This window comes from Pezoporus flaviventris, unplaced genomic scaffold, assembly GCF_033815535.1.
Source record: "Pezoporus flaviventris isolate CSIRO_AGI_PZ_B2104156 unplaced genomic scaffold, CSIRO_AGI_Pfla_v1 ptg000047l, whole genome shotgun sequence".
NCBI lineage: Eukaryota > Metazoa > Chordata > Aves > Psittaciformes > Psittacidae > Pezoporus > Pezoporus flaviventris.
The window spans coordinates 17,084,651-17,156,739 of NW_026892595.1; the positions used below are offsets into that span (position 1 = coordinate 17,084,651).

The 72,089-nt window shown below is 39.7% G+C and overlaps 1 protein-coding gene and 1 long non-coding RNA gene across 2 annotated transcripts; one reads left to right on the forward strand and one right to left on the reverse strand.

Moving 5' to 3' along the window:
* Positions 1-26,069: 26,069 nt before the first annotated feature.
* On the reverse strand, positions 26,070-33,526 carry BET1 (Bet1 golgi vesicular membrane trafficking protein). The gene is made up of 4 exons (XM_061468495.1): positions 33,422-33,526; positions 30,314-30,429; positions 27,837-27,893; positions 26,070-27,340 (listed from the first exon to the last, which is right to left on the reverse strand). The coding sequence occupies exons 1-4, from the start codon at positions 33,438-33,440 to the stop codon at positions 27,185-27,187; spliced, it is 348 nt and encodes a 115-aa protein (XP_061324479.1). The 5' UTR covers positions 33,441-33,526; the 3' UTR covers positions 26,070-27,184.
* Positions 33,527-65,307: 31,781 nt separating this feature from the next.
* Positions 65,308-67,769, forward strand: LOC133276828 (uncharacterized). Its single transcript, XR_009746024.1, has 3 exons — positions 65,308-65,681; positions 65,841-66,218; positions 66,547-67,769. It is a non-coding gene; the product is annotated as an uncharacterized LOC133276828 (long non-coding RNA).
* Positions 67,770-72,089: the final 4,320 nt, after the last annotated feature.

The window sequence follows — 72,089 nt, forward strand, 5'->3', positions numbered from 1 at the left end:
CAGGTGAGGTCTCAGGAGAGCAGAGTAGAGGGGCAGGGTCACCTCCTTCGACCTGCTGGTCACGCTCCTTTCGATGCAGCCCAGGATACGGTTGGCTTTCTGGGCTGTGAGCGCACACTGAGGCTGACTCATGTTCATTTTCTCATCGACCAGCACCCCCAAGCCCTTCTCCGCAGGGCTGCTCTGAATCTCTTCTCTGCCCAACCTGTAGCTGTGCCTGGGATTGCTCTGACCCAGGTGTAGGACCTTGCACTTGGCATGGTTAAACTTCATGAGGTTGGCATCAGCCCACCTCACAAGCGTGTCGAGGTCCCTCTGGATGGCATTCCTTCCCTCCAGCTTATCAACCGAACCACACAGCTTGGTGTCATCGGCAAACTTGCTGAGGGCGCATTCAATCCCACTGTCCATGTCAGTGATGAAGATGTTGAACAAGACCGGTCCCAACACCGATCCCTGAGGGACACCACTCGTTACTGGTCTCCAGCTGGACATTGAGCCATTGACCACAACTCTTTGTGTGTGGCCACCCAGCCAGTTCTTTATCCACCGAGTGGTCCATCCATCAAATTGTGTCGCTCCAATTTAAAAACTTTGTTTAAATTATTGTGGCTGGATTTATGGTGAAGGCTCTGAATCACAACTTTGGGGGGTATCTATTCTGTCTTTGGCTCTGGGACAGGTTTTGCCTAGTCATAGGAAAATCAGTCACTGTATAGGTAGAACAAAATTTGTAACTAACTTGTGAATAAAGTTTACCTTCAAAACCATCCAATAGCCTATCTTTTTCATTATGTTGTTGCAGGTTTGGTTCTGATGAGTTGAAAAAACAGGACCATCTATAGCTGGAGATTTTGTGGTTTGCATGGGAATCAGTGAAGCCAGAGCTGGGTCAGATGTCACAAGTAAGTTAACCTAGCAAATTGCCATTTTTAGACAGCCTGTTATTTTAATGGAAGGAATCTGGTTTCCCTGACTCTTCAATTTCTCACTGTCTGTAAGAAATACAAAGGAAGGAAAGACCAGTGTGGTGAGAGCAAAAAGTAATATTCTAGGAGCAGTAACACATGCCTCTGATGCATCCAAAAGCAGTCAAATTGAATGTATCAATGAATTGATAGCTATAACACTGTATAGGCTGAGCAGAACAGATTAATATGCAGCTGACATGCTGGCCCTGGATTTATCCTAGTGTTTGCCCTGCTGCTGCTGCCTCTCTGTTCTGTCCAAGCTTACCACTGGCGGGTAGCACTCCAGCAACTTCTGTAGTTGCACAGCCACCATCAGTTGTGCAAATTTGCAGATGTACAATAGGGGTGTAGCCTGTTCAACTGTACTGAAACTTGCACTTCCTTAAAACAGATCTCTCCATTACAGAGCTAGCCCATTCTGAAAATGATGGCATTACTTTCACAATGGGTTCCTCTTGCTCATTCTTACCTCACGTCAGCCCCTTCTGTCATTCCTGTGCAGCAAAAATGTCTCTGAACTGGTGATTGTTTTGTTTAGGGCTAATGAAGAATTTGCCATGTCAAATCTATTATCTTTGTGATTTAGTTACTTTGCATGCAACTATTTTTCTGGTTTAGTGGAAGAATATGTTTAAAAACACTGATAAATGAAACTAAAATTCTGAAGTGCCTGAAGCAGTAGATAATTTTAACAATTAAATTAAGAGATATCGTAGAAGAAAGTGAAAGATGTCTCATCTGACTGTGAAGCATGGACTTCAAGGAAAAGGGAACAATGAGAAACCACTTCTAGAGGTTTTGTGGTTGGACACACGATGGCTAAGTTGAACACATTTTGCTCTTACAAACTGCTGAGATGTGTTCTTGCAGACAAAGTCACCAAGTTGGCTGAAGTTTTTGATCGGCAGAGTCCTATGTCCATCTCTTTGACCAAACTCAAGCTGTTTTCTCAAGACAGACAGTTATTCAGTGTTAAGGCAAGGGTGCAGCAGGTAGTTTTCAAGAGAGTTAATGGGGATAATGAAATAATGGAACTAAATCTTCCTGCATGATCCATTGCCATTTTCCTTTTAGTTGATTGATTTTGTTCATAAATTATTGAAGGTGATAAGAACACAGAAGAAAAAGAAGTGTTCATTACATAAGAAGTGAAAGGTGCCTGGAATTAATTTATTAAAATTTTAGCAGAACAAAATGGACTCTCTATATATAAAATATAAATTTCAAGTCAATTTGAAGGAGCAACTGTCTGGTTCAAATGTAGTTGTTGTATATTGTTCATAGTATTGACCAGGTACAACAAAACTAGCACAGGGATGATTTGAGAAGCAGAACAGTTAGTATAGAAAATGTCTCTTTTTAACTTCAGGATTCTTGGCACCACAAAGCATACACATTTGTGTCAGTTTTAATGATTTTGTCTCATCTTGCTACTATTCCACAATGTATATAATGTTTTGCTAGTCTGTGGAGAATATACAAGAGCACATCATGGAAGACGCCTTCTCTTCAAGCTACGTCTTCTGGGCAACTACCCCAAGTAACCCTGCTTATGTCCACCTCTTCAGCATAGACACCTTGCCCCTTTTTGTCTCTGTGGAATCCAATCTTTCTGTCTTTCTGGGTTTAGGTAATCCTTTTTAAGCTTGAAAAACTAAAATTGCACATACTGTCTATACTGGCACAAATACTTCTCCAAACCTGATAGAAATATTACCTTCTAATACGTAACATTACACAAGTTTGCTGGCTTGTGAATCTGGTGATTAATTATGCAGAGCATCTTCATCATTGGTTTGCTATTGAAACATTGAAAGATACAGCAATCATTCTTATTACTTTGTGCCTAGTTACTTGTACTTTCCATCTTGAAATTGAAAACTCAAGATGATTCCTTTCTTGCTGGGAGATACCTCAGTTGTCTGTGTTGGTGATGTCTCTCAAGTTTGTGTCACCAACAAATTTCATTAGTGTATTCCTTTTCTTCTTTTAAAGATCATTAATGGAAATATTCAATAGGTTTTGTCCAAAGGCTGATATCAAAGGGAGATCTCCAATAATAACCTCCCTGCATATCAGCACTTCCTCTTTTAATGCAACCTGATGCAATTCCCCCTTTGCCAAGTTCCTTGCCCACATTTCCACTTTTGTCCTAATTCTTATCTTTTACAAAATTTTAACTCATAATTACCTAGTAGCATTAATTTTAGTTTGCTTGAGTCCAATAGGATTTTTTTCCATTCTCCTTTCTCTAGAAAATCCATTTTCACAACAAACAAATCATATTGGTTTTAAATAAGAGACCACTGGTAAATTGAATTCTCTTTTCTTTCCAAATCTATTCTGAGGCTGTGCAGACTGCCAAAACCAACAACCTCTGTTTTCACTAATTTTAATTTCTGTATAGTCTTTCCTGTAGATGTCTTGCTTTGTCAGCTGCATTGTGAATCCCTTTGTAATCTCATGTGAAATATTTCTTTAGTTTTGAGGCATTCTCTATATGCCTCATGTTTTTTCTAATTGTCTGTTTATTTCTGTGGCTGGAATGTTCCTGTTTGCCACCTAAATCTTACTTGATTTTGTTGGTTTTCATCTGCAAGACTTAATTTATTTTGACCTCTGGCAGTTCTTACCTTCTGACCTCCAAACTGTAGCTTACTTTGACGATTAATCTCTTTCCTTTCCGGTAGGCCATCTACTGTTTTTTAAAGTGATTATTCACCCAGTTAGACTTGAAGCTATTTTATGAACATTTTGTTATTTTTTTCCTGTACTGATGATGTAAATCCCAGATATCTGTTCTTCCTTTTTTTTTCTTTTGGTTTTTGGTTGTTGTTTTTTTTTTTTCTGTTTGCTTGAAGGATATGTGTTGCCTATCTTTGATCATAATGTTGACCTTAAAAGTTGAAGTCAACCTTGTCTTTTGTCAAATCTATTTAGATGCATGGCTGGACTCAAGAGCGCAGTGCAGAAGAAAACTTAAGATTCAAGTATGTTGTGACTTGAATGGTGGAGTGACCAGCCCTGGTTGCTTACAGATGGCACCAGCTGTATCAAAAGCCTTTTGATGGTAGCCTTTCTTGGAAGGAGCCCACACAGCATGCTCTGTAAGTTGTTGAGTTATATAGTCCCTACAGGGGCAGTGATGTGGGCTGCCAAGAATGAGTTATGGAGCACCCACTGAAGTAGCCTTTTCCCAGAGCTATGCTCTAGCTGGGAGAATAATTACAGTCAAATATTCCAAATTATATTCTGAGCCAAATCCCTGAGACTCAGTCCACTTGGCTTTGGTAAATTGTTAAGTAGGTTTTCAGAGCCTGCTGTATTTTAAACATAAAACTTACTTATTAACTTGATCTTTCTTCTAATTAAAGAGAAATAACTCTTCGTAAGTTGATTATAAATAGTCATTTTTCACGTGTTTGAAGCCAACTGTCAGCCATCACATCTGGGAGTACTTGAATGTTTCCATTAGTAAGGCATTTGTTCTTGAATCTGTATTTGGGTGGTTAGTCCCCTGTGACGCCATTGCTTGCAAGAACTGTTTACATTTGTGATAACATCACAGTGCTCATTGTTCCTCTGCAGACCTTCCATGGAACCTCTATCTAATCTCTTCAGTAGCTGTTCCACAGCAAAGGGATGCATGATGTAAATCACTGTGAATGCTTCCATCTTTTCTATGCTGCATCAATATAGTGTTGTCGTATTTCTTATCCCAGCTCTTGTGTGTCCTTCTTTTATTATTTAGTCCCTGTGTGTATGATTGTCTGGTGTCTGTGTCCATATATTATGAGCTTTCATCAGTACTTTAGGTTCCTTCAGTTTGTTGGCCTCCAATTATACAGATTTTGTATCAAGTTCCTTGGACAGATTTGTCATTCATTGACAAAATAGCTATATGCCTACTGGTTTTATCCACATTAGTACTCTTTCTTTCCCTTTCTATTCATCCTCATCTGCTTGTAAATTCCTTTAGCCATAGCTATATCCGATATTCCCTTAGCTTATATTTTATGCAATTTTCTCCCATTATTTTCCCCCAGTTCTTTCATTAACAAGACTTAAGCCATGCTGACCTCAGTCTTGGTTTATCTTGTAAATCATTCTGGTTTTGGCATAAATGAAGATCAGATACTTGGTTTTGCTTTGGTTTATAATTAGAGCCTTTGGGAAGAAGGTTCATGTGCAGATTGAGGTGAGTGCAAATAAAGGTATAGCCAGCTCACATAAAAGTGCCTCCCCACTCGGTGTCTTGACTCTTACCCCTCAAGTTTACTGCTTCCCTCAGTAGGTGGGTGGACTCTTACGGACTTCACAGACTAGATTTACAGGTGCTACTAGGGGTTTGATAGGGTTCTCTTATACCATCACCTACTTATAGCTAGATATCTGTTGAAGAGTCTTCCTCAGTTGGGGTTTTAGTTGAAGAAGTTCAACTGCAGAGTTAAAAATCCAGACCTCTGGAGATTCTGCTAGTGTGTAAATAATAACCAGTGATTCACTCTAAGGCTGCTTACAGCATGATGTGAACACTCACAGATAAAAAGATCGTTTTTTGCGAGGGGGTATAAATAGCAGGCGTCTGGAACTCCTTTATATAAAGACATTCTTAGCATTTGCCTTTTTGAAAGTTTACCAGCTTTGAATTTATTACCCCATTCTGACCAGGAACATTCAGGAAATGCGTGTACATATATCTTTGTGCGTACACCGATAGTGAGGCATATGTTTGTTTAAGTCAGGACTCGGAAATTAATGACCTGCTCAGTGACTAACATGCAGAGTTACAGAAATGCATAATACATCACCTCAGATTCAAATATTTCTGGCCCAATTTTCTGACTACCAAATTTACTTAGGGAAGATTTTTTGCTTTCTTCAGCAGGGATGAAGACTTCACCTAAAGGAGGGTGTGAGAAGTGGTCTCGTTTCCCCCATGTGCCTCCCAAGAATTGCCCAAGCCTTGTGTAGCCTGGTAGGGTTAGAGGACCTGGGGGTAAGAAGGGAGAACTAAATATTAGTTGTCTTTCTGAGAGAAAAGGAGTGACTCTGCCAGCTGTACCGGGACCAGCTTACCCCTCCTTCACAAGAATAACGCTTCATTTCATGTGTTTTGAAATAGACATCAAGACAACAGCTGTAAAACAAGGGGATGAATACATCATAAATGGTAGTAAGATGTGGACTATGTCCGGATGCCAAGCGGACTGGATGTGCCTGCTAGCAAACACCAATGAAGGGCCTGCCCATCAAAATAAATCTCTCATTATGTCTGCCAATGAATCTACCTGGTAATAACACAGAACCTTTTCTCTCCTAATTTGATTTCATTGGTGTTTTTTAGATATGCACCAGCATAAGAAGGAAAGGTGTTTAACAGGAAGGACTGCACCCGTAAATGCTCTTCTAAATTGGGTGCTTCACTGTCCTGCAAAGTTGGTCCTGAAATGCATTTGCTCAATTCAGAACAGAGTAGGGGACATGAGAAAATGAGAAGGAAGTTAAGTATTTTGCAGACTTCAACCTGTGACTCCCAAATAATTTTATAAGGAGAGTCCTTTTTGCCAGAAATAAGTTTATGAAAGTTGTTCAGATACATTTGCTTGGGAAGACTTAATAACCTTCTGTGAGAATGAACATACAAATCAATGCCAAAGACAAAATTGTGCCTCAAAGAAATCATTAAAAAGCCAACTTTTTTTTTTTTTTTAAAGTCATAACACTCGCTGTTGTTCAGTTTTGGAGAAGTTCCACAAAAATTTGTATCTTTGTTTTCTGTCCTAAAAAGCAGAAAGAAGATGCAAACAGTCTGCAAATCTAAATAACATTATTTACATAGACCTTTGCACACGAACTCTTTGTAAAATGTTTTTAAACTACTTTTTAACAATAATGTTAAACTTTTTCCTGGTTTGTGTGAGGACTGATGAACAGACTGCATGCTGCTTTTGTCAGTGAATAGAGAAGTATTTTTAAGCTTGCTGTCTTGTTCAGAAAATACTGAAAGTGATTCTGAAGTATGTAAAAACAAAAGGATAAAGAGTTTAGTTTTCCAAAAATGAAGCAGCCAACCCATTGTTAGAGGCAGATCTAATATATAGAAATTGACTTGGAGGCTTTCAGCTATTTTGCTTATTGCAAAAAGACATATGAGTCATTATAGCTTGGGGGTTTTGGGGGGGGGGGGGGTGTTGTTAGGTCACACAGCCACATAGATCTTCTTTACTGGAGTAAATAGATTTTGAGTCGAAAAATTGCCTGAGTCCCCCAGAGCTGATCTGCAGGACTGCAGAAGTCTTCCCAGAAACAAAAATTGCACTCCTTAAAGTATATAAACTCTCATTTTTCTGTGTGATACAGATACTGCCTTCCAAAAGGGTCGCTGTACCAAGCCTGATGACCTTTCGAAATGAAATAATAAGATAGCTGATTTTGGGTGGGTCATATCAGAAAGGAGATTTTTCAGGAAGATAAAGAGGAAAAGGGTGAAAAAGGCTGCCATTTGACACAGATGTGAGGAGGAAGTCCCGGCTGTTCTAGTACATCCTAAGGATGTCTGTCTGCCAAAGATTGGTGCTCCTTGGAGGGCAGCAGATCAGGAGTGTACGGGAAGTGTCTGGAGGACATCACTGAATGATGCACTACCAAGTGTCTGTAGATGTATGTGTGTCAAAGCTCAAGAATGCATGCAGTGGAGAATGAGTGTGTTATGCCTGACTAACTGCTGCAGTCACCAGCCTATATGGTGCAGTAAGAAAGGGATCCGTGGCGCAGCGCTAACTCATTCCTTGCTAGCAGCTGGAAGGACATGGAAGACTAGTCCAGCATTTGCCCCCAAACACATTAATTGTTTCATACTTTTATCATGTGATGATAGAAAAAAAAGTTCCAGGTCTGAAAGTGAATTACTAACTTCAACAGCTGGTAGTTTATTGGAGATACGAAGCAGGATTTGCTTCATGTGTGTACAGTGTGTATTCTGGGTGAAGTAAATTATGGCCTAGATTTGACGGACACTGCTGAATACATTTCTCATAAAAGGAATTTGGAGAATGGCAGTGTGGTTTTGGTAGATATCCAAATTAGGTGAATAGTCCTCATAATAACAATGTCTTAAAGAAAACCCCAACCTTAATTTCTCATATGAGGAAAGAGAATCTAAAAAGCTGTAGAATGTCTGTAAGTAATATATATAGACAAATGACTTGCAGCCCTAATCTGGCAACTACTTGTGCAGTGGTTTGTCCTCTGGGTCCTCAAATGGCACTAGGGTAGGTTGCAAGGGGGAGATAATAACATCCAGGACAGGGGAAAGAGCATGTTTCTCAGGCTGCAATTTAAAATGTGCCTGTTTCCATTTGTAATAACACTAAATGGTATCAGGAGGGAGTGACTGCCTTTCTCTCACGATGGAACATGGAAAACAAAAGAGACTCTCAGAAAGCTGGAGGAGTGGGAGAAAATGAAAAATCAAAGACTCCTGGAAAGAACTGCCCAGGAAGAGATACAGCAATCCATCTCAGTGATACTGGTGTGAGTAGCACAAATGGCTCTAATAGAGTGCCAGCTGTCAGGCACTTGGCCTTGCTAGATTGAGATTTCTGTATTATTGCTTGTTATTTATTTAATAAAGACAAACTCCAGGAGTTACCTGGGCAGATAGTGAGCACATCTTCATATGGGCGAAGACCAGTGATTGCAGAAAACCAACTAGAAGTAGACCAAAGACATGATCTCTGAGACTTTCAAAGAAACCAAGCAGTAATCCAATGGGAAAAGGTGTTCCAGAAATTCTCTGGGTCTGTAAATGGTTCAGTGTGTTTGTTTAGCTCTGATTTTAATACAGAAACAAACCACAAATGTTTATTTTTTGCATGAGTGGATGCAAATTGCTGGATAAGAGTAAAAAATTTTTACACAGCTGTCCTGATTTTCTTCCTGTGTTGAACATGTATCAAAGCAAATATTCCTAACACATAGTCTGTTTATGGATTGGCCAGTGGGGAAAAATCTTGAGTGGAAGGTGTGGAAGTCTGCATGGACTTCTTCTGAGAGCAGTCATGGCACTTGGAAATAGTGTCAGTATTTAATCTCCACAGAGAGGTGAAACTTCCCATAGCCTTATTCAGTGCAGCTAAAGAGAGTGAACTTGAAGGGAGCGATTGCCAGCTTCTTCTAGCTGCAAAACCAAAGTAATTTTCACATGACTGAAGGCCTCCTCTTAGTAGAAGATGAGATGTCTTTATTAGTTCAGAAAGAGTTGTTCACTAAACTCCATGAAAGATGGCGTGGGCTGTGCAGTGACCAACTCTACTAAGCTATGTTAGAGAGTAATAGAGGATTGGAAAAAGTAATAGCATAAAGAGGAAAATATTACCAGAATACCTCCTCATCACAGAGCTGGTTAGAATACCATGTATGTGGGTAGTAAAATGTTTGGTTTTCTGCAAAGACATATACGCTGATTTGGAGGACTGTTTTTCTACATATATAAACTTGGCAGATGTAATCAGCATGTTTTGCACAAACCCTCATACCCTGTTGTTGGTCTCAGTTTATTTTACACCTGAAATATTCTTGACTTCCATCCTGAATATTCTCATTAGTCCCAGAGCAACAAGGAGGTGAAAACTGAAGACAAGGGAATTGCCACCCAAAAGAAAATAATTAAATGAATGGGTGTCTGTTAAGCTCTCATGGGACAGTGGTGAAGCCATGCTTACATCGGAACAAGAGCAAGAAAGAACTTGTGGCTATGAAAAAACAAATGTGACTAGGTAGCTGAAGTCATACGTGGCTGAACCTGAAGGAACCAGGTTCATCTCCAGCAGGCCATAGCACGTGGGGTCAGAGTCAGCGCTGTGTAGGGAGGCCTGTGGGGAAGCAAACCCTCTTCACAAGCATGTCCATGATAAAACTCAGAGGTATGAACTGTGACCATTATGAATCTTTCTATTACTACTTAGGTGAACTAAACAGTATTTTATAAGCCATCATAAAATACATAGTTTCAACAAGATTTGGAGTTGATATGGAATTGTTGGCTATTCACAGCAGTTAGGAATTAGAGTCTAAATTTTTATTAGGACAGATTGGTGTGGTGTGATTATAAACTCTCTTCTACAGAAAATATCAGGATAGACTAGAAAGAGAAGGATAAATATGAAAGAGGGGAAGGGAATAGGATTTCCAGGAGGATAAATTCTCTAGCTGCAGCTTAAAACGTAGCTCTGGTTTTGTCATTACTAAATATTTCTCTGCTGTTCCACAGCAGTGTAGGCAGTCTGCAAATACTCCTAAATTGAATTCCAGCATTTCATGACAGTGCACTAAAAATCAAACAAGCAAATAAATATTGCATTGATTCAAGACGTGCATGAAGTAAGATTATTACTACTAGTAAAGAATTATTATTTGGAGACATAATGAAAAATACGACCTTTACAATTATAATTTCTGCTTTGTTAGTTAAATAAAATATAAAAAATCTTGCAAATAGGACATGGGCTGTTTTAAATTCCAGAATACTGTTATGTTTTTCCTAAAGGCAGATTTCACCGTAGTCTTGGCACATACCTTCACATCTGCAAACTTTGCTTTCTTAAAATGCTGTGCTTTTATATAGTACGTCTGTTTTCTGTGGCCTTTCTAATACTTTCTTCAGTCATTCATGTTGCTAAAAAGATAGAGAAACTGGGCATGAAGTTATTGGACACAGCACAGATCTTTTTTGAAGATGTAAGGGTCCCAGCAAAAACCTCATCGGTGAGGAAGGAACAGGTTTTACGTATCAGATGTTGCAGTTCCAAGAAAAGTGGCTGTGGGGAGTAGCGACTGGTAAGTCATTGTTTGGGCTGCTGGGGCTGGGCAGGGACACAGGGGTCACCCTTTGCATGAGTAACAGGACTTTCCTTTTCTCATCGACTGCAATGGCCTCTTACAGTCTGGTTCTGAAATCTGTCACAGCCTGGGTACAGACAACCTTCCCTTTCTGTAGGAAAACTGGAAATAGAAAATATTTTGTGAGGCATCACAGAGGCTGGTTTTGCCTTGTTTCTTTTTTCTTTTTTTCTGCTGATAAGAAAACATGGCATCATGTTCTGTCTGCTACAAATAGTATAAAGGCTATCAAAGTACTGGCATGAAATAGGAGTTTTCTTGTAGTACAGTAAGCTGTGATATTTATCCTGGATTTTAGAAAATTAATGTAGTGGCTGTGTAAAGAATTGGCTGTTACAGGATATGAGAGCTTTGTTTTGTGGATCCATTTTACCTCTGTGCACTTTGGACATCAGTGGTACAACACCAAATTCCTTTCCCTGAGGCTGTCACAGGGTTCCTGTTACTGTAAACTCAGGCTGTACTCGAATCCACGTATTTGAATTATATGGATTCTGGATGTTCCAGGTAAACAGATCCAAGTCTGGATTGTCCAATTTCAGCCTCCCAATCTTCCCCTCACCCCACAGTGTTTGCTTCATCTGAAATATAATGTGGTTCACTTGAAGAAGATTGGTCTTCTTTAAATTTCAGGGTTGTATAAATAATCTCACCATATTCATGCTCCTGCGCATACCCTGTCTGTTATTGTCTGTGTGTGGCTGGGGAATCGGGAATTCTAAGAAGTGATTTTCTGATTCAGTGACCAAATAAAAAAATCACTCCCTGTTGTGGGTTGATCCCAGACCAAATATTTTAGAGTTCATATGCTTTAAAAAAATCTTTGGTTTGCTCCAAAATTCTTAGTTCAGCCTGGGACAAATAGTAACTGTGAGAGTGGTTTTAGTGAAGAACAGACTTGTAAGGGAAGCTACTGCAGACTCAGGCAAAGAGGAGACACGGTCCTGCTGCTGCTCCTGTTTTAATTGAGGCATACACAGACTGCAAGGATGCGCATTGTCCATTTCTACGTGAAGTTTGAAGTCTAACAGTCAGAAACTCTGGACTGCAGTGATACTGCCCCGGCAGCACAGTAGCCAGCAGTATTAGTCATGCCCCAGGCAAAAGTGACATGCACTGACAGCATCAAGACACAAAGCCTGGCAGATGAGATCACTCCTGTTAAAACCACTGGCAGCTTGGTGCTGTCCAGCCTTGCACAACTGCCTGACAGTCACCATGCTCTGCCAGGAACTGGGACACCAGATTTCAATTCTTCTTTTTGCCCTGAATAACACAGTGGGAGCAGGCAAACCCTCAACCTGGATGAGCAGTCTGGGAAGGGCATCTTTGCCTGGCCACGGCCACACCATGGCCAGGCAGGGGCCATCAGGGAGGAAAAGCCTTGGAGCTCACCAAGGGAGAGGGAGCTGCCTTCTTCAGCACAGTGGACAGTATGTTGTACTTTGCTAGGCCCCTTGGTGTTGCTTTGATCCACTGTCTGATATAAAGTGCGTGAAAATTCTAGGAGCAGGAGCAAGACTCATAATTTGGGTCAAGTTGCAAACTTTAGGGGTAACCAGTAGTGATAAACAAGGAAAAAAGAGTAACCAATGTTCAGAAGGGAGCCAGGTGCTTGATGGATGCAGTTTGTACCACCACGACATCTAGCTGTTACCTTCCAATCCTGCAAATGGTTTTACATACATTCAACAAGTGCTTTGCTGAAGGCTCAGGTGTGCAAAACTATGTATATGCCTTCAGTAGCTTTGTGATTAGGTCTGCATATGTACTCCTAGTCCTCACTTCTGGCCCTCAGAAGTACATTTCTGTTCCTTCCAGTTCATGACTATTCATGTGACATTGAAAATCATCAGCCTTCTTTTAAACACTTGAGGGACCAGTCCTGGCATCCTCACTTTCACTACTTCCTAAAACTTGGAAGAAGCAGTTGACTGCCTTTCCTTTCTTTTTTTTCTGTCCTTTTTGGGCATTGCTTTGTTGTGTTTGGGTTGGTTTTTTTTGGTGGCTTTTTTCTGTTGTTGGTTTTGTTTATGCATTTTTAGTACCATGGATTATGTGTTCCAGCTTTCTCTTTGTTTATTATTACCTTCTTTGTGGGCAACACGTGGGAAAGTTTCCTTCCTTCTTCACTTCTCCCCCTCCCCCCCAGAATGAATTTTCATTCAAATTGAGTTAAAATATAAATGGAAAACTAATTTCCTGGTATTGCAAAATTTGGTCACAGTGTGGTCTTTTCTTCCAAGTGACACATGTCAAAGGCACTGGTAAAAGTCATTTCTTGCTCCAGTGAAAGAGCTGCCACGTGTCTCTCCTGTGTTGTGACACTTGGTAAAGACCATCCATTTGTGGACCTGTTGTACTGATCACAGGAAAAGAATGTTGCTATGGCAAGAAAGCAAACAGGTTTTTTTGTGAATTGCTTAACTTGGAGGCAAAGAGGGAGTTCAGTGTGTGTGAGAGAGCAGAATGGCACTTTTGTAATGACTTCTATCTGCTGCCATAGTCTCAGTTTTATGACCATCATTGAGTCATGGCCAGTAAGCAGGATGACAGATCCTTTTACATGGGCAATTCACGTCCTTAAGAGACAGATGCTCAGCTTGGAGCTCACTGTACATCTCACTAGAAAATGACCAGCCACAACTGAAGAAAAATATATGAATTTCCTTTTGAGAGGAGATATAACAAGGCAAAATGTGTTTACAGTGAGCAGAAGTTCCAAGTGGAAAAAATGTAAGCTGGATGGAAGTACGAGGAAAAGATTATTCTGCATCTGGCAGCTTCAAGTGCTTTCACAATTCTCAGCTGTGTGGTAGACCATGCGTTCCTCAGGCTGCTCTAGAGCAACATTTCCTTCATGTGCTGTCAGTTGAAATCCATGGGGCCAAGTTAATCTGAGCCTATGGAGAACATTGTCTGACAGAAGAGGAAACACACAGGGAGGGGGAAATCAGGAAGTTAGTTTCACTGTTAAGAATGACATTTCTCTGTACTTACATGACTGCTTTGCCATGTTAGAGCTATGCTCATAGCTTTAAATACCTGTAGACGTAACAGAATGTAGACGTCACAGAATGGTTTTCATTGGAAAGGATCTTTAAAGACATGACATTCAATTCCCCTGCCATGGGCAGAGACACCATCCACTATATTGGGTTGCTCAAAACCCCATCCTTGAACACTGCCAGAGAAGGGGCAACCACAGCTTCTCTGGGCAACCTGTGCCAGGGTCTCACCACCCTCATCATAAAGAATTTCTTAGACTCATAGAATGACAGAATGGTTTGGGCTGGAAGGGACCTTAAAGCTCATCCAGTTCAAAGCCCAAAATATTCTTCCTTATGTTCAGTCTAAATTTACCCTCTTTTGGTTTAAAACTGGTGCCTCTTGTCCTGTCACTGCTGGCTCTAGTGAAAAATTTATTTCCATATTTTTTAAAAGGCTTCCTTATGTATTGAAAGGCAGCAACAAGGTGTCCCTGGAGCCTTCTCTTCTCTAGGCTCAACAACCACAGCTCTCTCAGCCTGTTTTCATGGGAGAGGTGCTCCAGCCTTCTGACCATTTTTGTGCCCTTCTCTGGACCCTTTTCAACATGTCCATGTCTTTGTACTATGGGCTCCAGAGATGACCACAGTACTCCAGGTGGCGTCTCACTAGAGCAGAGTAGAGGGAATCGCCTCCCTTGACCTGGGGGCCATGCTTCTTTTGATGCTGCCCAGGACTGTCCTTAAAAGAATTCTTCTGTTTATGTCTGTGTACAAATGGCAGATCCAGGAATATGGAGAAGGATGGTGATGGCAGCTAAGGAAGCAGGAGGATGGATCAGCTGGGTCGGGAAGGAGGCAGCGAAAGAGAGAGGTGGGCACTGTGAGAGCAGCTTTCTCAGGCCCCCACTCCAAGCCCTGATGTATGTTGAGCAGAGATGGGCCAAAACCCCTCCATGATCTTAAGCCCTTTTACATGCAGGACCTAACTAGGTGCTGCCTGTTCCTTCCCACCTGTCTTGCTCCTGCCTTCTCTTTGCTGTTTCCCACCTCTTCTTTCCCTGGTGCTGGATGCTAAGAACCATAGGAGCCATGCTGGAGCACTTTGCTCTGACAAACACGAGACTAACCCCTTATCCTCCCACCTTTCTTCTGCTCTCCTAGCACGGCATTTACTGTTCAGCTATATGCTTCACAGGTTATCAGTTTGAGGGCAAGGGACAAAAGGTGCCTGGGCACTTCTCGCTCTTTCTTTATCATCTCTCAATCTGGACACCATAGACATACAATTGAAAAACGTGTTAGTGTTCCACATGCTACAGTGTTAAATGGTCCTTTGGAAGAACAGTGATCTTCCGTTGTACAAGAGATATCCCTGAAAACAGCAATGTACTTTCTTGTCCAAAAGCCAGCATTAGGGTGGCAGCATAGTGCATAGCATAGAAATGAGGACATTAGAGTACATGCTCTTTTGAAAAATAAGCATTGAGTTTAGTTGTTTGAGAAAGAAGGGGAAAATATTTAAGGCATGAGAAAATCTGATCACCTTACAGAATATGGGGACAGCATATGAAAAATAGCCCTCTGCAGAAAAGCTGGGAAATGGTCCTGGAAGTGGGCAATTGATGGGATGTGGAGGCTGCATACGAGAACAGTATAGGGATGAAATTTAAACAGAGGTGACCTGGAAAGTGATGCAAAAAGGAATATGGAGGCACACCAGGCTCCTGTAATGAACTCTTGTCATGTGAGTAACTGGCAATGTGGGAAAAGGGATTTTGTAGTAGTCCAGGGCTTGCTTGTGTTTTGTGTTTCAGAGTCAGGGTTTTGTGGTTTAGATTCTAAATGTGAAAGGGCGTGGATATGCATATTTTGAAGAAAGAAAATGATCACACAGATGGGTTTGTGAACTCTCTCCCTACTGCTTGCCTTAGTGACATGGATCTGCATTTGCCAAACAAAAGTCTCTACAAATTCAGTACCTGCTGTTATCCTAGCTAAGCTGCAAGAGCCTGATAGTCTAGCCCTTCACTTCAAGGCTGATTAGCCTTAGAAAAGAACTTTTCCTTTTTTTCTTGTTCAAAACAGGGTATCTCCAAGTTTGCTCAAAAAGTAGCAGTGAAATAGTTCTCTTTAAGGCAGTGTCTGCCATCTTGCTTGTCTGTCCTGTAGTATCCTATTTTGATTCTGTTTCCATTAGATGCACTGTTCAGCATTCACTAAAAGTGTCTGTGAATCTTAATGATTTTCCCTTCGTTTTTATACTGGGATCTGAGCACAGAATGCAGACATAGTAAGCAATCTATTCATGTTCCTTGATCTCTGAAGAGGTTTCTTCCTTCTCCCTGAAAGCTTCCATGAATTTACATTTCTACAGCATTCTTCAGTGAGCACGCTGTCTGCCTTCAGATTTTCTTTTGGGATTGTAACAGACCTTCAGTACACAGGGAGCATGGAAAGAAGGAGTTGTCACAAGCTTTTGCTAGGGTCCCAAATGAGGCATTAAGGATAAAGTTTACATACTCATCATCATCACATGCTGCTCTCTATAACTTTCCTTCCCTCCACCCCACTTCTTCGCTCTCCTCCACGTTTTGGCAGTTTGGGGCTAAGGTAAGATAGTGATCAAGAGGCCTTCAAAGTACAAAGAAATACCAGACTTTTTTCAGGGTTGAAACTGCACCCCAAACTGTATGGCATAATCTACCTTGGAAAACCTAATGTCTTGTTTGTACAATGTGAAAAAAACATCTTTTCCAACAAGAGCAACAACAGATCTGGCTAAAATGATGTCTTGTTCTGTGCTTCACTTCTTCAAGTCCTGACACCACTGGCAACTATAATTATATATAAACATAATAACAAGAGACTATTGATTACACTCGCCAGCGGAAAGTGTTTGACTGGCCCACGCTGCACAACCAAGCCGTGCATTTCTGCCTGGCCGAGCTGGCAACCAAAGTGGAGCTCCTGCACTCACTGCTATACTGCACTGTTAGTGAGCTTTTAGTGAGCTCCCACATCTGCCTTCCCAGGTGTGCTTCTCTTCATGCAAAGAATGTTGCTAGGCTGAAGAAACATGGGGAGGTGACTGCAGAGAGGCAGGCTGTGATCATTGACCATATGAATAAGTCTGATTTATTTATTTATGTTTTGTTTCTTTAGCTCTCTATGTGGAAGGCAGTGATGTGACAAGATTTGTTTCCATGGCTAAGCTAAAGGCAGGTCGTCTGGCCCAAGAAGTGACTGATAGCTGTCTCCAGTTTTGGGGAGGAATGGGATTCACCAGTGAGGTACTGGTGAGCATACAGGTGATACAGGTGAGTGAGTGGAGAGAATAGGAAATGGCTTTACTGAAATTTGGCCTCTTAAATGTCCTGCTAAAAAACCACCCACTTGAAAAGGGCACCAGCTCCTAGGCAGTGTGAATGGTGGTGTTCCACTGAATGGTGTGTCACTGATGTACCCAGTGAATCCAAGGGCACCCATAGCCCATTGACTTTGGGGTATCGTGTGAGTGTCAGGACGTAGGCTGACTACTCCTTTGCCAAATCTTGGCCTTGCATTATAACTGTGTAGTTTGAACTACCCACTGGTTAGCTGGAATGTCTGGAGAAAGAAGTAAACTCCACATTTTCCCTGATGTTCCTCTGATATCTACCAAACAATAGGACAAGGGGAAGAAGAGGGGAGCCTACAAACAGATAGTAATTTTTCCCCTTTCCTTGATTACAAGAACAGAACTAAAACACAACAGAAGCTTTCTTCCAATGAAAATCAGCTTTATCTTTTCCCCCAGATACGTGCATGAAACTGGAGTTCACCATCAGGCTCCTTCAGCCTACTATCGGTCTTTTCTGATGGCAGTCTCCAACTGATTAGTCACATCAGATACCGTGTGGGGCGTGTGAAAGTCATAGCTTTTTCCAGCAGTTAAAATGGTACAGATGCCTTTTTGTGAACTAGTTAGAAGTCCCTTCAAATTTTACCATATATCTACTTAGAGCAAAATTCTCTCAGAGCAAACAGTTTTCTGGCAGCTGTCTGGTCACAGCGTCTTATACTCTGTAGAAGGACCAAAAAGGAGCTTGCTTTTTCTTGCAGTAACAGATTTCAGTTCAGCCCTTATATATATGATACCTAATCAAAGGTTAGCAAAATTGGTTAGTGGTTCAGTTAGTTGTAAGTTTTGGTAAATGTATCTGTGTAAAGTGAGAGCAGAACACTTAAAAAGATCTATCAAAAGTTGGTTTCTTTTTAGCAGGCTGTTACTCTCTCTATTTTAATAGTATTTTATGAACAAGAATGCCATTGTGGTAAGCCAGAGAGATTCTCAGCCTTTTTTTAGTTGTGAATCCCTGAAGTTCTCTGGTGAAGGTGCAGACTGCTGTATGATGGTGGTTTTAAGCCAGCTGTCAGTATGATGTTTTTCCTTGGTAATTTTTTCACAGCCTCTTTATTAGCAGCTAATGGTCCTGATGTTAAAAGCTACTGCAGGAGGCACTTTGAATAAAATGAGTCCTTCTCTTGCAGCACTTACTGTCAATGTAGTAATGTGTACACACTAATGTGCATCTGCTTCTATCTTGCTTTGATTTGCCTTTAGATTTCCTAGCCTGGTTTTTTATTGCTAAGTTTGGGCAGGGCTTTTCTGTGTGAATTCCAGAGTGGTTTCTAAGTTCACCAGCACAGTCACTTTTTTCCTGAGAAGAAAATCCAGAGTATTTCCAATCGGTATAAACTCTGTCACTTGGCTAAAAAAAAACGTATTTTTCTGTCTCTAAATCAAACAGTTTTATAAGGCTAAAGGTGATGTGGTATCCGTACTCTACAATTTTATGTGAATCAGTAAAAGTCCATTGTTGAGTAACAATAAGCTCCAGGAAGGGAGGAGTATTAACTAAATAAACAATTGCAGGTTCAAGTTAGAATCCTGTTAATCTGCAACGATAAGCAAAGCAGCAACTTTCCTAAAGCCATTCTTTTTTTCTGCAGCAGTCTGAGTAACCATTCACATCACTGTGGTACTTGTCAAGTAGCAAGCAGTGTAACTGCACAGCACGACACCTAGTCATAATGTACAAAGATTTTTGTAGCATAATCCTTACCAAGTTTCTAAGGAAATGGTAGTCTTTGACACGTGTTGGGCTGTTACTCATCAAAAAGCACACAACATAATGCATGGTTAGTGCATGAAGTCTTTGAATTCTAGTTGTTAGTGTTGGTGGGGAGATAATAAACAGGCCCAGCACAAAACTGTCTGCCAAATGACTTCAGTCACGCCTGTCATTTTAATAATTTGTCTTTTAATCTTTGTAGAACAACTGACTTTCCTAAAGTGCGGTATTCTGTGGAAGACGTAAAGATAGCTGTTTCACCGTGTAGGACCCTATACAGGGCTGGTTTTATATATATGTATGTCTCACTTTCAGTTGTTGGGATTCTGGAGAATGAGTTTGAAAGAAGTTTTGAGTCCAAATATCAAAGGATTTAATAGAGAAATACAGGCCAATATGAAAAACATTGAGTTGATTCTCCAGAGTTTACCCTACTCAAAGGATTCTGGAGAAGGAGAGTGTCAGACTGGACTTGCGTTTATTTTTCTCTCCCCTGCACAAAATGCCTCAAAGGCATCATGACTAGGGAAAAATCAGTTATTGAACAAACCCACAATCTGTGAAAACCCCAGGTTGTGAGAGATCAGAGGGTTGAAAACTTTTTGTGGGGAGTATATTGAAATTTTCCAGATTTAACGTGAATTTTAAAAGATTTCACGTGGTGATCTATATATTTTAATAGTGACTATCTACACTTCAGTTGTTATAGGAAGAACTTGTTTGGCCTTCTTAAAGATTTTCTGTTTTGAAATTAAGATTGTTTCTAAGTACTAAACACTATTCCTAACTGCTGCCAGTTCTGACGAGTTTTACTCTTGTGGTGTGTAATGGAGAGAATGCAATCATTTCTTTACTTGCTGTGTTATGAAAGACTCGAGAAAGCAGTAGTGAAAACTATTGATTGACTGCTTGTGTGAAATAGATGAAGCATAAATAGCATTGCAAATCTCATAGCTGCAGAAGAAAAATGGATTTTTTTTTTCCCCCTCAACTGTCACGTAGGTATTGCAATATGAAGTTTTATTTGTATTTCAGGGTAGTTAAAAATCAAACTTCTGTGTAGTTTTAAGTGGACTTTTTTGAGTAAGTAATGCATTTACTTCTAAATTATTTATTGTATTCCTCACAGTTTAAAATGTCCATTGAAATATTTTATTGTTTCATTATTTTATTTTTTTATATTCTTTCATTTTTTACAAAGCATGTCTAAACTAGAATGAGTCTAGACAATTGGGTTCTTTTTAATCAGTCTTTGTCATCACAATGAATGGTTGTACCAAGTGAAATGAAACCTATCTGTTTCTGATGACAAAACCAATTTTCTTTTAAATCAGCAGCTAACTGTTGGGACAAGACTTAATAGCGATTCCTCAGTCATCTGTGAAAACAGAGCCGTAGGTTCAAACTTTTTCTGCAGAGGTTTTGGGACAGATTCCTGTCTACCGCTTTGGTTAACTTTTATGAATACCTTGAGGGGGAATTTAGGAGATGAAGCCCATGACATCTAGCTCTAATATGGCAAATCAAAATAGGTAACTGTACAATGATGACTTTAAGGCAGAGCTATGCTCCAGAGCGATCCAGGATGATGTCCGCTCCTGCTCAGCTGGGCTTTCAGAATGCCCTTTAGTGGAAATGAGCAGGTCCATGCGAACTGGCAGGCAGTGCCAGCCTTGGACCTGGCACACTGGGGGGTGTCAGCTCACACTTCTCCCTCTGGACCCAAGTCTCTTTTAGATGTTGCTTAATTTGGACAGGCCATAAGCAATCTAGCTGAGTCTGAAGATGGAAGAAGTCACAAATATTAAAGTTGAGGGTACATCAGTGTATTTTGTGGAGAAAAATCTTGCCAGCGGTACAACTTTAATAACTGTGAGAAGAAAGGGTAAATGTTTTCTAATTAACCTTGTTATGTGACAGCCTTCAAATTAGGATAGTCTAAGATTAAAGGGAGCTTGTCGTTCTCTTTAAGCAGTGTTTAATACATTTCTGACGGAGGTTATATGACACGGTACCAATGGAGATGGGAAACTTGTTTTGACGACATAGAGGGTACTTTTTGTTCCTTTTGCTGCCTTTCTAGAGATAACCTGGATTGAGTTTGGTAGATGGGAAGGGCTCCTCATCCTCCCTCGAGCAGTTTTTAACTTAGCATTGAAGAATTTTTTTTTTAATCTGTCAAAAAATATATTGCTTTTTAACATTTATGTCTCTTGATTTGGTTGAGTAGAGCAAGTCTCACAATCTACAGTGGATGTTTCAGGTGCACGGGATTTCCTGAAGGAGGGGAAGCTCTTTGCAAGGGAGTGCTTTAGGGGGGCAGAGCACAACAGTCAGGATTTATCTCTTCCTCAGGCAGACTCCCACTCTCTGAGGAAAACAGCATTCAGTAAGCAGCTAGTTTGGTCCCTTAAAATGACACCTTTACATAACTGTATGGTGCATTGCAGGCTGGTTCCTTGCTGTCCTTGGCCAGGGTGAAGGCACCACAGGTCAGTTTTCACCTCAGCAGGGCTGCAGGTGGTGCAGGATGTGCTGCTCTGTCATGGGGGCAGCAATGAGGCGATGGAGAAATCAGAAAGCAAAGTGTTGCTGTGCCAGATCAGAAGCATTCCATGGCTAGCCTAACTAAAGCAATAAAATTCTAATATTTAAATATATTAAACTGTTTATGTGCTGTATTAAGAATGTATTATTGATACAGTATAAACTATCAAACCATAAACTTGCAATAAGTAGGTCACAACAAGCTTACGTTACTATGTCATCTTCCCAGCTACTTCAGAGCTCCTGGCAGGATAGTTAGTCCTGTGGTTTGGTTTTCTTAACGCTTAAGGCAAGTCTCTTTCCCACAAGAGGGATGCTAGATTAAAATCACTGTCAACTCAATCCTCTTAGACTAGATGAAACCTTCTGTCCTGTCTCTCCAGCGGAGAGAACATTAGTCACCTGCCTGTAGATTCCGGAGAAAATATTCCTTATCTAACCCGTGGAGACAAAAGTACAATCACCAGCAATTTTATAGACATAAATATGCACACAAACAGAAACATATGTGAAAGGTATTTTGGTCTTTTGAAACATGTATTTGTATGTGATAACCTCACGTCTGTCACATACCACTAAAGCCAGACTTTACCACTGCCTGTTTATAACTCCATATGAAGAAGCCACATTTGTCCAGGATTCCTGCTGCAAATGGAGGCTTTTTACTGGCATCACAGAGGAGTTCTGAGGATTAATTACTTACTGTTGCTACAGTGCTGTGAAGATGCAAGATTCTAAGCACTGGCAGTGGCTTTCTGCAGCTTGAAAAATCAGACAGCCCCACAACACAAAGACCAAGTAACCTACCATTGCTCCAGGTCAGCTGTCTCCAGCAAGGCCCAACAAAAGAACTGCTTAAGCTCACAGTAGTTTGCAGTCTGGCTAGCACAGGGAACTTAGGCAATAGCGTTAGGGATGACTTATTGATACTAGTGGCAGTGTCTAAATGAGTGTGATGATTAGAAATATCAAATGAAAAGTAAATAAGCTTGGAGCAACCATTAATTTTTAAAGCAGAGCGGCTTTATTTTCTATATAGTTACTATATATTTACTATATACTATATATTTACTATACTACTATATAATACGAATACATGTTATGCCAGATCTCACATAGCTAGTAGGGAGACCAGGATGCTTGCTGGTTAAAAAACTCGAGTGAAAATTGTACCTTCTCCATACAATTCTCCAATGGCTCATGCACTAACTGACTAATACTATTTTCACCACACAGTTAAGCAAAGCGAAGTGCTACAAGTTTTTGGTGCTGGCCCTCCAAAAGCTCCTGCCCCTCCTAAAATTCAGCTGTAGGCTTAGGCCCCTTTAGCTTTGACAAGGGGATGTTGTGGTTAGTACTGCAGTACTGCAGACCATCTCACCAGGAGGAGGCAGGGGATCAGATGTTCTGCGTACAACTGCTAGCGGTGTGTGATGTGTAGGTAATTTGAGCAGGCAGCCCAGCAGAAAACCTTGGGATACTTTATATGTCAGTCCGAAGTGGTGAGACCTAAAGAGAAGTCTGTGTGGAGTTCAGCTGCAGTTTCTTTGGCTGGCCTTAAGGGGCAGCTGCATACTAAGGAGAGGTTTTTAACTTAAAAGACGAAAATAGAGTGTTATGTAAAGTTAAGGTTATTTTTGAAAGAATCTGAAAATTGGATGTGCCAAATTATATCCTGGGCCTTTTGATTTTGAATTAGCAACACCCCTGTACGCAAACAGGTATTTACAGTGGTGACGCTTGTCCATACCGTGTATATGTACTTCTGTAAACAAGGGTTTTCAATATAATAAAAGCAGGTCCATAATAAATTCATAGAATAAATGGGCATGTGAAGTTCCGCATTTGTTCCACCTGTGTTTAAATCTACTCTTTGTATTTCTACAGAGACTTGAGGTTTATGTCAACAGGAGGCGGTACAGACGAAATTATGCTTTCCATCATATGGACATACTTCCAAACAAGTGACACATCTCTTCCTTGAAAATTAAGACAGCAAGAGCATGGGTTGTACTGCACACTGAAGGTAACAGCCAGCATGTTTCAAGCATAAAAGAAGTACAAACCATAACAGTAATTTTGCCACTGAAATGTTTGTCAGGGTGTTTGACCAGTATCATTCTGTGTGTTCTCCAGTGTCAAATTGCTGATATAATCATATGATATGAAGCAGTCTGAAAACATGTGGCCTCCTGCTAGACTTCTCTTCCATTTTTTTCCGTGGGTTATTGCTCTGGGGAGTCTAATGACCCACACTAAGCACCCAGAAAGAATGTCATCTTTAATCAAGATGTATTTACATTTTAAAGCAGCTAAATTGCCAATTAAGAAAGAGAGCTTCCATAGTTATACAGCTATGATTTCACTAGTAGCTGATCCTAATTTCTGTGTAGCTTTCAAGACCAGTGATTAAGGCACAAATTATTCCCTGCCATATTCAAGTACTGGCATGGTGATTTTGCTCTCTATTACAAGTACCTTGCCTTTTAATCTTTTAGCAAGTAATCATCAAAATGTGCTCTCTCATCTTGGCCAAGCTCCCATGGACTTGTACTACACTGTCGTGGGTGTTTGGTGATGGGAGTAGTGGTGGATTTTTATTTGTAGAATTCTACAACAAACTGTTTAATTGTACCTCAAGCTCTTGGAGGCCTGAACTTCAGCAGTATCTTTTGTGTGTAATCATTAAACATTAAAAATATTAATATGAAAATTATGTGTAATTACTTAAGCTCTTCATAACCCAGCCATTTAAGCCAGAAGAGACAGCCTGTATTATTGTAAAAAAAAGCCACAAACTTTCAGTTGAATTATCCTTGTTATGAAATGGATGTATTAAGCATTTCCTAAGGAATCTCCCTGATACATAAGGTTAACAGTTTTATAGTTAAAAGATGGTATTTCCTTCCATCTAGAAATAAGCTGTATAGTTGCTAGATAAAGTCTAAGTTACATTACACTGAGAAATGCAATATATATTGTGTAAAAATTATGTAAAATAGATTTTAAAACTAAGAATAACCACAACAGCAGTATTCTTATGCAGCTGCTATTAACTGCAACTTTGTAAAACTACAATTAACGCTACTAGAATTTTTCTGTCAGAAAATGACCAGTAAAACAAGTGCAGATGCTAAGGAAAATTCTAAAGCTGTGGTATATGGTTCTCACTAATAGTTACTCTCCTTCCCTGTGAAATATTCTCAATAAAGTCACCTTAACCATTCTAAGCAAATTTGCAGGATCCCAGTTCAGATTTTAAACTGAAAATTAACTTTTACTGGAATTGAAGGAAATGTGCTACATTCTGTAAAATAACATAGAAACATAGAGAAGCCGGTCACATTTTGACTTTCAGTTTACATTTCAGTTCAGAATGCTCCTGTTAAAAGAACCTAAAGTACTGTTTCAGTACTTTAAAAAAGCCCTTGTGTTTTCTAATGAACACGCAGAAAGTTGCTTTCAGGCTTCATGTATTCCTTGTGCTTAAGCTTTCTCCCTTTTCCCACCCTATCTAGACAGGAAATTGACAATTCTCCTTAAATGAAGAAACAGAGAAAGGCAGATTCTACCAGCAATTCATTTCCCCTCACTCCTCTGCACCACTGAAGAACTGGGAAGTGGAGAGGGAAGACAGCATAGTTCCTGTTCTGAATGAATTGCCTTTTAATCTGGTTTGACATTTAAAACTGAAATCCTGTTGGTTTTATACATGATCTGAAGGACTGGTGAAACATTTTACCAACGTGTTCTATCAGAACTTAAGGGACACGCTGGCATATTCTCCAGAACAGGAAGATATGCATCAGCATATCATCAACAGGAAGTACATCAGCTGTGTAACTGTCTGTATCCACCCATTTTTCTACTCTGGATTAGGTAGTTAGAAACTTCTTCCATTTATTAGGATGGCAGATTGATTGCTGAAAAAGAAGTAAATCTAGAAATTATTCAGACACCATGTTTAACAGCCAGAAATGTATTTCTAGAAGATGACAACTATCAGGGGAGTGTGGTTGTCAAACATGTCAGTAATTATCTCTCAGTTGTTTGGTACTTTGCACTCCACTGTCTCGTTAAAATTAGACAAGTGCATCAATTTTGGAAGGCAAGACTATTGACTAGCCTTGGGAATGCCATACTTGTTTAGCAAGCCCAGCAATTCTCATATACAGACAATGCATTACCCTGGTGTTAATACTTAAATGTTCTATTACTTGTAGAAGTACTGTAAACCTTCTGACAGTCAAAGATTAAATCAGCTAGAAATACTGAGTTCTGTGAATTATTTTTACACATTCTGTATGTTCATATTAGTGACTTACATGGAATACTTCCATTATGTATGAAATCTAACATGAAAGAGAATTAGCATACACCCTCATTTCTTACTCTTAACAGTGCACCCCACACAGGATAGCCCCTTAAATGCAGCATCATTTCCAAAAACTACACTGGTATTCTACAGTAGAAACAATAACTGGCTACAGTAGAAACAGTAGAATCAATAACTGGCTACAGCAGAAACAATAAACAATACTGGCTGGAATACTACAGGACACTTTATTTGTCAGTTCATAAGTAGTTACTAATGGCAACACATTATACAGTATTTCTAGAAAAGTTTTTCAAAAACTGTAGATACAGTTTCAGTATGTTGGAAACTTATTCTTTAATGTTGAACTCAGCAATGTAATAGCTCCAACTATAAGAAACTATTAGGTGAGCCAAAGCTAAGTCTTCAAAATAAAATACCTAAATATGACAGCACCTCCAACAGGTGCATCATAATATAATATAAAATTCAAAATATCTGACTTTGTTTCAGACATCGTGCAGTATAGAGTTAGGGATCATCACAGATTCAAATGTAAACATACTAATGGTAAAAGCTGTAATGATTCAATGGAATCATTAAGATTTAGGTACTTTAAATATAAAGAAAACATTCATACTGTGTCCATACTGGCTGATCCCAATGATCTAAGGCATTTGCCTAAAAGAGCAGATGTGTAGGCATGATTTGTCACATTGAAATAAAAAAACAAAACAAACCAACAGTTTTAAGTAACTTCTCCCCCAAACACACAGTTTAAGCTACTTAAATACTTAAACTATCAGACTTACGACAAAAATTTTTTGGGGTTCCCACAATGACATTTGTTAGCTTCAGGCCAGCCTTTCAAAAATCCACAGATAAAACCAATTTAGAAAGATCCAACTATTCTTTGTGCTTCTGCAACCTAGAAATTACTACATGCCTGAAACTGGAGCTCTAATTTAGAGCATGGCCAAGAATGAAAAGCAGAAAGAAAGAGAAAATCTTGTAGTTCCGCAGTTACTTCATATCTGAACAACTGCTGTTTTCTGTATTTTAAAAATCAATTCTAAAAACTCTTTTCCCCTAAAAAAGCCATCTACTATGCTAGCAGTTTCTGTGTATTTACAAATAATCCCCCCAAAACAGGGGATGATGGGAAAAATTCTGATACATTAAGAATAATATATATATAACATAGCATTAATTGTTAATGCAATTTCCAACAATTTCACTGTGTTTTATCAACAGAATATTCCACTTTAGATCAATGTCTTCATTAATTAAGACTACTTTATAGTTGAAATTACACCATTTAAACTGGAGGTAACATGTATCACATCACCTCAGTTTAATAATCCAGTATATTACAAAAAAGACAAACAATGAGAAGAGCATCATGTAGCATAATAGCTTTGTCTGGCTTCCTCTGGAGAGTGTTCTCAGTCTGCCCATAGTTGCACCCAGAAGTCCACCCGCAGAGTCAAAGTCATTATCCTATCCATTAAAACAAAACAAACAAGAAAACAAAATATGTTACTCAGAAAAAAAGATTCCCCATAAAGCTTGCTAACTGTAGTTTCTCCTGGATTTATTTTTTCAAATTTGACAAAGCTAAAACTGGATTAGGGGCAGTTTCTGAAAAAACCTTTCAGCCATTTATCCAGATGTTTTTCCCCAAGCTGAGGCACGTGTAAGCAAAATAGAGTCCTTATTTTTTGCTTCCCTCTTCTATATTTAACTGTATTTAAGAACAGAACTGACTTTTTAGTAATACAATTCACTACTTGTAAACAAAGTCACATCTTAAGTATAAAGATCTTGGTTGTGCCTTGCATTACCTTCTGGAACAGAAATATTGGTGCTGTATTAGTCACATTTTACAGTCAACAATAAGTTGTCAACCTTTTATTACAAATGTTCATACTACGTGAAGGAATTCTTTACATTATTAATTCTTAATCCTGCCCCATATTTAAAGAAAGTGACTTACCATTTCTGACAACATTTTATTTTGGTTTTTAACTTCTGTTCCAATTTCAATTGAAAGCTATTAAGAAAAATTTGAAAAGTATTAGATATGAGTAATCAGTTACACATAAATTAGCAAAACCAGTTGAAAATACATGACACAACTAGTATTTCCCCAGGTAAAATGTGAAAACAGTACCTGGTATTTTCAAAAATCAAAATAACAGGGAAAGTATTCTATCAATAGCCCTTCGGAAAGTAAACATTTGTTGTCTGATCAGAAAAGTCTAAAGACTCACAGAAGGTACTCAATGGTCCTTCTCCCCTTCTCCAGAGAATTCCTTCTTAAGAATTATTACATGGACTCAAAAATTCAAGATATAGTCAAGTCTAAGCAGCAATTATCCATTTCCTGGAACAACTGTCAAAACTACTGGCACATGGCACTGAGGACCATGAGCACTCTTTGAATCAATGTTACTGGAGTTGGCTCCAGTAAGATGCTAATAAGTCTCTCTTGACAGGTTGCTGCTATGCTATAAATGGGATTTTCTTTTGTGAACTTGTCTGCTCCTTCTCTGCTTTGTGTCTTGAAACAGCAAGGGCACAGCAGGACAAGGAGGTGAGCAGCAAGTGAGTCAGTGCAGAGATAATATCCAGGGTCAGCAACAGCCTGGTGATAGATCACACAGCACATCCACAGCTAGTAGATGAGTCCAAGGTGAAGCCAGAAAATCAAGTTCTCTCAGGGCTGGAATCAGAGTCAGACTAGACACACACACAGCTGCAAGACAATTTGCAACACAACAAAAGCAGGGGCCACCCAAGACAGTCTTGGCCTAAAAGCAGCTCCCAGCTGAAACAGAACCCACAGAGGCTTCTTAGCAGCCCTTCCTCCATAACAGTGCTTATCAGCATGCTGGCCTTGAACAACCAGCTCAGCCCCTGGAAGGGAGGAAAACGTGCTCAAGGCCCCTATGCTTTGATTTAGTCAAAACCTGTATGCTTTTTGTGACACAACCTAGATCTTTCTTACTGCTGCATTTGACTGCAATCTAAAATCAAGAGTGAAACTGATCTACATCAGGCTTCTAGGAAGATGATCTGAAGACTATTCCATATGCCCAGATTATTATGTTGTGCTAAAAGATGCAACTGCAAAAAGAGCACACGTGCTACTCCATGGGGGGCTATCAACTGCGCTGTCAACATACACTGATTTTGAAATGTAACATACCAGAGAAGGAGACAAGAGGTGAAATTCTGTAACAAAGGTCACAGATTTTCTTGTTACCCCCTTAGCTTATTCTAGATGATTATTCTAAACCCAAGGTTTTGATAGCAAGGAGGCTACAGGAGTGGCTTCTGTGAGGAGCTGATAGAAGCTTCCCCTGTGTCCAGTAGAGCCAATGCCAGCCGGCCGCAGGACACACTGCTGGCCAAAACTGAGCCCATCAGTGACAGTGGTAGCGCTTCTGAGATAATGTATTTAAGAAGGGTGGAAAATAACTGCTGTGAAGCAACAGCTGAAGGAGTGAGAATATGTTAGAAAAACAGCTCTGCAGACACCCAGGTCAGGGAAGAAGGAGGGGGAGGAGATGCTCCAGGCAACAAAGCAGATTCCCCTGCAGTCCATGGAAGTTCACAGTGGAACAGATCTCCACGTGGAGCCTGTGGAGGACCCCATGCTGGAACAGGGGCATACCCTCCTATGACCCCATGGGAAGCCCATGCTGGAGCAGGCTCCTGGCAGGACCTGTGGCCCTGTGGGGAGAGGAGCCCACCCTGGAGCAGGTCTGCTGGCAGGAGCTGCGACCCTGAAGGGGACCCAGGCTGGAGCACTCTGTTCCTGAAGGACTGCACTCATGGAAGGGACCCACGCTAGAGCAGTCTGTGCCTGAAGGACTGCACTCATGGAAGGGACCCATGCTGGAGCAGTTCAGGAAGAGCTGCAGCCTGTGGGAAGGAGTCACGCTGGAGCAGTCTGTGGAAGACTGTCTGCTGTGGGAGGAACCCCACACTGTGTGAGAAGTCCTCCTCTGAGGAGGAAGGAGCAGCAGAAACGTCACCTCATGAACTGATCACAGCCCCCATTCCCATCCCCCTGCATGGCTGGGCAGGGAGAAGATAAGAGAAAATCAGGAGTGAAGCCCAGGAAAGGAGGCATGTGGGGAAGGTGTTTCAAGGTTTGATTTTATTTCTCATTACCCAACTCTGATTTAAATGACAATAAATTAAATTTATTTGCCCAAGTAAAGCCTGTTTTGCCCCCGATGGTAACTGGTGAGTGATCTCTCCCTGCCCTTACCCTGACCCATGAGCCTTTTGTTGTATTTTCTCTCCCCTGTCCAGCTGAGGAGGGGCGTGACAGAGAGGGTGTGGTGGGCACCTGGTGTCCAGCCAGGGTCAACCCACCACATCATTAAATTTATGTTTTTAAACTAACCCATAGAATTTAATTCAATACATGTGATGATACCACTATAATTAAATACTTACTGATTTAATGGCACTGACTTTTGTACGTAGACTTTCTGTTAACCTTTCATTTTCTTCTTCATAAACACTATATCCGCTATTGGTATAGCCATAGTTACCACCCGGTGCTCCATCACCTATAAACACACAATAGTCAGTAGTTACAGACAAAACACCACTGGAGTGCTCTTCACATGTGGGAAAGCACTCTTTCCATTTAAAAATGCATTTCCTTAATGTCACCCCTGGCAACTGGGAAGAGGCACTACATGTTCCTGACACAGAGAATCAACCTTTTTCCAAATGTGTAAGTTATTTTGCAATATGCCAATCGAAGAAGAAAAACTAAGGACAGGATGTGATGTAATGCTATCAATTTTTTCCCCAGATAGGTAGTGCTTTCAGATGACTTCTATGGAAATCAACGTAAGCATTACATGGAGATGTAGAGGAAGCTTTGAGGGTACTACACAGAGCAGTAAACCGAACTGAAAACAGGGAAGTTAAGATCTCTAATAATGACAAATACCACTTGATCACTCATATAAAAGACGTCACATGCTTTTAAAGGAGAGAGCATACCCTGATCCTTACATGTGTTTCTCTACAAACAACACCTCAGACGGAAGCCAGGCCACTAAGCAGAACACTGCCATTTCTGTCACCATTCTGCAGTTCTATTCCCAATCCTGCCATTGTTTTTTGGGTGACAGAGCTTCAGGACTGTTATCCAGACAACTGACTTGGCAGAGTACTTGGGACAGAAGGGAATGAAAGCTCCTCAGCTCCACATACTGGCTTCCTCCAAACACTGATAAAGGTCTCCTAAGGACAGCAGCTGGACACAGGACAATTAAAGCGATGTCCAGTCTAGACAAAAATCTAAGACCTGAAACCAGAGAAGAAAGAGGAAGACATATGGGCAAACAGAAAAGAACCATTACAAGCTTTATGAACAAGATCCTACCAGATTAATTCAACTAACAATCCAGTTACAACATTAACCAATATTTATATGGCTATTCAGAATGCCACACTAAAATTGCCTGAATGCCTTTGGTCAATTTCCCATCAATGCATTTGAAAAAAAAATTGTGTTTGGGTACCTTTGGGGGATTTTTGAGGAAAATGGGAGAGGAGAGACACCAACCATATTCACAGATAAAGCTTCATCTCAAACAGTTTCATTGTGCTTGCCATACATAATACTAAGATTTTAAAAGAGAAAATTAAGAGGCTACTTTGACAATAAATACCGTTTTAGATTAACCCATTCTTTAAATCAAAGTAATGACAATATTTTAGTTTGCACTTGTACGTTGTTCATACGTTACTCTGTCAGTTAAGCTAATTCTCAACAAGACTGGGTAAAATGTGTGGTTCCATTTCATTGCAGTGAAAGTCAAGAAGGTTTTCAGGATTGTTCTCTCTGTGTCTTCTTTTACATATGCAACTACAGTACTTCCTATGAAGTAACATACAATTTTAAGTATGTTTGTAGTTAATATACCATGTAGCTTCAGGCCAAAATACCTTAACTATGATTCTTATATAGTCTGTGACATAGCAGATATGAGCAACTGCCCCAGAGCTTTTAAACACACACAGCTACTTCTGAATATGCAACACCAAGTGCAACAAAGAAGCCTGGCTACAGCTGTTTACAGGAAGGACAGGAACTTCAGCGTGGCCATTCTACACTATCTTGCAACACTGCTCATTTACACACAGTATGGACGTGACCATAACGTAATTGCAGGCTAAAAAAGAGGCACCAGGTCGCTGGTGACAAAAGCAGAAGTACTGGTGCTCACCTTTATTTCCACCCTACTAAAGTAATTGTGGACTGACAGTTGAAATGTCAAGTCAAAGCATTAAATTTTACTGCAGCTGATAACAGATATTTAAGCCTCCTGCTTGACCTTCCAGCAGATCTTTTAAGACGCAGTTTCTGGATGTTCCTCAAGGTATTGTTTGCCAGAGACATGCTAAAAGAAGGCACGCTCTTTCCCCTTAGCTCCTTCCATAAACATCTATCACTTCACTTTTTCAGAAACAGCATACTGAGCTGGGTGGCCTGCAGTCTAATCCCCTTCAGTTCACACCCAAGGGAGCGCTGTTAGTCTGACAAGAGCATTGAAAACCTAAGCATTAACAAATGCCTACCTTTTTATGATAAACATCAGTGCCTCTCGATCTAGTAAGAAGTGTCCCCAAGACTTGCTTTATCTTGGTAAAATGCTATTACACAACACAAATCGAAGGTGTAGAAGTAAACTGAGAGTGGTATTACACACACACCTGGTTTAGCCATAAGGCATTTAGCACACACACAACCCCCCCAAATGCTCACTTTCTAGGAAGAAAGACCAGAACTCAGTCATAAACTTCTGAGGACTAAGCCTTACAGTGAGGTCACAGCACCTACATGCGAGTTCAAAGTTTCTGTATAGTCATCAACATGACCGCTGGGCGGAAAATAAGGCCTACGCTTCTCAAAACACTCAGCAGGAACTCTGCATATTTCTGTATTTATACCAGACTATATTTGTAACAAACTGAAAATAGCTGGAGAGTTTTCCCCACAAACATAGCAGGAAAACATACATAAGTACTAAAATAAAACCAAATCAAAACTCGGAAAGGACTTGACTGAAGAGTGAGAAATCTGACCATCCGTGGAAACACAGCTCAAATACTGCACTAGAACCATCCCTGAAAACAACTAAACATCCCAGCGCTGCTCCATGAATCCAGCTGAGCTAGAAAGAAAAGACACGAGCAGGGGTGCCTGCTCTTCCCACCCAAAGCTCCCAAGCTCTGCTGCAAGCCTACAGCCATCAGCACAAACCCTGTCACTCAGAGACACATTATGCGGCCTTCACACAGACCCCTCACACACACCCTCAGACAACCCTATCGGGGGACAGGTTAGGCCCTGCCGGCCTCAGCTCCCCTGGGCACAGCGCGGCCCACCCGGCGAGCTTTTCACCCCCTCTCCGTTTACCCCTCCAGCACTAGGCGAAGGTGCGCCAGGCAGCCGCTGACCCGCCAGCCCGGGCAGGGGTCGCGGTGCGGCCCGGCCCAGCTGGCGGCTGCAGGCCCCGCCGCGGAGGCTGCCGCGCTTACCGAGCCCTGCGCGCCTCATGGCTGCGGCCCGAGCTGCCGAAGGAGGAGGATCAGGAGGAGGCAGAGGATAGGCGCGACCCCCGTGCCCTCGTCTGAGGGAAGCGAGGCTCGACGGAGCAGCGGCAACCCCAACCCTGCTCAACCACCCCACTCATTCACCGGCGAGCGCCACGACAGCGCCGGGCCGCGCGGGCCGCTGGGTAGAGCGCGGGCCGCGCGGGGGCTTATGGGTGCTGTAGTGCTCAGGGCACGTTGGGGATAGGCGGGGTGGGCTGGCTGCCACCCGGACGGGTTCTTGACAGAGAGGGTCCCACTCAGCAGCCCGAAGGGGCACGATTCACGGTTCACTAGTGCCGTGCTCTAGCACTGTATCTGTGGGGCCTCCCTGCCCCGAGCCATTGACCCAGCTTGACGTTTGTCAGGGCTCAATGGGGCAGCCCGTACGGCTCTGTCCGTGTGTGAGCCACAGGACCTGAAAATGGCGTGACTTGGTACTACAGTTCAGGGGCTGGAGTGTGAGGAGATAGTTTGGGGGCAGAGGAAAGTGGCGCGGTGGTGTCGCGGGGGAGCCTGGCTGCCGGCGAGCAGGTGCTGCAGAGCAGCTTCCTCCTCGTACAGTCACCTCTGCAGCTACAGAAGAGCAAATTCTATCCAATAGAACCAGTAATGAATTTACTCAATACCTTGACTACTTCAGCTTGCATTAAAATCATAAGAATTGATCCTGAAAGGCCTTCATTTCAGGAGGCATCAGTACGTTACTGGTTTACTGCTTGAAAAAGGATTGGTTGTCTTGTAATACGCAGTCAAGAAATTAAAATTCGGTGCTGAGTGGAGCTTTACCACCTTTTCCTTCTTTTTTTTTCTGCATCACATTTTATTTATAAGTAACAGGCATGCTAGAGCAGCATACAGCATCTTGAATTGGAAGCCTGCAATTCATTCATTCTGTTCTCTGAATTATTTAAATTTCATTTGTGAAGGTAATTTCACCTTCAGTCTTTATCAGAAATGGGTTTTACTTGCTTTTATTAAAGTTGTGACTCACTCTGTATACCAGTGGATTGAATTTATCTCCCAGGATGATACCAAAGTGATTTATCAGTACTCCAGCATAAAGCAAACAACATGATGGAGTCCATTTAGTTTGCTATTTCAGGTGAGTCGTAGATTGGACTAAAGAAGCTGCATTAGCTTTTCCGATTACAACATTCTGCTATATCATTAATTGCGTTGGTGTTTGTGTTCTGGTAGAAAATAACACACCCAGTGCTGGACCAAGACCCACTTACATAGTATGAGCTATATAAACACAGACCAAAGCTCCTACATCAATGAGTGTACAGTATAACAGGCATCTTCAGCTAGGCAGGTAAAGTTGTAGAAAGAAGGATGAAATAATTCTTTCTCAGTAAGAATTCCTGTAATTCCTCTGTAATTCCTGTAAGACACCCCATGTATCTTTCTGCAGTTTAAACAAAATTTCAACTAAGGCATCAGCTGCACATACAAAACAGGAGAGAAGGCTAAGGAGAAGAAATGAACTGCAGAACTGCCGCCCAAACTGTTCAGTGTCTGAGGGATTTTGTCAGGAACTCAGCAATTCTGAGGAGTTTGCAAGCTGCCACCAATCGTGACTTGAAACTTGATTTACATCGGTTCAGGGAAATGCATCAGTTGTTTCAAAGAAGGGGAAAGTACTATTACCAGGTTAAAAGTGCTGTTCGTGCTAGGGCCATCCAAAGTTCACAGATGAGCCCATTTCATACCTTGCCAGGACAAAGAGGTCTCTTAAAGGATTACATGCTTAAACCAACAAAATGTAGATGTTGTAAAATCTACAGGGGAAAACCTTCTTCACTAGCACTTCAGTTTTGCTCTGTTTCAATATTGCTCTGTTATGAGCGATATCCTCATCAAACACAATTTTTGAAGGAGGGTTAGTGTGAGACTGTGCAGTAACTAAATAACCAGAGAGTAAAAATGAGGCTCCAGGGGCAGTAGGAAAACCACTAATCTGAGTCTCTCATTGTTATGTATTATTTTATTTACGTATTTTTGTTCATACATAATCCAAAAAGTGATTTTATTTGGTGGTATTGATATATGAAAAGGTTTTTCTTTACAGTATTTGCACATTCTATGTCACCTTTCTTAACCCCCCATGACTACTCTTACATTTTTCAATGAATGTGTATCTATACATAATTAGGTAAAAAAAGTGCATCTCCCCACTAGGACTATAGTTGTAATTCATTGTTAAGGGGTTCATTTTTCATTTTTACTTCAATTTTCTGTAAAATAAAATCCCAGTTAGCCTCACGTAAGGTGTTCAAAACTCATAGTGTTTATATCTACAAATTGCTTATGCTTTGAAATAACATATTGAGTGTATATGCAATTTATAAATAGCACATTTAATTTTTCAGAGTTTCTTATAGCAAAGTGTGGAAATGATACTGACATGATTAATGTTTTAAATCCATTTTTATCATACTGAATTTATGCTTTTTTCATACACTGAAAGTGCCTTGTAGAAAAAGTTAATTCTATATTTCTCTTGACATTACAGGGATGAAATCGTGATTCCATCTCACAACAGAGACTGGAAGTAGAGGTTGGCTGGGTATCATTAATATTCACTATGTTTATGTTATCTTTTCCATTGATCAGTTCTATTCATATTAATAATTCCACAGAATGAGTCTGCAAAATAAATACCATTTTTCTGTGGCCATGATGAATTGTACTCTTGCTGGCTTTGTAGCCCATTCCCTGCAAGGTCTCCCTCATAGAGGCCATGCCCTGGACTCCCGGCTTTGGGAACCAGCTGTGTGTGGTTAGCAGGTGTGGCTGCAGCTCTTCCTTAGCAGTTCTTCCTGCCAGGAAGCATGAGTGAGTCGTCAGCAAGTGGTTTTAAGATGACTGACTCGTCAACGTTCTGTTTATCAGTGACAGCATATGGGGAGAAAAGGCACATAAATAGAATAAAGATGCACTCAGTCTGCGAGCTTATCTGTCTTGACTGTGTTCATATAATCTTCTAATAGTAGCCTACACAGGTGTGTCATTGTCAGACACCCTGCTTAGGCAATGTGTATGTCAGTCTCCTTTTCCAAATATATTAATGAGCAATACTCCTTCTTTAAATAAAAACATCTTTCATAAAGTGGTTGTCATCTTTATCTTTTATAAAAGGGGTGTTCCAGAGTCCTACCTCTCCTACCATTTTTCATTCTCTTTACTGTCTCATATTGAACAAGATGAATACATTTATGTAGCAAACACTCCATTTATTTTATTAGTATATTATTGCATGACTCCATCACAGAAGTAATAAAAAAGAAAACAAAATCAAAATAGGGAAGCTGTCTGAAAAGGTCCTGTATAATCAAACTTCCAATACACAGCTGAAAGCCTATTCCTGTTAACATGATAATAATAATGACATTATTATCATTGAATTATTAAATAAGTAATCAGAATGTCAGTGTTCTTACATGTTTGATAAACAGGTTTTCACAGTTGTCATGATTAACTTTCAACAATTGTAGGCTGTGAAAACAGCCTAACTAGTCACAGCCTCATTAGGGAGTTGAAAAGCTGATATTGCATGATATTATGTTAATATCAAATATTGCAATCACTGGTTTGTTAACCTGTAAGCTTCAATTATAAAAAAATATAATGAATTCTAGTTATAACTTGATCTGTTGTGCAATCAAGTAACAGCTGATGAGACATTTCTAAATAAAACTAATACACCAACCACATAGAAGCAGAACAGGATCACAGAATATTTTTAATTAGGATTTGGTGTCTTCAAAAAGGAATAGTGTCAGCATCTTTCATCAATATCCTTGTCACTTATTATCCTGGTTTATTCTAATGTTATTTCACAAATGAGAGCCCTCAAAATGCTTCTGTTCCAACAAACTCAGATCACTCAGTTGTTTCCTCCCATATTCTGAAAGCTGACAAAACTGACACCGAGTTTAGGATGTCATCAGTCCCCTTCTTCCTGGTTCTATTCTACAAACAGTTGTCAAGAAAAACAGAAGAGGCCATGTAAAGCCACACTTTCCATAAGGCTTTAAAATGGCTGAAGGTGCCTGATCACCACTGCTGCTTGTTGCTGCCTAGACTGGCAAGCAAAGAATTAATCATGCACATCACAAGTGGAATGTTGTGTGCAGTCATTATTCAAGTCCTTGAATGGTAAGGACATATGTAAATCACTGCAAGTACTGTCAAATCTCTCATTTTTACCCATCACAGCGATTCAGAACTCTGTCAGAGGGAGCTATGGCTGTTTCTGGTCTTAATGCACTTTCATCATAGGTGGTAACTTCTTTCTGGGATGAGGTTTGGTGTCATGTTGTCTTACTGTGTATTCAAACTATGTTCATTTTTTTATTATGTTCTTTTAATAAAACCGTTACCAAGTATCTGCCAAAATACTTGAAGACAACCAAGAAACTTGGACAAGATTCTGGGAACTCATACTGCCTTTGATAGAACTGTGTTGCTGGGAATCACGGGAGCTTCCATGACCATAGGCAGTTGTAGTCATCCATGCCTAGTCATCCAGGGTCTTTCCATACACATGTTCAAAGGATCATTGATACTTTGTACCTACAAGGACTTCCTTCTTGTAGCTTTGTATCTGTATATGATTACAGGTTGAAAAATCATGTAAACTCATAATGTTTTAGAACTCAGTAAATAGAACAAATTTTACAGTGTGTATTTATAGAAAGCTGTGGCTGTAATGCATTCCACTTTATTTTCTTGTTTCTGATTTGAGTTTCATTTTAGTTTTTCCAGTCATGGTAAGTTCTAAGGTAAGCCTTGGGAAGCTTGATTGGTCAGACATATGTCAGCAGCAAAGGGCAAGTTGAGGGAAGGAGAAGATTAGTAGATGGTTGGTTGCATCAATAGAAAGTATCTAATTGTCGGAGAGAGCGACCGGAATCAAGAGAACGACTCAATATGAGTTATGCTTCTTGTTCATTTTCTACAAATCCTTAACCCTTTATATACTATTTCTTACATGCACTTACAGTGATTTGGCATATTAGGATTGGATACATGTCCTGAAGACCCTTGGTGACTAACATGTAATTGGTTAAACACAGATGTGAGAACTCGACCTCGAAAGCTTGCCAGCAGTCCACAGTTCTCATTAACTCAGTGAATTCCAGCCTCTTCTCTTGCTTGCTTAAACTTCTTTGGGCCTCTCATGGCCTTGCTGTATCTTTCAGGATTATTCAGAGTTTATGTACCAATTATGCATTCTCCCGTGAGAACGCTGTCTCCACATCTAATAAGAATTTTCATCTTTACAACACTTTTTAAATTTGTTAACAGTGAAGGCATCTTTCTCCACACTTTGACATCAGCTATGTTTGGGAAGTATTGAGCTTTATATTAGCTCAAGGGTAATATAATTGAAATATTATTATTATTTACTTAATTGTTATTGCTCAGTGCTGTGATTTTGCTTATTCCTTCCTTTAGTAAGGAATACTCAGTTTACTTCTTAGTATCATAATCTGCTCTATCTCTTGTTTGATTCTGCAGGGAACGCACCCAGAAATGTCTGCTGTATTTTTATAGATTTCTTGTCAGTGCTGTTAAATTACATCAAAATAGAGAAGGAAGGCTATGGACACAACTGCTGGTCTCCCTCCCAAATTTCATTACATAGGACTAGAATGAAAATTTACTGAAGCCATGAAGAATTTTGTATTGACTTGATCAGGCTATAAACTTTTATTAAAAACCAGCTCTGCTGATTCTTTGTCCTCCAAGTAGTGTATGATGTGTAATCTATGAATAATTCCAGTCTTGACTTTTTTCTCTAATATTAAGGTACCATTTCTGATGTCAGCTTTGACTGGGTAATATCAGCTGAATGAGTGATAAGAATTCAGAGCCATTGCAGCAGCCTGAGCATTAATAACTGTAATGTCTAAAGGGGAGGACTAAGACATTTAAAATAAAAGGTGGAAGTCAAAGTAATTTTTCATTTTGGTAAAACAAATGTATGGGATGAATGGAGCATACAGCTCCAATGCTTTGTGAGATGCTATTAAATAATTATTTGATGTTTTGCGTTCTGTTTATTTTGACCTTTCAGACATGTGGGAGAGGCTTTCACCAGTCAAATAATAGAGGATTCTCAAAAATAGAGAATTCAATAAAAACAGCAACTTTAAGCACTGAATTTCAGTGAGGGGGCAACTATTTTAAAGACCTTTATCTAGACAGAGCATTTTCCTTCAGCACATTCTTCAAGACAAATGGGGCAGACATAACCCTTGTTTCCTTGTCCAGCAAGGCACAACTGAGAATGTGCATCAAGATTCCTGCATGCTGGAGCTACCTTTTGTGTTAGCTTTGTGCTTGGCCACTGGAGAGTTACTTTTAAAAAGAAAAAGAAAGATAAAACCATCATGTACTTCTTCACTTCTCTTTAGTTTTCTCATAGGTCAACAAATCATGCACGTAACAATTTGTTTGATGACTAATTAGAGAAGCTAATGCCTGAACGTAAATCTGCAAAAGCTATTGCTTGTTTTCCAGAAAGACCATTACAAATAAATTACCCATTCAAAGCACTCTTATGAATATCATTTTCTTAGGCTCTTACATGGACTGCAGCAGCAGGGCTAATTACCTGCACTGGATGCAGCATGATGCTACTGGGAAGATACAGTTTCCTCTACTGTGGTGGTTCATTCAGAATTTACTTGTGTTTCTGCATAGCACTATATTATGTCACATATATTTAATTTCTGTATTCATATTATTTGCCTGATGCAGTGTAGCAACTGGGAAGAAAGTGTAACGTTCTCCATGGAGATGCATCAATGCATCAAAGACATCTACTAACTTACTGAAAATCTGAGCACCTAATCTAGCTTTTAGTGAAGTAACAAAATTTCATCAATTTTTATGGCATGGCATCAAAGGCTGAAGTAATTATAATTTGGAAACAATCATTATACTTAAGAATCAAAAGTTGTAGATTCTGTTCGTGGTTTTCTGAGAGTGTAGATAAAAGCAAACTTAGATTATGTTTTATGCTATACCATGAAGAAAGATTTAATCTTCAACAGCCTATTCCCCAACAGAAGTAATCTTTGCTTGAAATAACATGAAAACTCATTGTCACTTGTATGGTCAAAAAGCACATGATACATGAGTTACAATTAAAGGCAAAGTTATGGAGAAGTGCTTACAGGATAAAAGAGTTTGAATCCCATTTAACCTGGTTCCAGTCCACCAAACCTGCATCCTGTTATGGATGTCTTGTGATCCACCAGCCAGTGCTTTGTTGGGGATAGGATCCTGGCTTACAGCTCAAAGTCTGCCAGACTGCTCTTTTGTCTCTGAATGCTGGCTTTGGCATGCTGGAACTCTATACCCTACTGTCTGAATTGTGACAAATTAAGCAGCTGTCTCATCTAACACCTTTTCCTTCCATTTTGTGCTTTGCTAAGGCCTTATTCATAGATTTACAGAATCAGAATTGTTTAAGTTGGAAAAGACCTTTAAAATAAACAAGTCCAACTGTTACCATAGCACTGCCAAGTCCACCACAGTATCATAGAATTATAGAATAGTTATGGTTGGAAAGAACCTTAAGATCATCAAGTTCCAACCACCCTGCCATGGGCAGGGACACCTCACACTAAACCATGTCACCCGAGGCTCTGTCCAGCCTGGCCTTGAACACTGCCAGGGATGGAGCATTCACAGCTTCCCTGGGCAACCCATTCCAGTGCCTCACCACCCTTAAAGAACTTCTTCCTTATATCCAGCCGAAACTTCTTCCATATATCCAGTCTAAACTTCCCCTAACCCATCACCCCTTGTCCTATCACTACAGTCCCTAATGAATAGTCCCTCCCCAGCATCCTTATAAGCCCCCTTCAGATACTGGAAAGCTGCTATGAGGTCTCCACGCAGCCTTCTCTTCTCCAGGCTGAACAGCCCCAACTTCCTCAGCCTGTCTTCATACAGGAGGTGCTCCAGTCCCCTGATCATCCTCGTGGCCCTCCTCTGGACTTGTTCCAACAGTTCCATGTCCTTTTTATGTTGAGGACACCAGAACTCTACACAATACTCCAAGTGAGGTCTCAGGAGAGCAGAGTAGAGGGGCACGATCACCTCCTTTGACCTGCTGGTCACGCTCCTTTTGATGCAGCCCAGGATACGGTTGGCTTTCTGTCCTGTGAGTGCACACTGAAGCCGGCTCATGTTCATTTTCTCATCGACCAACACCCCCAAGTCCCCCTCCGCAGGGCTGCTCTGAATCTCCTCTCTGCCCAACCTGTAGCTGTGCCTGGGATTGCTGCCACCCAGGTGTAGGACCTTGCACTTGTCATGGTTAAACTTCATGAGGCTGGCATCAACCCACCTCACAAGCCTGTCAAGGTCCCTCTGGATGGCATTCCTTCCCTCCAGCGTATCAACCGAACCACACAGCTTGGTGTCATCGGCAAACTTGCTGAAGGCGCACTCAATCCCACTGTCCATGTCAGCGACAAAGATGTTGAACAAGACCGGTCCCAACACCGATCCCTGAGGAACAGCACTCGTTACTGGTCTCCAGCCGGACATTGAGCCATTGACCACAACTCTTTGTGTGCGGCCACCCAGCCACTTCTTTATCCACCGAGTGGTCTACCCATCAAATTGATGCCTCTCCAATTTAGAGACAAGGGTGTCTTGCAGGACAGTGTCAAACGCTTTGCACAAGTCCAGGTAGATGACATCGACTGCTTTGCCCCTGTGCCCCATCATAGAAGGCTACCAAATTGGTCAGGCAGTATTTCCCCTTAGTGAAGCCATGCTGGCTGTCACCAACCACCTCATAGTTTTTTATGTGTCTTAGCATGCTTTCTAGGAGAATCTTCTCCAAGATTTTGCCAGGCACAGAGGTGAGACTGACTGGTCTGTAGCTCCCTGCGTCATCCATTTTCCCCTTCTTGAAAATGGGAGCTAAAATGCAGATGTTTGATTGCCACAGTGATGCTGAGTGTCCATATACCCCAGTTATCTAAAAGAAAACAGTTAGCATACCTGAATTGCATATTCATGAATCTTCATTTATATTTTTTCTTTAAATGAGATTACAAATCACAACCAAATACAAGTGACTGACTGTATATTGCTTCAGGCTTTTTCCTGAGATTACAGTGCTTAAGAAATTAATAATGGAAAGCAGCATGGGAACGACAGCAAAACTGAGGAGCAAACAAGGTAGGTCTGAGGCACCTGGCTCTTGTGCCTGGCAGTTGCTTGGCACACAGATTGGCTCATCCTGTGCCAAAGCTCAGACTGGTGGGGCACTGGAGCCACTGTTGCTGTGCAGTTGGTCTAAGTCTGTTGTATGCAGCATGTGCCATGTGTGTGCAAGTTCACTATGCTTGTGCACATGACGCTGGATCTACCATTCTCAGATCTGACTCATGAACTTTATAAACTGTAGGAAACACAAAAGATCCTGTGCCAAGTGCCAGAGAAAAATCTTGGTGACCTGCCAGGAGAGCAAGTCTAGCTCTAATTCTAGGTTTCTGCCTCCTAGCACGATGATGCTTGAGAGGTGAGGTGCAGTGTAGGCTTGCGTGCTACTGCCTGGAGAAAGGGCAATATTTCCTCGTATCTCCTGCAGCACACAATGTAGATGCCATCTCAGAAAGTGTGGCTAGAAAGTGATATGCAGGATAGAGAGTAAAGATAATTGGATTCTAAACTTGCACAATAAATTTTGGGATGGAGCCAAATCTTTACCATCTCTGTTCCCCTGTTTCTAAAACAGGCAGGGATGTTAAAAGACATATTTAATCATTTTTACTAATATGCTCTAACACCTTGAAATATGTCTTGGGAAAGAAAAGTATTATTCAAAGTCAGTGGAAGAAAAATGTACATTATTTTCATTAGAGTAGAATCAAATGACCTGATTCATCATGTAGATTATATAGGAAGGCATCATTCCTCCCTCAGAGTCAGTGGGAGAGGAATGATCATGTTTTGCATTACAATAGAGGCAGATGATAATTGTCCATCTTGTAAGTTTTATAAAAAAGACATGACATCTCTCCCAGGTACCTTATAATCCTTATGACTCCTTAGTATCTATTATATTATTGTATTACATTTTCTAATACATTTTAACAATGAAGAAGCCATTTAAATGAAAAATAAATAGGAGCACAAACTTAATAAAAATATATTAATACAATAAATAAAATATATTAATAAGTTTTTAGAATAAATTGAAAAACTTTTTGTAAGAAAGAATGTACATCTTGGTAAATGAAACTATATGTTTTGATGGTGCTGCACTGGATCTTCAAGTTTTATTTTAAGGTACAGCATGTGCAGACAAGTTTGTGGAATCATGTTCACCCACATCACCAAACAGCTATATATAAAGAGCTGTCATATGAAGCTGCACAAGGTCATGATTTAGTATGGACTAAATACAAGTTCTGTGTATGCACTCATACTTCTGGTAATGAGAATCTATTCTAGGTATCATACAATTTATGGAGCAAAAGTCAGTTTGAAGAATTGTCAAGAAATACCCAATGCCTATCACCCTTTGTCTGATTCATCATAAGGGTGACCCTGGTGCATGCACCCACCACCCCTGCTGTTGGCCAAATTAGACAGCCTTGATGCTTGTCCAGGGAGAAACCAGGAGCAGAGGGGAAAGGAAGGGATAAGGGAGAGACGTTGAGAGCTGCCTGGTATGTAGTCAGCTCCAAACTTTACTGTGAGCAATTAAGCTAATGAAAACTTTCTCTTCTGGTATCTCTGTTGCCTAAAAAGCTTAAGAACTTTCATAAGAGCTTTCCCTCCATCAGTGTGTTGTTAGGGGTTTGTTTGGGTTTTTTTAAAATGGTTAGGTATTTTCAGGAATTTAATATCTTAAGGCCATAAGTCTTCTCAAATCCAATAGCAGTTAGCTACTGCTTGTGTTCTAATGGATTCAAGGGACTGAAAGCGGTCTGACTGGAAGACAGATATCCTCCCAATAGCTGGGGGAGAGTCCTCTACCAGGAAAGTGAGGATAAAAAAGGGAGAGAGACCTTGTTAGGGTAGAAGATGATACGTGGGGAACAGAAATGACTTAAAACCTTGTCTATGGTCAGTACAATTGCAAAAGCAAGGAGGTTATGTTGTGCAGGAGATGTCGTAAGGGAGCTGATATATTCAACTGTCCGTACCTGGCAAAAATCTCAAAAGACATTGAATCCTTGCTGGATATAAGGGGTATGAATTTAATGCTCTCCTGAAAATGAGAATATGATCTTTTGCGGCCTACTTTTGCTACCTATTAGCTAAGAGGTTAATTAGAGGAGTTGTTACAGCTTAACTTTGAGGTTATTCAGTGAACTGTATTGTATAAAACTGATTTTCAGCAATAACCCGTGTGAACTTTGATAGCAATAAATTCTAGCCAAGATTTGAAAAATAGACCAACTGTTCATCTTCAGTCTTTTAAGAGCTTATTTTTCCTAAGACTCTGGAGAATATAAACTTCAGGTAAAATTAAATTGTTTACATATACTGTGAGCAATCAGCAAAACATTTGAAACTCTTACTGGGAGACCATAACACACTGGTGGTTAAGATTTTCTTTCATGGAATACTAATGAGGATTTTAAATGACATTTAATGAATATGACAAGATTATTTTCTTTCCGGAGCTGAATTGCTAGCAGGTTTGTACTGAGTTGCAGGATATCATTATTATTTTTACATCAGTAACTCCTTTCTAACCTCAATTAGCAGGAGACCAGAAGCCACGCTATGAATCTTTCACTGAAATGCAGTTGTCAGCTATGTAAATGACTTTATAAATGTGTCCTGAAAATGGAAATGGTTTATGCAAATTAACCTGAACCACAGTATGCCAGAAGAGACGTATAAGAAATTATGGAATTAACTCAGTGGTGTTGGGGAACATCTTTGGACTCCACCTGAATGGAAAAGCATCACTTGGAGAATCAGCTGAGTTCCACCAGATGGGGAAAAGGAGACCTAGCTAACACTTCCAGAAGGGCTAGGATAGGTGGAAGACATCTCTCCCGCTCACTCCATTGCCTTATAAAAGTATTTTTTCATTCTCAGAGAATTTCCTCTCATGTACAAAGAAGCATGATTTAAAATATATCCTGACCACCCAGAAAAACCCTACTACAAGTGGAAATAGATTTAAATTAAGAGATTAATATTTCACACCTTACTGGTATCTGGATCTTAAAAAGGCTTTGAAAGAAATACAAGAATCCTTGAAACCATTCACTTTGTATTATTTGAGAGCTGGCAACCTGACAAGAAAAATAAATCTTTTTCCTTCCTTCGCAAGTCCCAAAATATTTGCTAATATTTGGTATTTTATCCATTACATTAAAGACCCATCATGAGCTCCTGCTCTGAATTTGCTTTAGTCATTGGTTATTAATGTCTCACATATTGTCATGTGGGACAGTATTACTTAATGTCTTCAGCAGGTTTAACTCCATAAAATCTGCAATTCCTGCTCCGCGGAGAGTCATTATTTTGCCCAAGTTCATGCAATTTTGGTAGAGTGTCTGACCCAAGAGATATTAAAGGCAGAGTTAGGATTGACCTTAAAGTAGGCAGAATTTAAATCCTGAAATCAAAATGAATAGCTGACAGAGGACCAGAAAGCTGTCTGATGTGAAACAGATTCAGGTGTTTGGTGTTAGCTTGTACAAGTGTAATCATATAGATTAAAAAATACACCTTCCTCAATTCTAACAGCCATATTTTTTCTTCTGTAAAAAAACCAGTGACCCTGCTCTAGTTCTTTTAAATTATTGATTCAAAAATGCTGATAACATTTTGTTAAATGTATTGCAGTTTCTGTCAAGATAAACAAAACTAGCAAACTATGGTGATTTTAGAAGTTGGCAATTACGGTGGCTTCCCACAAAAAATGTGAGCCACTGACACTTAAGAAGTTATTATTATTTGTACAAATATGTTTCTTATCTAAATTTATTCTTTGCATTTTAATTACATTGCCAGTTCACTGTTACAAATATGTCATGTTGATGCATTCTTTGTCTTCAACCTGTAAAGCTCTCAGATAAACTGAGATATTGCCCCAAGTACTACAGTTTATTTGTAATGTTAAAATTCCCCCAAACGTCAAAAATCTATATGAAGAATTGATTAAAAATTCTCCAGGTGAAAGGTCTTGAAAGCTAATCTGTGCAACTAAAATACAACTACTTAATGATAAAGAAAAATAAAGACTAATAGCATCACAGAAGAAATTGACTTCTCAGTTAATCTACGGTGAGTAGGTTTGTAGATTAAGGCTTGTGGAGGTGATATAGTGTGATGTGCTCCATTCTGTGATGTGAACCTTGGCTTCTAACAGCTGTGTGTAGCAGAGTTGCTATTTATAGTCTGTAATAGGACCACATATACTCTGATAAGCATGGGGATTTTATTTTCTTTAATCTTCATCTTGTTGCCTTGTCTTTCAGTTTAAAAAATAAACAGCAAGGGTAAAACAGCAGGAAGGACCAGCAAAGCAGTTAAAGTAGAAGACTGGAAATAAAGACAGTGGATAATATATATACTTCTGGGTGTGGCAGAATATATCACAATATAATAATCACTAGAAGCTTCTGAGATAGATGTTTTCCATATACAGAGCTGATCATAATTAAAGGTAGTGTTTCTGATGGTGCCTACCAAGTTCCATGTCCTCTCAGGTGCCATACAGAGGCAGCCCACATGAGAGGCTGTGCTTCTTGAAATGAGTGTGCTGTTTAGAGTGGATTAATGAGTGGAGGCGAAGTGCTAACACGATATGTGGCGTACAGCTACCTGGGGAGGTAGCATTTAGGAAACAGAAGAGAAAGGAACAGTCCGTTTTTTGTTTTATCATTTGAAATCTTGCTTTATGAGATATCTAAGTTCCTGTTCAAACCTACTTTGCCTGCCCAGAATAATTTTTTTCTTCCCCTGGAAATCAGGCCATTTCTGAACTACTGACTTTCAGTTCTAACAGCCTGGAAAATTTCAGTCTCCACGTTGTACTGACGTATTTCTGATTTTTGTTTTAATATACAAAACCATCTGTTAAATTTCTGAAGATGAGATTCTCATATTTTGCTTTTTACTGATACCACAAAATTGGAAAGCCTTTCTGAATGGTCTAAGACTCAAAGTTAATGACATAAGGTTTAAAAAGTCCAGTTGATACACCATCTACGACCCTGAGGAGACTTGAGATAACAGAAAAGTAATTTATGTCTGTTTCATGCTTTAGCAATGGCTATGCTGTTCTACATTCCTAGAGACCAGAAACAACCACCGATTTCAACTACGGTGAAATCATCCCACTGTAGTAAGGGATGTGCCAGTTGTGTTTTAGACAGTAGTCTACATTTACTTTCTGGAAAAAGATTTTAGAGATTAGTAGGCATTTAGCAGATGTAGCAAACAGCAGATTGAAAACTAAAGCTATACCCATCTAAAGTAGACAACCATTGGTGGAAAGGACATTCAATAATGCAATTTAGCAGCATGGATTAGGTCAGTTGAGACTTGAAAGTCAAAATCAGATGACTTTACAGTTTATATAAAAGTTGGGGCCTTAATGAAATAGCTATGATAGCTTCAGTGTGATGACAATTTAATGCCTTTCTGAATGTGAAAAAATAGACTGTTTTTTAGAGCTGCTGAAAATGCATCCATTCAGCTTCAGTTCTTTAAGTTCCTTATAAAGATTATTCATAGAATTACAGGATGATTGAGGTTGGAAAAAGACCTGTGGAAGTCAACTGGTCCAATCCCCTGCTCAAGCTGAGTCCACCAGAAGGCTGCTCAGGGCAATGTCCGGATGGCTTTTGAGTATCTCCAAGGGTGAAGATTGTGAATCATAGAATCATAGAATATCAGCTTGAAAGGGACCTCAGGGATCATCTGGTCCAACCTCTCTTGGCAGATCATGACCTAGACAAGATGACCCATCATCTTGTCCAGCTGAACCTTAAAAGTGTTCAGTGTTGGGGAATCCACCATGTCCCTGGGGAGATTATTCCAACGTCTGATTGTTCTCACTGTGAAAAATTTTCCTCTAGGTCCAACCAACTCTCCCCAGGAGCTACTTGCACCCATTACTCCTCATCTTTTCCATATGAGTCCTTGTAAAAAAAGAATCTGTCTTCTTTGTAGCCACCCTTTAAATACTGGAACATGGTGATAAGGGCTCCCTTGAGCCATCCTTTCTCAAAGCTGAACAAACTCAGTTCTCTCAGCCTTTCTTCATATGGCAGGCTCCACACTTACCTCCTGTCTCTCATTGTTTCTTTAAAATATCCTGAAGCAGGATTAGTGTTTTTGAAAAAGCCCCCATGCAATTTTGACTACTTCAGAGCTGTGAAATAGGCAATGATTACACCACTCACTATACAGAGGGGTTACCTGAGAGTCTGGGTTGAGATTTGTGTTCTCCTGAGAACACTGGAATAGTCCAGTTATGTCTTAAGTTTAATATTTGCTTTCTACTGTGTTTCATTTTTGTTGCTGGGAGAAATCTGCTGATTTCATGAGCAGTTATAGGCTTTTTTTGAGTTTTCAAATCATATTTCCAATTCAGCCTCTTTATCAAGCACAACAGTTTGCTGACAGCATTCACTGCTTCATTTCAATCACTCCACTTATCACCTGGTTTCTTCTGGATGCTTTCCCTGTCTTTTACAAAAGCTTAATCTGAGATACCAAGCAGCTTGTACTGAGTGTATATTAGTCAATATGGTGACAAATAAAAAGCTTGCACACAGCTATTACGTGAGACAAATCAGCAAATGAAAAACTTATTTAGAAGCCATTTCTTATTGCATCAGGAAATAACACCACTGATTTTAGGGCAGAGGATTTTTTTAAAGTGAATAGATAAATAACCCTTAGTATACAATTTTATCATACATAGTTAATTCTATTTTATGCTTTTATTAAACTGTATCAGTTGGGATTATCTTTGAATAATGGCACATTCATTGGGAAAATCAGGCTGTTAGCTGTTCATTTGTTACATAGCACAAATTTCTTTCAGCTGACAGATTTGGACCTTTTTTACAGTGTGTATAGTATCCTGGCAGGGATGTGTCTTTTTATACCTCGCATAAAAAATTGTTTAATTGCCACTTGCAAACTACAAAGATCCATGTGGCCAGTGGAAGTGTTCAGAGCAAAGAACGTGCTGAAAACTAACAACCAGATTTTCTTGTGTGCCTCTTATTAAATAAAGTGGCAAAACTGATGCACTACCCCAGACCAAAGATTGAGGGATGAGGTGGAGTTGTTATGTTAGCACTGACCACCTAATCACATTCAGGAAGGGCTACATTCTCAGTAAGTTATGAGTATGCAGGTCTTTGAATTTGCACAAGTATAATGCTCTGTTCCCTTGTACGATCACACGCAATTAGAAATTAATAGCCAAGTGCTGCGCTCTGACTCACAGAAGGTAGAAGATAGCAATACTGGATCCACCATCAGCACTGAGAGGGCAACAACAACTTCACAGTTACCACAGAGGAGGCTCTGGGAGCAATTTCTCTGCACAGAATAATAGGGCTGCTTATATTCTAACATCTGAGCCCTATACATTCAGCAGTATGCCAGCCAGCATATGCATAGCTTTATGTCCAGCAGTTTGAAAGAATTTCTGAGGCTATTGTCAGGTCACTCACAAGAAACTAACCAATATAATTTAGTTTTGCAATTATATTTAAAAACAGGAAAAAAAAAAATCCAAACTGGTAGTTGCGTAAGTAGTGATTAGATTCTATTACTAATATCCTGTGCTGTAGTTTTATAAATGATTGAGAGAGAATAAAAAAAAAAACAACTATAAAAAGTCTCTTTGAGGTCAGTATCCCATAAGAACAAGGCAATAGTAATTGTGTTTATGAAAATGAGCACCTCAAAGAAGATACATTTGCCAATGGAGACAAATCCAAACTGGACAGTTGAAAGGATATGGAACTATAAAAGTATTAGAGAGTGCTAAAAATGTACAGACAGAAATAATTAGAAACCTAGTGGAAGGAGTAGCCTAGACAAAGGAAAGAAAAAGTTAATCTCACCATTTATGCTGAATAAAGATCTTTTAACTGCTATTTGATCAAAAAACAAAGATGTCATTTTCTCTGTTAATATTTAATATCTTACTGTTATACATATTAGAGATGTGAATAAATGTGTTATTAGAGTCAGCTAAATGTTAGTTTTCTGTGTTCATTTCCATTGCCTGGCTTTTAAATATCCATTCAGTGTCTGTTCACCAGATTCAGGAATTGCAACTGGTTTATTACTTGTTTCTGATTAAGGCTCAGGCTGCAAATCTTTCTCCTATAGTTTACAGAACCATTGCATTATACAAGGAATACCGCTATCTCTGCTTTGTGGGTGGAAAATAAAAACCATAAAATTTAATTAGGGTCATTTTAAAATAAAAACCCTATGTGTACCTCTGAAAAAGGGCTTTAGGCAACATTTAGCCTTCAAATCCCAAACTGCAATCCTAGGAACCTCTCCACAGGTGCTGTCTCATAAATCACGCACCTAAATTCATAAGCCCTCAGTCCACCAGACTCCTAAGTCATCCTACACATATCGAGAAGCATTTCTGCTTGGACAAGGCTGACCAGCTCAGCATCTTTCAGTTTAGCGATCAGATACAGAAGACTTTTGGTGCATGCAGATACACAGCCCCACCCGGGCTGTGCACAAAGGCTGTAGACCAATGCAATAGTGCTTCTTTCTTACAGATAAGTGAGTTTGGTTTTGGTTTTAATAAATTCCAACAAGTGAGAACAAATAAATGTAGAGAAAAATGTGGCTAGGATAATATGTCTGGTATAAATTTCTCTGGCCTGGCTTTGCAGTTCTCGACCCTTCTGTCCAAACCCACTTTGGATAAATCAGTATCATGCTATGTCCAGCATCAATACTTTGATACTTTTTCAAGCTTCAGGAAGTTAACTCAAATGCAACTGAACTTCTTGTGCTTCATCATAATTTATTCCCCATTTGTCAATGGCCATGAAAAACATGGAAGAAAAAAAGCACGTCCAGTTACAGTCTGTGAGATTTGCATGCAGGACCTGTATGTGAGATACCATGTGTGTCTGTGCTTTGATGACTGGTAGATACTAAGGCCTGCAAAATCCTGGCTTCTGAAAGACGTAACAGACACTGAATTATGAATCTGGTTTTCTTTCTTCCTTTAGTGAAGCAGCAGAGTGATCTCAGTTGTTTGGTTGTCTCTTGTTTCTGATGTTGCACAGAAGAATTTTGTTGTTTTTTTAATGTTTCATACTTGGCTTTCCTATTCATTCTGGTGTATTTTGCCTTGGAGTGATATTTGGAGATGTTTACCAGTAACTCTGATTTCTTTACTAAAATATCATTGCTTCTTCAGTAGTTTGAAAATTTTAGCTGATGTTTCCAAGCTGATGTATGAGCTTGGAAAAAGATTCCCCCCTCCCAGTTTGTTCTAAGCAATTCATGCTAAGATGTACAAAGTTTTTGCTCATGGACTGCAGGCATCATTTTTGGTATTCTGACTTCCAGTAAGCTAAATAAAACATCTGGAGCAATCGTTCTGGAGGTAGTGGATTTCAGCGATGAATAACTGAATTGCTAGAAGGGTGAAATCATAGCCACACTGAAGAAGTCCCCTGGATGTAGAAGTCCCCTCATATACATATACCGACCTCAAATACAGACATACTCATATACAGACATCATTCCAGTCTGGGGCATATACCAATAACTCACTCCAATAAAAAAATTGAGCTTCCTGTCTTGAATGAAGAATCAAATGAGAGATCATTTTTTTGTAAATAGAAGCTATGAAGTGTATACATAATGCTACCCCAAAGTTTTAATGACAAAAAAAAATATAATCTAATTAGAATCAAGGAGAATAGATCTTCTCACAAAGTCAGAAATATTATACTTCACAAAATTAATACGTATTTCTGTCAGACACTGAAGGAGAGTAATATTTCACTTATTCAGCTGAATCTGCCCTTTTCCTAGTTCTTTCCTCTTTCTTCTAACCAAGTAATTTATTTCAGATATGACAGCTTTCTATATTATAATCTTGAACACTCCGCAAAAATTTGTTGGCAGATAATAAATTTTAAGTCAAGTTTTACTCAGTTTTTTTCTCTGATAAACGTTTGTATCTCTGGATAAGAGAAATTCCGAAGGTATGACATTTGTGAAGAAAAAATAGGGGAAAATAGGTACTAAGAATCATTCTTCGTGGCTATTTACAGTAGCTGTATGTCTGCTGTTTAGGTTACCATAGAGGTAATCTTCATTTTTGAGAACAGATGTCTGTAAGTTTCAGTAACAGAGAAGAAAAGGTACTGGAGAACCTTTTAGAGGTAGTGCTTTTGTTTTCTGTCAGATGACTGATTCTAAATGGATGATACCATTATAGAAACATCCTCCTGTAGATCAAAAATGTTGTAGAAATGCCAGATAGGAATAGGAGTTTATTTTTGTCTTTAAAGGAAAAAATGTTTTTTCATGTAGTTCAAATGAGAAAACATTAAAATATGTTCTAGCTTTGGGAGTCTGGAATTTTTCTCTGTATGCATGCTTTATGAATGTATAAAATAGCCTGAGCTTTTCCTTGGAGCATTATGGTCCATGTTTATGATTACTGAGCTAATTTACTTTCTAATCAATGTGCTAATCACTTCCAAGGTGGGGTCTGTTAGCAAGTCATTATGAGCTAACAGCAAGTAAATTAAATAGATATAAAGAGCCACAGGGTTCTTCATTTACTTAGAATAGTAGCTCTGCAGGATAAAGGTGCAGGCTCGAGGAAGCACTGACAAGAAGCAATTTTGTGTAATGCTAGGAGTACAAAGTTTGCCGTGTTGCCAAACTTCTGTTTGGCTTCCTCAACAGCTCTGAACAGCTGTGCATCATAGGTAGCTACGTTGTGATTACCTAGTGACTGTGCTATGACTGCATTTCTTTTGCAACAGGAATATGTGTTAAGCTAAGTGGTTAGTCTCCAGACCATTTCCTAGTGTCTGGGACTGATGCATTTGGTTGTAGGTGGGGGTTTTCAGGGATGAGGGGAAATCCATACACAGCCTTTTTTTTTTTTTTTCCTTCTTTTTTTTTCCTTCTTTTTTTTTTTCCTTCTTTTCTTCCCTTTCTCTCACCCCAGCCCCTGGGAGTACTGCTTCATTCTGTCCTAGCAGAACATAGTATAGGACAATGAGTTCTTGACAAAATTCGTAACTTGCAGTTTGGGCTTGATTCAGCTGAATACTAGCTGTTGTCAGGCTTGGCTCTAGAGATCGTTGCAAACAAAAAGCATACAAAATCTGGACCCTTATTTTTAGTGCTCATGAAGTTCTGTTACAGCTTGAACCAAAGGGTTGGTTTATGGCTTTGTATGATATGGCTTAATGATTAGTATCTACAGTGTATGTCCAAGCAGTGCATTGGAGGAATATTATTGGCAGTGCCTAATATGTGTTCTATGGATACAGTAAGCTAAGGCATATAATGTTCAAATTATTTGTTCAGGCCCATTTAAAATACCACAGGGAAAAACAGAATGAAATCCAGAAACACTAGGTCCTATCTTTTATCAAATAAGCTAATTTATCTCTGATCAGGGAAGAAAGAGGACCCTCAAGACAGACCCTTTTTTTTCCTGGATTGCTTGAGCATCATGTGTGCTGTCTTTTTAATTAAACTGGTAGATATTAATTGTGTGTGCCTTCATATCTTAAGCTTTCAGTAAAAACAGTAATGGTGAATACTGAATGTAGGGTGAGGAGTTCAACTGAAAGCTTGCTAATAAGGCTTAATGCAGGGTATTCTGTTACCCGGCTTTTCCAAAGACTTCCTCTGTTTTGGTTGTGGGCCTTTTTTATCAATTATCTGAGAATCCCCCTTTAATATCCTTGAGTAGGTATTATTAAAAAATAAAGCAGCTTAGACATATACACCCATGAAATCTGAAGTGCACAGAGGCATATTTGACTGCAGGCATTCTTTCAGTAAGCAACAAGTTACCCTTGAAGGGATCTAGTTTCATTTGTTCTGACTAACAATAGCTGTGAATCCACGGTGGTTTGGAGCCCAATTAGGTGATTGTTAATTGCTTCATGTGTTAAGGAAAGTTAGTGATGCATAAGAAGCTTCTGTTTCTGATCTCAAAATGTATGAGTAATCTTCAAGATCAGCAGGGGGACCGTGGCTGATTCAGCTCTAAGCCCATTAGCAGAGCAAGAAGCTGATAAATTACTCTGGAAAGAACTCGAAGGGAAAGTGATTTCCTCTATCATTACTCAAGACAGAGCAATAAATGGGGTCTTTGATTCGGTAAACTGCAGGTTTATTACTGACCTCTACTGTCTTCTTCAACACCTACTGTGTGCTTACACTGGTAGGCAACCATGGGCTATAAAAGGCTTAGGGAGCAATTGTAATGTGTTGGCTAATGTGGCAAGGCAAAAGGAGCCAAATCAAAGGTAACTTGAGTCTAGGGGAAGTCGAGTGGTTGTGGTAGAAGCTCGTTTTGACTAGGAGCCTGGGTGGAGAAGGGAATGGATTAGGGAAGTAGACCCGCTGCTCTTGGCATAATATAGTTCTTAAACTGTCTTTGAATCATAGAATCACAGAATGGTTTGGGTTGGAAAGGACCTTAAAGAACATCTAGTTCCAGCCCCACTGCCAGGGTTGGACACCTTCTGCTAAATGAGGTTGCTGAAAACGCCATCTAGCCTGGGCTTGAGTACAGCCTAGTGTAGGGTAAGTGTTCCCACAGTGACATTGAAGGAAGCAGAACAGAGGTTGTCATTAAGAGGGACATTTTTTTCCTCCCTTTTCTCATTTAGGGGGCAGAGATCCATAAGGCTTTCCAGAACTAAGAGGCAGGAAAAAAAAATGAGTTGGGATCGAACAACTGTTACCTTATGCAATGCTTGACCTTTCTGCCTTGTTTCTAAGTAAATTGTAATTATAGTCTGACTTATAAACAAAGAACTGTTTGAAACAGCAAAGAGCTGAATTTGAGGGTTTGGAAATGTCAAAAATGATATGTTTGATGGCCTCAAAACCTTTTCTTCAATGTTTTTGTTATTTTACTGGAATAAAGTATTTTCTGCAAAATAAAAATACTTTAAATTAGGAATAAATTAAGATTTTTTTTTTTCAGGTTTCAGAGCATGTTCCACATGTGAGGGATGATGTGCCTTTTTTTGCTATAGAGATTATAGCAAAACACAGAGATGATATTTTTAAATCAAGAGGAAATATACTGATGCTAGCATTCAAATCACGCTACTTGAAATCAGCATGCATTTGAATCAGCTGACTTGTGTATTTTGCTGAAAATTAACTGTGTTTTAACATCCTCACTATAATTTTTTGTAGGTACAAAGCTGGTTTATGTACAGCATTGGACAATATGGCCTGACAGTGGCCTCGCAGAGATGGTAACTGGATTGTTTTTATTTGACTGAAAAATGTATGTACTAACCTACTGTGCTCATTCAAAGGAAGGAGGTTTTTTCCATCTCTATAGTCAGTCTTTATTAATACTTATCTCAAGTGTAAATGCAGAAGATTCTGCTGTTTCCTCTGTTGTAATTTCTTCTCAGCAAGCATGAACTGAAATTATAATTTCAGACTTCCTACTGCAAAGGGCACTGATTTTCATAATATTTAGTGTTCTGGCAAAAATTGAAAAGTCTTCCCATGAAGATTTTACAATTAAGAGAGCTATATCTGTAATTTACAATTCGGTCCAGCCAGTATCAGATAGATAATAACATATTTAGATATCAATTTCAATGCTATATTAATGCAGATATAAACTGCTCGGTATAAAGAAATGTTTTCCTCAGCCTGTCATTGCTTCCTTAATGATAACACATTCCTTCAAGTTGGCTGTGCAATGAACCTGGCAGGCAAATGCCTCTAAGACGTCTTCCTTTTGATTTTAGCTATTGTCTTTTAGCAAATGTGCTTAAATGTGTCTCACACTGAGAACTCATGCTGGCCCAGAAATGATTGCTCAGCAACAGACAGGAGGGCTTCTTTCAGAGGCAGTACCAGCTCAAAAGAATGGGGAAGTAACAGTTTGCTGCTAGGAGGCATGCTTTTCAGGCTTGGAAGGTAGTGTGGACAGATCAAAAACAAGCTACAAAACCAAATTCAAGACTTCTCACAGGCTCATGTGAGAGCAGAGCTTCATCGGTTTGTACTTACCTAGCCTTTATATATTACCCCGAGTGGAGATAACCCTCTACCTGGGCAAATAACGTTTTGCTTGGTTACCCATACAGGTTGTGATGTAATGTGTTTTTTCCTACCCTTCTATTCCAAAGCATGGATTGCTGTAAGTCATCATCTGGGTTTTCTAGCTTTCTGAAGGTGCTTTGTTCAAAACCCTACATGAAGGAAATACTTTTCATTGTGCTTACTATTCTGTAATACATGTAATCCTCTGCCAAAAGCATTGGATTGATTGAGCTCTCAGCAGCTGTTTCATCTGAGCTGCACTTTCCCAGAGATAACTCTCAGGTTGATGCTGGCAGCTGTGAGGTAAAAAAAGAGAGACACTCAAGCAATGGAGTAGTTCAAATGTCAAAATGTATTTTTGAAAGTCAATTAAAACTGATTATTTGCAGAGTTCCTGATCACACTGTGGCCAGCAGTGTAAAAAAACTACCGATGTGCAATTTGAGTGTCTCTGGGAAGCAGTCCTTTGTGGCTGTCTGTTTTAATGAGCTTTGAAAACAATTGACCAAGTCTTTATTTCAGATGCCAGAAAGTCGTCAGCTTTACTGCCAATTGAGGAAAACCCAATAACATCAAGTTAAAGCACCCTTGAGCTTCTCTGCTGGCTGACAAACCTGTTGGTGTCTATTTAGAGTACAAACACCTGGGCTGGTTTTGTGGCTTGGTTTGTTGATTTCTTTTAATGCAAAGTAGCATAACTAGAAGAGGAAGGTGCTCAGCATTTTGGCAAGCTAGACCCCGTGAAAGTGTACAGGATCATTAATTTTGAGTCACCAAACACCATTTTATAGTGAAATTACTTTTTTTTTTTTTTGTAAACATTAACTATATGTAAATGTGTTTTATTGTGGCTGACAAGTATGGGGACTTGAAGAGGTCTTGGTAGTCACAAAACTTGATTAATCCTTTAAAAAAGGTTTAAAAAACCTCCAAGTCTAGTAAATCAATCAAAAGAGGAAAAGGTGATGAGCAATAGGGAACATCAGTGCAGTCATGCAGCAAAAGAAATAGCTCATAAAGAGGATTTATACTGCAGACCTATGTGTACAAAAGCAGTGCTCGGTTTGTTCACCAAATTCTGTAACTGTATGTGTTCACTGCCCATGAAAGTCATTAAGGTGTCTCTTTCTAATTCCACAGTTGGTTTGTGTGGATTTTAGCAAGGTAAGCGAGGCTAAGAGAGGCCATTTAAAAAGAGCAGTCTTTTTCTGTAGCTGCTATGGACATAAATACACACCAATTCACATACTCATGAAACCAAGAGCAGAATGAGCTGTGGGCCTTATAGAAATGCAGTGGGTTCTCTTGTGGGTGGGAGCTTTGTCCTCATCAGGAACTAGAAGGATATCCAGTGTCACTCTGCTAGTGGCTAAGTCCCACCTTGCTTTACTGGTTCAACCCTTTATTTTGAACAGCTGCTTTCTTCTTAGCTGCACTGTGAAACAACGAAAGAGGTGAGATGGCAACTTTAAAGACTAACTGAAGTGGTTTGTTTATGCTGAAGCACTATCGAATTTGTAAACTCCACAGAATACATTAAATAGCTGTAGTCCAAGATCCGATAAAGTGTTTCAGTCACATCCTAGAGAAGTTGTTTCTGACTGGTAAGTTAATGATAAAGTCTTGCTCATTCAGCTCTTCAGTTATGCACTGCAGGTGTCAGGATAGTGGATTTTTGTGACCTTGTTTGATGCTTTCTGACATATACCAACTAAGGCATGTTAGAAATTATAAGCCAAAAAAAAGAAAATTCAGTGTCTTAAGGGAAATCATCATTCAAAAGAAAATTGGTATTTTAATCTTCCACTTCTTATGAAATAATGAATGTTTATTTAAAGAATCCTTATGGATATTTAAGCAAATAAATAACTGAAATGTTCCACAAATAAAAGCAGAAATTACAGTATTTCAGCTGCATGTAAGCAAATTATTTCCATGCATGTGATGACTGCCTAAACAAATAGGCACTTCACCATGCAAGTGATAATTATATATGGTAATATCTTGTTCTTATCTACCAAATCACGGATCTTGCATGCATAAGTGCTTTTTTTGTGTAGGAACATATTTGTGTAACCTCTGCCTAGGGCCTTTTTCTGTGTCTCTCAGCTGATGGGAGAGGGTTAATTCAGATCATTGGGTGCTAAGTGCCCCCTGCAGCTTTTGCCCATTTGATTCAAGTTGCCTTGAAGGATTCTTGAAGGATTACATTTTCAGCAGCATTTTATAAACTAGATAATGAAGTTCCCATTTTTAATGTTTTCTGTAGCAGTTTTTTGAAGAGGTTAATTTCCAGTTTTGTTAGGAACTACAGAAAACAGAAAAGGAAGAATCAGAGGTGAACGTCCTACAAAGCGCTGAGTCCAGGCACTCTGTAAGGACCTACTGTTTTCACTAAGAACAGCATTGCTCTCCAAGGTCTGCATCTACATTGTATTAGTGCTTTATTAAATACCCTTCTCCAGCCTACCTATGTTTCTGGGCAGTGAGAACTTCAGTATATCTTTTGCTTGAACAGATCTTGCTCTGTCATTACCTGTGGACTGCCTAGTTGCTTTGGACAATACTGGTTCATGCAGTGTATCTCTTGCACACAATAAAATGCAAGCTGTTAGTCATGAAACAGATCAGAAGTTGATCTATACTGCAGTTTTCTCAGGTGGAAAAAAAAAACAACCCAAACCAACAAACCATTTAAAGAAAACTGCTAATTCTAATGCGTTTCAACACATGTAGGTTCAAACGTCAAAGTTGAGTTACAAGCCTTCAAATATGTAATAACACATACAGAACAGGGGAAAAGTGCTGAGTGTGCAGGTGGGGTGGTGATTGCTCTTCAATAAAGGAGCATCTAATGATAAGCAGTACTAATTTCCACCATTTTAAACCTCCTCATTCATAATGGGCTAAATCCATAACTCTCCTTCAAAGACTGGAATTAACTGAGTTCTTACGTAGTTGTCCTATAATGAGTAATGGACTCTTCCATCCTTAGGGGAAAGTCTGCTTTAGTTTGAAAACTGCATTTCACTTTGAACCGTTACAAATTAATAAAGGGTCTAACCTTAGACCTTTTATTAAGTTCAGGACAGGATCTCCAAGGCAAGTAGATCCTGTCCTGAGGCTCTTCAGTAGTCTACCTTGGGTTTTTACCTTTGTAGAACTCTCTCTTGTCTTAGTGATACTAGCACCTTTCTTGATGTGTTATTTTTTGTAAGTCTTCATAAAATCTGTTCTTCGTAGGCTTTCTAAGAAAGCTCTGAACCCAGTGTGCCTTCTGGTCATGTATTGGTGTTCTTAGAACACTTCCCATGGTTCAGCATAACTTCTAGCAAGACAGCATTAGAAAACACCTATCCAAGATCTTCTATTCAGAATTTATACTGGAGTATTAATGTTTCCACATCCATCCTGAGTCGCAATGTTTCTGTACAAGTTGAACTGAAGGAAATGAGTCTGCATAAAAGGGATTCTTCTGTCTTGCAGAGAAAACTGCTTTAATTTGAACATTGGCTGCAGCTTGTTGCCAGTCCATTAAGCTGTGTTGCAATGCAATGAAGTGTAAAATAGGACCTTAGCTGTATGAAATTGCTCTGCCCTCTTCCTCCCACTGCATTGTCCTAAAAAACTGAATGTGGAGGGAAACTAATTAGTACAAAGGAATGTTGGACACTGGCTTCTGTGGTCTGTCAGAGTGTTTAGAGATGGGCTTCTCCAAGCAGGGGACAGCTGCTCCCACTCCAGGAACTGCTTCTTTCCAGCAGATATTTGCAGGGAGAGGGAGGCCCATACACCTGGTTCTGTTGCAATGTTTTGTCTTCCCAGGTGCTTCATAGTGTAGCCGGCAGAGTGAACTGCCTTAGAATAAAGAATGCTTTGCAATGTCTGTAATTTTAGCTATCTGGAGAAACTTCATGGTGGTGTGCATATTGTACGTGTTTAACTGAAGCAGTTATATCTGTATGTTCTCAGGAATGTTTTTAGGAGTATTTATCTGAAAGAACAGCTACATCAAGTGATTAATTATGTAATGCCTACAGATATAATTGCCAGCTACAATCTAATTAGGCATCTCTTCATGTTTCAAAATGAGTTGAGTAATCATTAAATTACATTTTTTTTCCCCTTTATAGAAAATGCTGCCTAGCCTCTAACAGGCTTGACTGAAAAACTACTTGCTAAAACAGCCAAAATCTTGGGATTCATAGGCATGTAGGCTGATCCAGATTTCATTCTGTATCTGAATGGTCTTGGTGACTTGAATCAGCCTAGGTAAATGACCAGTTTCTAGGAGGTACATGGAAAGGTTGTTTTGGGGTCCTGAGGCTGAAGAATATTTGATGTCATTTTGCACATGGGAGCAGAATTACACTCTGGAGTAAGTGAAAGTTTTCTTTGCGTGTGAGATACCATTTCTGACAGCTTACTATAAATCTCAGAGAAATGAATGCTTATGTTCCTGCAGAGGTCTCATACTATTCATCTTAGAAAGCAGGAGTTTGTCATTTTGAACTGTATAGCTTCTGCTTTACTCAGCCAGATTCTGTGCAACTCTAGGCAATACAAAAATGTTTGCCTTCCTATGATGCCAAGATATACAAGTGACAAACTGGGAAGAAGAAATAACATGGATTTAGTGGAGAAAAATATCTGAGTTGAACTTGTCCATATTTTAGATGCTGCCCTTGATTTGTTACTGTGGCTTATTTTAAAAATGTTTCCTAAGTGATGTTTTCATTTGCCAGTGAAATTTATTCAGCCTTAAATGAAGTTAACAGCACAAAATGTTCTAAGGATAATTTTTAACCTTAATGTTACTATTTCATTGCTGCCAGATAAAAGCCATCATGCAGTGGAAAACACTTGCTTATAACAATCCAAGACCAAATCCTCAGTCATGAGAGCGGGCCTCAAATCAGTGCACAACTGGGATGTGAGCATCACCGCCATACGCTGAGATGTACAGAGATGGAAGAGCAAGTCGGGAGGCTGTTCCTGGCTTCTCAGCAGCCCACTTTGCAGGCAGTATGATCTCGGCGTACCAGAAACCACAGGGCTGCTCTCTGAATTTTCTGCTTGTCAATGTATGAGTGCGTGAGACAAAGTAGTTAATGGGAGACTAGAGTCCCTCTTTCTCTCAAACACTGAGCTTTAATGCACCACACCAATACTATTTAAATACTGGAGACTGGCACTTCATTTTTTGCAGCCTTGTAGTATTAATTGTTTCTGTCCTTGGTTTCATTTTCTTGACTCCTTACCTCTAAGCAGCAGAAGAAAAGGTTGATGGTGCTTACCACATAGGGGGAAAAAAGAGGTTTGTGTGGGCAGGGAAAGCCTTGGAATGAGCTACTGTTGCCACTGTTTCAATAGAAAACAAAAACCATTTTGTGATGTCACATCAGCACATTTAAAAAAAATCAGTTTAGTACTTTAAGAAATATTTACAAATACTGCATTAAAATATGGTTTTTGTAGCACTAGTAAAATATATATTCAATATTAGTCTTACTTAATTTCCTTGGGTGACCACTGAGTTGAACCATCCCAAGCAAACTTCCCCACCTCTGTGTAACTTCCTTCTACCTTGCAACAGTCCTTGTTTCATTTTGTTAAAGAAAGAATTAGCTGGAGAATAGGAGGAGCAGACTGAAATCTGTCTTCCAGTTTTTTGGCCAGGGATACATCTGCTACTGATATAATTTGAACACAGTTGAATTTAGGAATTTGCTCACATTGCAGTTTAGTTTTGTTCAATATCGAAACTTGCACTGTGATAAAATGTACAATAAGTAACTGTGTTGGTTTCCTGATTATTTCTTTTTAAACTTTTTCCTCCGGTACTTGGTTTGGTGTGAGTACTCTGTTTCACTTGACATAGGATTCTACTACTGATAACTTGCTTGCAAGCAAAACCTCCCACTTAGACATTTGCAAAGTATGACTAGTGACATCAGCTTTTATTTAAAGTCTAACTGAGAAGAGCAATTACTTCACAGTTAAAACTGAAGGTAGCTCTAATTTTTTCTTCCTGTTAATAGCATGACAGACTGTTAGTCTAGCCTTTATATAGTAAAATTTTGACTTTTTCACTAGCTGGCTGATGATGTTTTCATGTTCAAGTCATCTGTTTGATCTCACAGCCTCATTAATCTAGGCAAATGACATCACAAAAATCCTTCTGTGGCTAAATTTGAAATACCAGCTGCTACGGTAGCAATTTATTTGTTATTAAACAGCAAATTTGTTATCAAATGCCAACATGCTGCGGTGACGCCTTGTTAGATGTGAATGCAATATTGTACAGAGCAAGTACCAACTCTTTGCTCACTTTTTCCTCGTCTGAGGCCCAGCTGGGAATATAACTTTTGCTGCTGTTTTCCCAGCAAGGCCCACACAGCTGCTTGCTCAATCCCCCTGCTAGGATGGGGAAGAGAATTGGAAAGGTAAAAATGAGAAAACTCATGGGGTGAGATAAAGACAGTTGAATAGGTAAAGCAAAAGCTGCGCACACAAGCAAAGCAAAACAAATGATTCATCCACCACTTCCCATTGCAGGCAGGTGTTCAGGCATCCCCAGGAAAGCAGGGCTCCATCGCGTGTAGTTGTGACTCAGGGAGACCAATGCCATCACTCCAAATGTCTCCCCTTCCTTCTTCCCCCAGCTTTTATTACTGAGCATGATATCTCATGATATGGAATATTCCTTGGGTCAGTGGGGGTCAGCTGTCCTGCCTGTGTCCCCTCCCAACTCCTTGTGAATCCCTAGCCTACTTGGTGGTGGAGTGGGATGAGAAGCAGAAAAGGCCTTGACCCCGTGTAAGCACTGCTCGGCAATAACGAAAACATCTCTGTGTTATCAATGCTGTTATCAACACTGTTTTCAGCACAAGTCCAAAACATAACTCTATGCCAGCTACTATGGAGAAAATTAACTCTATCCCAGCCAAAACCAGCACAACTGCTCCTCTCACAAACACCAGCACTGAAACAAAACACAAGTAAATCAGCTGCAATTTGAAGTCAAGATCAATAATGTGGACTGAGTTCTGTGCACAGCTGACCAGCAGTGTATGCCTGTCCCAGCTGAAAGTGGCTAAATAGAGAATTTCATCTCACTGGGGATGAGGAAAATCCCAGCTTTGTCATTCTCAAGGCTGTAGGCTGACATGCCGTTAAGTCCGGAGAGGAAGTAGCCCATGCTAATACATGGTGCAAGATCACCCAGCTCTTCTCTTACTGGTAAAATGGCTATGTGTGTATACTTTCTGCATGTGTTCAGGCTCCCATTGGATCTTGGCCTATTTTGTCATATTTTGCGTTGTGGCAGTATTGAAAATACGGGTGTTGTGTATGAAGTTATCTAAGATAAAATGGTTTAGCAGGTACCGTGGCCTCTCAAGTGGTAGGTTGGTTTGGATGTAATGTGGTGAGATGGTGAGTTTGCCTTGAATCTTCTTGCATTTAGTACTGGTGCTATAGTCTCTTCCGCACAATGCAGTCTCCTCTTTCAGGTTTAAAATGCAATAATCAGATTATGAGTATTGTTTCCAACTTTAATTGGTTTAATTTAATTAGTTTATCATTAGCTCTGGATCAGGACCTTGCTGCAGTATTTTCTTTGCTGTACTTTGTTTAATTATATTTAATGCAATCTTTTTGTTTCCCCAGAGGCTAAATAAGCCTGCAGCCAAAGACTCAAAATCAATAGAGGGCTATTCTTAGACTCTATGTTTTCAGATAGGTCTGGAAGAACCAGGCTTAAAACAATCATTGCATCTGCTGTTTAATTTTCTATCTCTCCATAGTGCTGCATGACCCCCTAAGCTGGCAGCAGGACACCAACCCAATTTAATATGAAGAAATGGTTCTTTCTCTCTGTACAGCTAATAACCTAGTCTGATACCTGGTTTTGCTGATTTACCTTAGAATCATAGAATCATTAGGGTTGGAAAGGACCTTAAGATCATCTAGTTCCAACCCCCCTGCTGTGGGCAGGGACACCTTATGCTAAATCATATCACCCAAGGCTTCATCCAACCTGGCCTTGAACACTGCCAGGGATGGAGCATTCACAACCTCCCTGGGCAACCCATTCCAGTGCCTCACCACCCTAACAAGAAAGAATTTCCTCCTTATATCCAATCTAAACTTCCCCTGTTTAAGTTTTAACCCGTTACCCCTTGTCCTGTCACTACAGTCCCTAATGAAGAGTCCCTCTCCAGCATCCCTATAGGCTCCCTTCAGATACTGGAAGGCTGCTATGAGGTCTCCACGCAGCCTTCTCTTCTCCAGGCCGAACAGCCCCAACTTTCTCAGCCTATCTTCATACGGGAGGTGCTCCAGTCCCCTGGTCATCCTCGTGGCCCTCCTCTGGACTTGTTCCAACAGTTCCATGTCCTTTTTATGTTGAGGACACCAGAACTGCACACAGTACTCCAGGTGAGGTCTCACAAGAGCAGAGTAGAGGGGCAGGATCACCTCCTTCAACCTGCTGGTCACGCTCCTTTTGATGCAGCATTTCTTCTTGCCTGATCTTTCTACATTCAAATTATTATTTTAATTGAAGCGTTATTTGAAACATCTGCAGGAGACATCCATGGTACTGAGCACCTCTGCAGAGCATGTGGGTGTGCAGTTGTCTCATTTCCACATTTATGTGCTGTGATTCTTAGTTTCCTAAAAATAATTACTTGAACTGTCTATTTTATCAGTTTTCTTTCCATTCTCCAACACAAGTGGAATTCTGCCATAGCCAATGAGTTCCTCTGTTTTCTACCATTGCTGAGACTTTGTTTCCCATACAAGAAAAGGAAGTTTTCATGCCCTGTGGGCTATCCTGCTGTTTCCTAGGATACTTTCAAAGAAGTCCTGAGATGCCTTTTACAGCAAAGTATTTCTGATTGCCTGGTATTTCTGATTCAGGTAGGGTGAAAAGGGCAGAGAGCAACTGGTTTGAGCTGAAGGGAAGGGAAAACAGTGCGAGGAGCAATACTGACAGAATCTGATGCTGTAAAAATTTTCTCTCGTCTTTCCGTATCTATTCTTTTAGAGCAGCAGCAGCTCCTACTTGCCTATTTCTACTGCCTCCACACATGCATCCTCCAACAAAAGAGTCCTGAATGACAAAGTATGTTTTCAGGTTTCACTGTTGAACATTTTGTAGGAGAAGGGGATTGCTGTGAAAGAAGCTCCTCAGGATCAAAGCAATTATCAAGAGTGAACAAGTTAGCATTTCCTCAAAATCATGGAGCCTCTACAAGTGTGAGAGGTGTGAAGACTAACTGGGGATGTGACTGAAAGTGAAGAAACAAACAGATCCTCTGATCATGCTGGCCCTGATGCTCAGAAGGAGGGCTGAATTCCCTTTGTTTTGGGACAACCTGGCTTCCTAATAGGTCTCATGTGTCACTATTCTCTATTTTCAAAGGTGGGTTGGGTTCAGCAATAAAAGCAGACGAGATCAGGTAATAGTCTGGTTAAAACATCTCTAGTACAAAAGAATTACATGTTCTTCTGGATGTTTCTGTAGTGGTACCAGGACCTTTTGTCCAAGGTTCAATTAGTATAACTCTGTCACAGCACATTTCACCCAGAAATACCAAAGGGTTTAATAAAATTAGCTCGGTGGTCTTGCTGGGATGTGTGCTAGGGATTTATTGCAATTAAAGCTGGTTAAAAATGTTCCAATTTAATTATTTTCTATTGGATTATGTATACTTTGCAGCATTAAAATGTTTCCTCTTATTTCACCCCAGGAGCCCAGGGAGCCTTGATGAAGAAGGCTGCCACATGGTGTAGAGCCAACCCTGAGCATTCAAGACATAACCCTTCTCCAAAGCAGAAAGTCTTAAATGGCAGCCCAAGAGGACTTGAACAAGACTGCCAAGGCTGCAAGTGTTCTTGGCTGCATGGAGGGAAACCTTAAGCAGAGTCTCCAGGAAAGAGAGGTCACTGACATTTTGAAAGGCTGAAATATATCTTTTGGAAGTCTCATTCTGTGATGACAGATTGCAATAGCCTTTTAGATGAAGAACAACTCTTATTTTTTATCTCTTCTGAAACTTCAGACTTGTTTATTCCAGGCTCTCCTCCTCTCCTCATACACAGAGAAGTAGAGGTGTTGCCAATGTCTTTAACTTTTCCAAAATCTCCTGGGAAACGGGATATAGCCAGCAATAAAGACTAGCAGATGTTACCATTGCTTTCTGTTATGATAAGAGTACAACCCTTGACATTCTCATTTTTAAAAGGCTGCACCCTTTCTGTGATGTGCTTAGAAAGCTTCTTTTAATAAATGGATAAGATTAGTCAGTATTGATTGTTGAACTGAATTGTCTTTAATAGCAAACCACTTACTCTTTTCTACTGGGCTTTACTGTATGAATAGGGACTTTTAATTTGCTAATAAGTGACTAAAAATGCAGTTTTTGTAGAACTCCAGAGTCTGAGTGTATGGGATCATACTGTGCTCCTTCTCCAAAGAGATGCTATTTAATCCTTGCTTTCTTCAGCTTAAATAGAGTCACTTATGACCTTGCATCAGCTCTCAGTATGTTGTTCTACTCTGCTGTAACTAATAGCATTAGTGGTAATTATGACCCATAAACCCACACGTTTCTACTAGAAGCAAAGAAAATTTATGCATTTGAAAGCCACTGTGCTTGAACGTATTTTAATTATGGCCTACATTAATATTTTTCAGCATCAGCATCTCACTAATATGTCAGTTTAAATATACTAATCGTCATACTTTTAAGACCTACAGCAAGTCAGAGTTATAGATTACCGTTTTCAGGTGTCTGGGAGCAGCTCCAATAATTATAAAGAACCAGAGCAGCAAGTCCTATTTATAGACATCAATTCAAAATAAATGCAGAATAAAAAAGAATTATGACTTTGGGAACTGCTGCTTTTAAAACTAGCTATGGAAGCATAACCTACTGCTGAAATGATAAGGTATATTCATGAATATATTGCATGCTTTATGGCTCAGCTAAAGTCAGTACTTGGAAGTCATTTTGTTAAAAAATGTTACTTTGGGAAAGAAGAGTTTCCTGAATAATCTTTAAAACAAGCAACATATTTTCTTTAATTCCTTTATAACTTAGGAACCAAAATGTTTGTGACTGAATCCTCTTTTTCACTGTCTTTTCTTTAAAGATTTTTATGCCATCATAAGAAACCTGTTATTATCTTGTATCTTAGAAAAGATTTGCAAAAATAAAAGACTTTACAAGTGTGTGAAGAATGATACAGCAGTATAGAGGCAATAGTCAAAGTCATCCCATTGCAGTGATCATGTTTAAATATATGCTGAATTTTAAGCAGTTGAATTAATTGGATCACGATGAAAAGTGGTGCATGGATTGAGTTTGGAATGAGCAAAAGAATTTCTACCCCATCATACTGTTTGTACTATTGTCCAATTCTCCAGAAACCAGACGTGGAAAAGGAAACACTGGCAGGACTTTCTGCTTTGAGCATTACATGGCACAAAATGTTAGAGGTCCTCCACCAGCAGGGATATGGAATACACATTTGTTTCAGGTTTCCACAAGGCTCTGGAAGCTGCTCAAGAAGTTGCAGTGGAAGCAGAGCATTATAAATAAAAATCATAAGGGCAAAGCATGCTTAGTAGTAGAAATAATTTAAAGGGTGGTGGGGTATTTAATGAATGGGTTTTCTTATTAAAATATACATTGCAGTATTGACTGCAGCAGTGCGACAGGAATATATTAGCGTTAGACCGATGCTTTAAAGGTGAAGTGAACTTAAAATATCACTGGCTGTTAAAGAGCAAGATACATAAAAGGAAGGAGTAATAAATAGCCAGAATGTCATTCTCGGTCATCTTAAATGGAAGCTTATGCAAAGAAACACTTATACAATGTAGCAAGGTAAATTGCAGTTTATTCACTGGTAAGCATTTATGAGTGAATTTTTTTGAATAATACTTTATTCAGCTTAGATATTTGGAAGTCATCACTATATCAGCCTGTAGGGTCTTTGATACTTTTGGGTTTTTATTTGTACAATGTGAAGAACTGCAAAGTCATGGGTTTGTTCTTACAACTGAAAGATCCTCCTTGTCTGTTTTGCTTTTAACATTTCTAATAGCTGTTAAAGCATTCACCTTGAGTCTCTGAGATCAGAATATCCACCCTGTTTTGTCTTTGGTTGATTTTTATTATGAAAGGTAACTAGAGTAGTTTGGATACATCCCAGGAAGTTAGTTTACAGGTTTATGAGAACTCAGGTAGATATAAGGATCTCCTCCAAGTAAATAATGTAACTGTGCACAGCTGTAGAGAAGAGGAAGGCACACAGGCTTGAATCAAGGAGTATTGTCTTAAGCATAAGATCAGCCATCAAGATCCTTGAGCTCTGCAACTAGCAATGGCTTTTGTCTTGCTTAACTTCAGAGACAGCACTTGCCATCTAAGCTAGTCATGCTAAACTCAGTTTATAGCCAAGTAAGACAATTAGGCACAACTGGGCTGTGTTTCAACTGAACTCTTTTGGCACCTACTGTGAGATGAGTGAAGCTGAGCTTTCCATTTAGTGAGGAGGTTGCACTCTGTACTCCGTTCCCTGATGTCTGTTGGCTCTTTGGCTCAGATGCACATACTCCCACGAATCACTGCCTCATTCGTGCTGCCAAGTACAGTTAGGCCTGTCCTTATGTTGAAGTTAAAGCTCTAATTAATGAGTCATTGAAACAGCTGACCTTCCTGTCTCAGGCTGGTGCCTTCCAGCCTATATCGTGCCTGAAAAACCTGATGTCTTAAGGACAGGATATCAGCAGGGAACCTGCCCTGCGGCAAGAGGGATGGTGAGGGAGAGGGACAGTCTGGATCCCCCTGATGCTTGCCACGACGAGCTATACGCAAACAACACTGCCAGCTTTCCAAGACGTCTGTGCAGGTCGTAGTCTGAGCACGTCAGTAGGATGTCAGGAGGTTCCTTGGACCAAGGATGAATGAAGGCTCTGACAATAGTCAAATGCATACTATAAAGTGTACTTCTGTGCTCTTGACTGAAATGTTTAAGCTATGAAATGCTCTCTTCCACCTTCTCTGTGACATCTGTGGCAGCTTTGACATATGTTTATTATTATTTAATTCAGTTTTATTTTGCTTTGCTGCCTATTAAGGCCTTGGTTTATTACACAGCTGTTCTTGGTGTATTATTATGGCTCGTTTTTCATCACCTGTATTTGATAAGAACTTCTACTTCACCTCCTTTTCATGAGGAGGACAGGTTTTGCTTGTTTTAAACATGCAAGCATTGGGCATTTGAAAAGACAAGAAAGAAAACTTGGAATAGAACTTGATGAGGTGCATGATGGTCTTTATTTTGTCTGTCAGTCTTGGTATGTCACATTAAAGCTTTGTTTTATTATAAGATCACACCAGAACACCACAACCTTCTGTGTAATGTCAGTCATAGGACTAATCAGCACTAACTGCTTGTACTAGGACATCTGCTGGAAAAATGTCTGACAGAATTGATCTGATTTAAGATTGAATGATGTTCCCAGGCAACTTGGGACCATTACAGACTATTCATTCCCTTCTCTGTTAAAATAAACACATGAAAAATAAGTTGAGAAGAAAAAAGAAAAAAGAATGATTGTCCCCCTGAGAAGAGAGTGAAAGGGCAAAGACCTGATACAGGCTGAATTAAGTGCTGCAGGATGTCAAGGCGTATTGATATGAGTGCATAAGAACCTATATGGAATGTAAAAGAAGTAATATTTTTGTTTATCAGGGGCTAAATTTTGAAAGAGAAAACCCCACTAAGCACTGAGGACAGATGGGAAGACAATGCCACTCTGGTTACCTTACAGAAGAACTTAAAGGATGAGCAGATGATTGCTCTTGAAAAAAATGGTGGCAATAGACTTTTTTAGTATTCATTTAAGAATAAGCTAAGAGAAGTACCTGCCATGCTTCATCAGATTATTAGCCTAACTCACTTCTTGTCTTCAGAGGGTTATTGATAACAGTGGGTTTAAGGTATGCTTCAGTCAAAAAGCAGGTCATATTTTCAGACTTTCTATTGTATGTGTCAGTGCTTGCTAGGCAGAAAAACTGTTCAGGAAAACTGTGGGCAGATTTATTGCAAAGATTTTAATTAAAAAAAAAAGTAAATAAGGAATCAAGTTCTATGTGTCCTCAGATTATCAACCATTCACTATCTGATTGCTGGAGAGAACCACACCTTTAGTTCTGTAAACATTACTTTGAGGGCAGATGTCTTAGTTGATAACTTTTTAGTTTAATCAAAGAGTTGGAAGTCACAAAGGGCCTTGGCAGCCTGGAATCAGGTTTGTTTGATTGCAGTGACAAATACCTTTTGGTTCCTATTGTGTCATATTCATACAATTGAATGTACCTTGATTTCTCTTTAGAAATTCCCATAGCACATTTTTTTGTATACATTTGTCACTGTCAGTGCTTGTGCTGATGATATTGCAGCCCAAGACAAGTATATTCTCCGTCCTGGAAATCTAATTCTTCACCTCATGAATAGTTCTGGTAACTGGGGTTGCCTTGGGAAGAGCTGATGGTTTTCTCTTCCATTTATTCCATTTTTTTTCCGTATCTGTTAGCCCTGACATTGGTCTCCTGCTTGCTATTCTGTTTCTCTAGAGAAAAAAAGTCTCATGTATTCCACCTTCAGTAGTTTTTCTGAAATAAACACACATTCACTGCTAGCCTTTGCAATTCACCCTTTGCCAATGTGTTAAGGAGTCTTTTCCCTTGCATTTCCCTTCTTGTTTCTCTCTTCTTGCTAGGAATTTTTAAAAAGCTTATCACTATTATTCTCCTGATTGCCTGAGATTTGGATTTCTGTCTTGAGGGACTTGAAAATAGCCTTATCTTCTGGAACTGATACTAATAAGAACTCTAAACAGGGTTTTCCTAGCAGTAGCAGAACTGTGTTTTCCTGACTGCTTCTCCACTTGTTCATTTTTTATCATGTGGGGAAAAAAAAACCCAACTTGGTGTTTCTCTAGGTAATTTCTTTCACTTTCTTAAATAATTAAGCATTATGTGGAAAACCATGCTATTTCTCCATCAGCCTGCTAGCTTTCTTATAGAGCCCAAGAGGTGAGAAATGGTGACATAGCACATTACATCTCACACTGACTGCGTCACTTGAATGCATGAAGTGTCTCTTGCGGACAGCTCAGCCTTAGCAATTTTGCAGTAACGCTTTTAATGCCAGACTGGATTTTCTCTTCTGGCTTTTCTTGGAAGTCTTTCTATCCTGAAGTTGTACTCCTTGCTGT

Excerpts from the sequence above, each read along its gene's own strand:
- BET1 (XM_061468495.1), bottom strand. Across the intron at positions 27,894-30,313 it reads AAGTCAGTGCCATTAAATCA|CTTTCAATTGAAATTGGAAC; the intron begins GTAAGTATTTAA and ends TTTTCTTAATAG. Across the intron at positions 27,341-27,836 it reads ATAAAATGTTGTCAGAAATG|GATAATGACTTTGACTCTGC; the intron begins GTAAGTCACTTT and ends TTTAATGGATAG.